This window comes from Canis aureus, chromosome 37 (genome assembly GCF_053574225.1).
Source record: "Canis aureus isolate CA01 chromosome 37, VMU_Caureus_v.1.0, whole genome shotgun sequence".
NCBI classification, from domain to species: Eukaryota; Metazoa; Chordata; class Mammalia; order Carnivora; family Canidae; genus Canis; species Canis aureus.
The window spans coordinates 1,867,333-1,939,421 of record NC_135647.1 but is presented as its reverse complement, the minus strand read 5'-3'; the positions used below and the strand labels follow the sequence as shown (position 1 = coordinate 1,939,421).

Here is a 72,089-nt window from a genome sequence, read left to right as displayed (position 1 = left end):
ACTCAATGAACAATTGGTTCAGAACAATCATGTCAGAATCATGACAAAGCATGTTTCATTTCTAACTCAAAACCCAATGAAAAATTGTCTCAATGACACAATTTTCTATAATAAGCACCGCTTAGCAGGTAAAACAAGTCAACCAATCCTCAGTTTATCAATTTGGTAGACCCCAAAGCCATGTAAAATGCTTGCATCTATATGCAAAGAGAATTCAGATTTAGGCTCAGGTAAGGAAAGCATTTTCACTTTTCACATTTTCACTTTTCACTCCAGAAGGACGGTTGGAGTCTGGTGGAGCTCAGGACAATCTGTGGACTATCCAGCATATTTTAGGATGCTCAGCATGCCTAGCCTCAGTTACTAAATGCCAGAAGAACCAGCCAGTGTGATGACGACCAGAAATGTCCACACATTTCAGCAATTACCTTAGTGGTCTCAGAAATTCCAGAAATAATTTATAAGGAAAATGGGGGAAGTAAAATGCTTTCTAGCAGGTAAATATGAATAAAATGACTATCTTAGGAATTTTAGAAGCTGGAAAGGCTCCTTTCAGGCTGAAACTGTGAGTAAATGCTGAAGACAGATAAGTTAAAGGAAAGATTTTTGGTGAAACAATTGATTGTAAAATAATAGAATGGATATATCCTGGACAAAAGAAGCTCTCTGGTCAAGGTGGGTGGGGCTTGAACTCCCAAACCCATGATCAGAATCACCTGCGCTACCGACTGGGCCAGTAGGCCACTCTTAGGACAGTAGTCATTAAGAAGCCACTTCAAGTGCCAGCCTTATTTAGAAAAGTATAAGGAAATGTCTGTAGGTAGTATTGAAATCAAAGCGTTAAGAGAGAAAGTGACAACATGCTCATAGGGGGCTCAAACACCACACTCTAATCAGCTGAGCTAACCAGCCAATCTGATTTCTCTCTGTTTTTGCTTCCAATTTTAAATCCCTGTTTCTGTAGTAGGTCTTCCTGAGAAGGTAGACTTTTTCCTATTTTTCTCTTTCCATCCAACTTAGCAAGAATAGAAAAACTAAAAGAAAAAAAAATCCATTTTCCACCACAAATGAACCTCACTCCCTGGGAAATTTCGTCTTTCCTAGATCCTGCCATCTGATCAAAATCTCAGCGAAACCTTTTCCCCCCAGAAACAGAAAAGTTCATCTTAAAATCCATATGGAAATGTAAAAGAACCAGGAAAGGAAATATAATTTTGAAAGAAGAAGACCAAAGTTGGAGGATTTACACTTGTTGATTTGAAAACTTTCTACAATGATACAGTAACCAAGACTGAGGTACTGGCACAGGACAGACACACAAATCAACAGAACACACCTGAGGGTCCAGAAGTAACCCCGTCCACATACTGCCAACTGGTTTTCAACAAAAGTGCCAAGGCCATTCAATGATACAAAGGATGGTCCTTTCCACAAAGACTGTGGGCACAGTTGGCTATTCACATGAAAAACTCATGGCTAGTCATTAGGGAAATGGAAGTTAAAATCACAGGGGCAAAAACCAAACTTGCATAAGGCATGAGGGCAATAATCTCTTTAGACAGATGAGAGAACCATGGTCTTATGCTTCTCCCCTTCCCTCAAGAGTCAAGTGGAAATTGCTGTACTCCCCTCTGCTGCTTGCACCTGGGTCACAAAGGCCTGGAGACAGGGTTCTGTGTCTGCAGCCCTGCCAGACTTTAATATATGGTCCAGACACAATTTTCTACATCCCAAGGAGGTAAAATACCAGCCTTAGGCCTTCCCAGACTCTCACAAAAGAAACAAGGCTGGGATCTAGAGATCAAAGTTTCTATCTGTAGAGGGACCCGCAGCAAGCTGTCAGGGCCAGAGAGGTACAGCAGGAAGTTCTAGGAGATGGGCATATGCATGAGGATGTAGGGGTCAGCCTTGGGAGGACAGGCAGCAGGTGACAGGTCTAGGGGCAGAGGGTGAAGTGCGTTAGTATGAAACTTCTTAATGAGAGAGAAAACATGGAATCACCAGAATGTTCAACAAATAAGGTATGGTTAAATAAATTACACTACAGCACAGACTCAAACAAATAAGATAAGGCAAAATTTTATGTATTAGTGTTTGAAATGTATCCAGCACACATATGTTTAAAAATTATGTAACATTACATCTATTGGGCTTTATTGGTGTATAAATATAGCTACCAATGTGTAGATAAATATTTTTTTCCATAGGCCAAAAGCAAAGTTGAAAGATTATAATCCAATCTTTTCATAAAACAGTTACCTATGGGAACCACTGGAGTGGGTTTGGAAGGAGGTCAATTTTCCTTGTTTTGCATTTTCAACAGAAATTATATACTACAAGAAACCACCCAGATATTTACTATTTTAAAGAGAATGAATTTTAAAAAATGAAAGATTTGGTGTAGAGTAGGAGGCTGAGATGTGGGAGGAGGCCATTGGAAGAGCTGAGTGTCCAGCTGTGAGTCCTGAATAGGGGTGTGGACCACAAACTCAGGCCACAACCCAGATGTGGAGCAGAAAGAGAGAGAGAGGGCACAGAGTGAGAACACATGGAGGTGACTCCAAACATTGTTTTGTGCATAAACCATAACTACATGGTGCTTTGATATAGAAGCCACCTCGGGGGTTAGTCAGGGAGCATCAAACATTCAGCTTGAGAGGCTACTGGGAAGGTGACCTCTTACTTCCTGTGAACAAGTCTTTAGATACTACAGTCATAGAGCATCTGGGTAGCTCAGTGGGTTAGGCATCTGCCTTGGCTCTGGTCCTATTCTCTGGGTCCTAGATCCAGCGGTCCAGCCTGGGCTCCCTGCTGGGCTGGGAGCCTGCTTCTCCCTCTGCCTCTGCCTGCCACTCCTCCTGTTTCTGCTCTTTCTCTCTCTGTGTCAAATAAATGAATAAAATCTTTTTTAAAGGGCAGCCTGGGTGGCTCAGAGGTCTAGCGTCACCTTCAGTCCTGGGTGTGATCCTGGAGACCCAGGACCCATGATCGAGTCCCGCACCAGGCTCCCTGCATGGAGCCTGCTTCTCCCTCTGCCTGTGTTTCTGCCTCTCTCTGTGTCTTTCATGATTAAATAAATAAAATATTTTTTAAAAATCTTTTTTAAAAAAAACTATGTCACAATTTTATTATTTCTTAAATGCACCTATGATATGTATAGCATAGGTATCTGGTGTATAATTATTTTATTACTTAAGCAAACAAATCACTCAAGGAATTCTGGCAGTTATGAACACTTTTATTCCATGAGATAGACAGGAGTGTCTGAGGCAGACACTCTCCCTCTCCACCCTTCTACAAAAGCTGGCCTCCAAAATCCTGGTCCGTGTGTTCAGACCCTAGGATTGGGCTCAGACTGATTTTGAGGAAGTGGCCTGGCTTCCGAGCTAGGCCACCCTGACCTGAGTGTCCTAGGCTCTGTCTCTGGGGGAGGAGGATTGGTTGCCCAGAGCTGAGGGAAAACAAGTTCGAAGGCAATTGTCTAAGGAACTGACACCGAAGTCAGAAGCCTGTTCTTCTGGATACATTGTTAGTAGAGTCAGTGGTTTTGCAGTGTGCTCATTGGTGGTTAAATGTAAAAAAAGAGTGTTCTTAAATCTTCAAGCTTTTTCCCTCTCTGTTAAAAAAAATAATATTGATGACACTTTTAACAAGAATTAAGACATCAGTAAGTCTCCCAGCCTAGACATAGAACTACTTATTCCCAACAATACCTCTTAAAGCTGAATGAGGGAGACCATGTCACAAAGTGACGGGCAGCCCTTCCTTTTGTCCCTTCGACCTGGTGCCAGACTACTTGGCTTGGATCTCCAAGCTCTGTCCTTCCCTAGGTTGAGGCAATGTGTCTCCATCTGTAAAAGGTGAAAACGTTCACGACGATGCTGACAGTGATGCAGAGGATACACCTAAAACTCTTAGGACATAGCGGGCGGGGTTTGCGCTTTACCTTGTGTGCCCAGGAAAGGGCGGGGAGGAGAGGCGGGGCGGGGGGAGGGCGGGGGGCTGCGGCCCAATCGGGTCGCCTCCCTGCCTCCCTGCCTCCCGGCCTCCAGGGTTTACAGGCTGACTCGGAATCCCCCTGGGTCTGCTCTCCGCGAGCGACAAAGGAACCCGGTAAACCTCTGGGAGGACAGCCCTGTCCTGTTACTGTACCACCACCGAAACGGCGGCTCGGATGCTGACACGCTGCGCCCGCAGAGACGCACCACGCGGACAGGTCTGGTTCTGCGGGTGTTCCCGGCGAGGGCTCCGGAGCAGGCCCGAGGAAGGGGCGCTCTCCGCCGGGGCCGGGCGGGGTCGTGCTCTGGGCTGTTGGGAGGTCTGGTCTGTCCTGTCCACGCTGCGGGTTGATGAGCGCTCAGGAGCGGGAGGACGCGGGCGGGGGGAGGCACTTGATCTGTCCCTCCTGGCGTCCGCTTCCCGACCCGCAGATGCTCGGGCCACGCAGGGACCCTCCCCCAGCCTGGAGGCGCAGGCACCTGCACTTCTAATCGGGGAGCGCCAGCGCCGCCCCTGCGGGCCCGCTGAAACCTGCCGGGAGCGCAGGGATCGCCCACGGAAGGAGACCTTCGGGAAGAGATGAGACCTGATAACGAAGCGGAGCGAAGGACCTTGGGACTCAGCCTCCGGTGTCCCCCTGCAAAGTAGCGACGGGGGCCCCCATCTCGCAGGGCGGCCCTGGGCCTGAGGTCAGGGAACCACAGAAGCACCTGCCCCAAGGCCTGCACCTCGCTCAGGGCTCCTCTCCGTCGCGGCCTCACCTGTTTTACCGGGCACCCAGTTCGGGAACCGCTTGGGATTCGGGGGTGGGTGGAGGGAGGATTCCTGACGTTTGGGGGTCAGGGCGCTGCAGTAAGACTCTGGGGCAGAGGGTGTGCGACAGGTAACCGCCCATGACTTAATCCTAGAGGAGGAAAAGCAAAATGTTCCCACTTTTCAAGCAACTGGATTTAAGGAAGTAGGTCAACCAAGCCTTTAGGGAAGAACCCAGAGGTGGGTCTCATGGTGTAATGGTTAGCACTCTGGACTCTGAATCCCGTGATCTGAGTTTAAATCTCGGTGGAACCTTTGGTGGCCTTCCTTTAACTTTTACACCCTCATCTTCTTTCTGTTACTCATACTTTTTTTTTTTTCCATGCAGATCGCTGTGCTCAAACTTATTCTTGATATTCCTGTCACAAGTATTGACTGAGTCAGGGTCTGCAGTCATCAGCACTGGGGACCAGAAAAATGTCCATTGCCTTTCAATATTCTTTAGCTGAACTAAGAACTTAAATTCACATGAGACAAATTAAAAGGAAAAAAAAACAAATTTAATTTCAAAGGTTCAGGGAACCCAAACAGAATGAGATTCCAAAGACAGGCAAAATGAGGTATGTTCACTCTGCTCCCTGTGGATGTGAGCCATGGCTACTTCCACATCCCCTTGCCAATCAAGCCTTTTTATTACTTTCTACTAACAACTTACTGCAGCATGTGACCTCGAGGTGGAGGGGGATATTTCCTGTTGACAAGAAAGAACAATTGATAATATTGGCATCTCCCCTAGTCAGTAATTATTGTCTGTAAACAAGACACAGATCAGTGTTTCCGTTGTATACTTTCCACGGTTTCTTCCTGGAGGAGATGATAAATTTCCCCTCCACTTCTGAGTACCCATACATTTTAAAGGAAAGGAATGCACACATGTCATGGGAAGTTAGGGCTTCACTTTTTTTTTTTTTTTAACACTTATTCAGACTCATAAGACAATGTTCCTTCTTGACTTTTGTCAAAGGAAATAGATCATCATGTTTTGTAAAACTATGTTTACGGGGTTGCAAGTCCCCTCTTCACTATCACTGTGATTCACGACTATACTTTATTAAATTTGGATAGAAAAAATGTATTGAAGATCATGCACCTTAAATAATCATAAAAACATCTTTTGTAAAAGCCCCACACTTACTCAGAAGCACAAAACAGTGGTCTTTTTGCTGTTAATTCCCACCAAATTCTTCTCATTCCAGTCAAAAGAGGTTTTCCTCTGAGGACACATAACTTAATAGGGGAAAATATTCCCAGCACTTTCACTAAAGAATGCATTTCTAGTGCAATTCTACTTCATATATATAGTACTTATCAAAATTATCGATGTGTATCTTTTATTGTGTGTTACTACTAAATGCGAAAGCAATTCAAGTCAGAAGAATAGTCTTGAACAGATGTATCATCCTTGGAAATAACTAAAACTTAGATTTCAATTTATGCTCTCAGTTGCATAGTGGCACAATAGGATGTTTGAGCACAAAAATACATAATATTACAATACAATTCTGTAGCAGATGTGGAATGAAAATACATTTGCAAGTAGTTTTTTTTTTTTTTTAAGAGATCTTGCTTATTTATTCATGATAGACATAAAGAGGCAGAGGGAGAAGCAGGCTCCTGACTTGGGACTCGATCCCAGGACTCCAGGGTCACATCCTGAGCCAAAGGCAGGCACTAAACCACTGAGCCACCCAGGGATCCTCAGCTCACCTGTAAAGCTTCAAAGTACGAATGCAAGGGAAAAAAGGGCTAGGGGGCTGTCAGGGCTTAGTTGACATCTGAAGAATGAGCAGAGAAGGAAAGCTGGCCAATCGAGGGCAGAGGGGACACTAGAATGCAGCGGGTAGAAAATCAAATTTTGGAGTTTAGGGAGAACAGAATTTCCTGGGCCTGGAAGGCCAGTATGATCACCAAGGAAGGATGACCCTGGAGGCAGGAGACGCTGGCAGGCTAAGGTGAGAGAGGCTCCCCAGGGGAAGGTGAGAGAACTGGTCTAACGAGAGAATTCTAGGGGACTGGACGACTGTAGTTTGAAAACAAGGCTGCGTCCCAGGACCCATGTTTGCTAAATGTACGAGTTAAGAGAGTATTCAAGACACACAGCTCAGATGACGAGGTGGCCGAGTGGTTAAGGCGATGGACTGCTAATCCATTGTGCTCTGCACGCATGGGTTCGAATCCCATCCTCGTCGGCTTTCTCCTCCTCTCAGGAGCACAGGCCCCTGTTTTGTGCTTCTTTGAGGGACTTGCCCCAAGGACCACCGCTCCCCCTGCGTGCAACTTTCCTGCTTCCCTTTCTGCACCTTCCCTCTCCCTTCCAACAGGTAGTTTCGCTGGGACGTGTGGGCTCCCACCTGTCTGGGTGAGAGCCACAGCTCTCTGCTTTTAGAACACTATTTATTGCTTCTTCCTGCTCCTTACACATCCGGCAGGTGGACGGTGCCCTAGGGGGACTCAGGTAGGGCATCCTGGTGGGACACTCCCCCACCCTATCACAACGCAGCTCAGAGCCAAAGAAGCCAAGGTTTTGGTCAGGACCCCTCTATGAACAGTGCACAACGCTGTCCACCTCCTTCCTATCCTCAGGCCCCAGTCATTCTTACCTTTCCTCGTTTCTTGTCACAGTGCAGCGCTTGGGACATACCCTCTTGGATTTGCTTCAAAATGCTGATGGGCGGCTGGCAAATAATAGAAGAAAGACATGACAAAATGCTGCTAGCCCTTTATGCTGGTTGGTGGGAACTTGAGTGTTTATCATACTATTCTTTCTTTACTTTTTCAAATTGCCATTATGAGGATCTTAAACACTTTCCTTGGAAATATTCACACTTAAAGAAAACTGGTAAGAATAAGAACAGTAAAAAAATCTACCTAAAAAAAAAAAATCTACCTATATACCTTTTTTTGGGATTCACCTATTAACATTAGTAACCACTCCCTCTCCTTTCCTCTTCTCCCTCCCTCTCTCCCTCTCTCTACCCTCACCTCACTCCAACTTAGATGTAGTCTCCATCTTCATCTCTATATTTCTGTTTTCAGAACCGTTTAAGAGTAAATTGTATATTTCATAGCCTTTTGCTATTATATATTTAAATAGTTATTACCTGGGACACCTGGATGGCTTAAAGGGTTGAGCATCTGCCTTCCTCTCAGGTCCTAATCCCCAAGACTGAATCCAGCCCCACGTAGGGCTCGCTCAGTGGAGAGTCTGCTTCTCCCTCTCCCCCTGCTCCTGTCCTCTCTCTCTGTCTCTCAAATAAACATCTTAAAATAAATAGATAGTTCCTAAAAAGGATATTCTCTCTATATAATGACAGTAGATGTATCAGTTCAGTGTATCTAATGATATTGTTTTAAAAATCTCATCACCCGTATTTCAATATATCTTTTGACCAATAATGTCCTTTATAGCACCTCCCGCCACGGATTAGCTATTGTATCAGTTGCCCATACTCTTCTTTAAAATGTTTTTATTTAAATTCCAGTTAGTTAACATCAGTTATCCATATCCTTTTAGTTTCCTTTCATCTAAGACATGTCCATAGCCTTTTTCTTTTTTATGACATTGACATTTTTTGAGTGTATGGCAATGGCTCACTTTGTTGTTTATTTTGTTGTTGCTGTTGTTGTTTTAAATAACACTTTTAATTTGTGCTTTGTGAGATTTTTTTTTTCCCCATAATTAGGTTCAGGTTATGCACGTTTTGTGAATGCCAAAGTGGCCATGATGGAGCAGCCTCCCTGTGGCCCATTAGTTACCCCTCAGAGTTAGTGTGTATCAATAACCAGTCTTTACTAGGCTGGTTGCAGGATGATGGTATTTCATTTCCAACATTTTCTGCACATTCTATTGCAAGTCAAAGTGCATACCCATAAATGTAAAGGACCAAAGCAGTATCTTTGCCCCTTCTCCCTGCCCCTGGTCCTCCAACCCATCACTTTATTTATATTTTTCCATGTGATTTTTAAATTTTTTCATTATTTAAGGTGCTTGTTGTTATAGGAATTTGTATTTTCTTGTTACAATGTAGAAATTCACTGAAGAGTACTTTACTTACAAAATTTTCCTCAAAGGTGGTGACCTTGGGCAGCGGGCCTCGTAGGCCCAGCATGGCGGGCCTCCTCTTGTTCACTGTGCCCAGCGGCTGTTTGTCTCACAGACTGAGGGGGAGCTCAAAGTGACCCGGATTCTCAAGGAAAACTTTCCTGGAGCTACAGCTATCCAAGTCACTGACATTTCAGGAGGCTGTGGAGCGATGTATGAAATCCATATCGACTCAGAAGAATTTAAGGAGAAGAGAACCATCCAGCAGCATCAGATGATCAATCAGGCACTAAAAGAAGAAATCAAAAGGATGCACAGATTGCGTATATTTACCTCTAACCCCAAACACTGACCATGGCCTGGCTGCATAGATGCTGCTACTTAATGCCTTGGATGAACTTGGCTGACACCAACCTTTACTAGGCATTTGTCAAAAAAGTTATCTATTTTGTCCATAGGCATTTCCTTATTATAATCATAAAAGGATATATTCTCTTTTTATAGATTAACTAAAGGCAACAGACAACTGAATCCTTTGAAGAGCCACTGGTGATGCATCCGGTTCCTTTGTTTCAGAGGCAGTGTCCTTTTGCCCAAAGTGCTCTCATCCTCAGATACTGCTGTTGTGCTGCTACACACGTGGATTGGAGTGCCAGCTAGTTCTGTTATGTCAAGAGAATTTCTTGTTTCTTCTCCTCTAGGGAACTGCTATTAAGGCCCTTAATCTTACCAAAAAGAAAAGAAAAAAAGAAAAGAGAAAAAAATATCCTTTGGTTTTGCTGTTCCCTCAGTTTAATGCCTGTCTTTCCCTTCCCCTCCAAACTTCTTACAAGAATGTTAGACCTTCAATTTCTTACTACCTGGCATGGACTCTAGTCTGGGATCCCAGGGTCAAGATCTTCCTGTTTGAAGATCTGCTACCCTTTGCATCTCAGAGGGAGGTACAGCCCACCTCCCACAGCAGAAGGGGAAAAGGTTTGCTTTCCCAGCTCCCTCGCCAATGGGCACAGGTCAGTGGTCTGAACTCAGCCCATCAGATGGATCTGGACTTTGAATTAGGGCCAAGTGAGCTGAGAAGGAGGGGTGGTGGCACATCCATCCCAGCAGCCGTGGCAGCAGGGTCCAGCACTCCGGCTTTGCGCAGTGACAGTTTGTGTAACAAGCTGCTGTCTCTGGAGTCCACCGTGGCCATCTCGGTGTCTGGGTCTGCAGCATGATTTTTGGGCTCTGTAACCAGAGAGCCTATTCCTGCCCGAAGCAGAAGCTGGTTCGCCACTGTTCCCACAAATCTGTGACCGTTCCATGTCCTTTCACTAAATTCTTTATTGTTCAAAAATAAAATTTCCTCAAAGACACATTTTTGCAAGTATTGTGGTAAGACTTACATGTTTTGTTTTGTGTTGTGTGCTTTCTGAGTTTGTCCATGGGATCCTGATGCACAAACTTTTTTACTGTAATGCCTCCCTTCCATTTTTCTCTTAACATCTCACATTTAACTTCTTTGCTTCTGTTTTGCCATAAAATCCATACATATGGTGTCTTCATGATTATTCCAACATGTATTGCTTTAGAGAAGGATTCACAAAACATTCCCACTAACTTGATCTAAATGTGATAAATCAGACATAGGACTGAATAAAGAAGTGTCAAGGAACAGATGATGACTAGCGCCCAAGTAAAATGCAATATACTCTTCAGGCAGATATCGATGAAAATGTTTTTCCTTCAAGTGTAAATAAAATATAAAACCATAATTGGCAACAAGTGTGTATTCTGAAAGGTATAATGCTGATCCATTGGAAATTCCAGATAAATTTATCACCTCTGGCAGAGTAAGAAGGGAGAGATTTACTTCTCTTTTGAAATGAGAGAAAAGAGTGGCTTTTGAAAAAAATAAAAAACTTTGGGGGAAATACTAACCATTTGCAGAGACTAACTAAGGTGTGGCAAAAAAAATCACAGGAGTTGCCAAAGGAAAAGCAGATTCTGCAACCTGACCAAAATCTGCCTGAGATCTGGGAGAGAGAAAAATCAGATGCCCTAGCAGAGGATGGTTTCAATCCATTAGCCTCTGGGTTATGGGCCGGCATGCTTCTCCACTGCACCACTCTGCTGGCTATGCTGTGAAGCATGCCATTCTTCTAACTATGAATATGATCAGGTATCTAGTTTGCTTATACCACATAGGTAAACTACAGTTCACTAATAAAATAGAATCCTACTTAGCAATAAAAACAATACATTTCTGTGAATTTTATTGTATATGTAACAGTGCAATTAAATCTCAAAAACATCATGCTGGGCAAAAAAAAAATACATCCTGTACACAACAGGATGTACTACTATATGATTCCACTTATATGAAGTTTAAGAGCAAGCAAAACTGGCGATAGAAATCAGAATAACGATTAGCTCGCAGGATGCAGTATTGACTGGTAAGGCAGCATAAGACAGCCTTCTGGAGTAATGGGAATATTCTTGATCTTGATGCAAATGGTGGTCACAAGGGATATACATATCTCAAGTTAATTGCTTTATCTACACTTAAGATCTATGCATTTTACTGTATGTAAAGTATACTTCAATAATGTACTGAGATAAAAGGGACCACAGAGATATAATAATCAAAAGAGAAGGAGGGCGGGAGAGAGAGAGGAGAAAGGAAAATAAATACCCTCTATATATATATCAGGGAGCTAAGGCAAAAGTGGCCACCAGAAGACAACTTCCCAAAATAAGTCATAGAAACATGAAGTGGTCCTTAGGAACAGGAGATAATTCACAACAGTCTTTGGGAAAAGTGCCTAAGCTGTGCCTCCAGCAGACAATACCCTCTCTCTGTAAAAGGCTGCTTGGGCAAACGTTAGCAGGATTAATCACCATCTTGAATGCATGAAAGAATGACAAACTCAGGGATGCCTGGGTTGCTCAGTGGTTGAGTGTCTGCCTTTGGCTCAGGTAGAGATCCCTGGGATTGAGTCCTACCTCAGACTCCCCATAGGGAGCCTGCTTCTCCCTCTGCCTATGTCTCTGCCTCTCTCTGTGTGTCTCTCATGAATAAATAAATAAGATATTTAATAAAAAGGAAAGAATGACAACTTAAAGGTGCTGAGAGCATTCTCTGCAACAAGTGAAAGAAAATTTATCTTCACAGTATTACTTCCAGGAATTCATTTCCTTCATATCAGTTCGAGGAGTATAATAAGAGAGATCAAAACTAAAATACAGATATTTGTTTTCTGGAAAGTGGATTCTTAGGTAGAAATTATGCCTTCTCACCGAGTTAAGTATTTTTCACAACTTACATATACAAACAACAGTCTTAGTTTTCTCCATGTTGTCCACGAGGTCACAGTTCCATAGACACTGGGAAATCTAGAAGTTCAAGCACTGGTTGTTTAACTGGAGAGGTGGTCTTGCATGCTTTTGAGAGAGAACAGTATCTACAGATACACCGTCAGAAACTCTGTGATGCTACCTCTGAAGGCTAGGGATTCTCTAAAACCCAGCTTCATGGTCTCTCTGTGAGGAAGTCACAAAGAATAGAGCTAAACCAAACAAATGAACAAAAATATGTGTGGTTTTATAGTGGAGGCCTTTGGGGTGAGGAGGAAATACTGAAGTGGGAACTTGCCAGTCCTGATGTGGCCACTCCACATAGCCACACTGCCTCTTTGTGCCTTCCTCTCAAACGTACCCAGTGTGATGGAAATAGAAACCATACACCTGCCACAGGAAAATGCTATAATTTTATAAGGTAGAAAAGCTGAGCTGTCTGCTTCATCGCTGGCTACACGGGTAAAGACGATATCACCTTGGTTAGAATTCCCTTCTTTCTCAATATGAAGCTTATTTGTATTTTTTATGGTACGGTCTAGTCTGCTTTAAAATGAGACCCCAAAGATACAAAAAAAAAATCTTGTTTTTCCGTTCAACAGATACAGGTCTCAACTCTACTAGGGTAGTTTGCTTGAGCAGAAATCTCATTTAGATTGCAAAAAAATAATAAAAAATAATAATAAATTAGAAATTACAATCAAAATGGAAATTTAGATTTCTCAAGAATAAGAAAGCACTCAGGTGTCTGGGTGATTCAGTTGGTCAACCACCTGACTCTTAATCTCAGCTCAGGTCTTGATTTCAGAATCATGAGAGTCTGCTGGGTGTGGAGCCTACTTAAAAAAAAAAAAGAATAAGTATATTTCATATACCATAGGCTTGCATAGTTAAAAAAATTTTGAGCCTCTAAAGATGTATGGTCTCCCAAAGGCTACCCTCCTATATTTGCTGTAGTAGGAAAATACACATAAATTTAATATTAAGTAAAAAGTGATATATTAAAATATGTATATACAATAAATACTATGCAAAATAAAACTATTTCTTCAGTAAATCCTTTGAGCCTTCTATGGGATGGTCATGCCCACCCACCCCCAGCCTAACAGAGTTGTTGGTTTTTGGGTTTGTTTTTTTTTTTCATTTTCCATGACATTGATACTGTAGGATGTGACACACAAGAGTCATGGGTGGAAATGGATGAACTGGCCAGCCAACCAGCCTGACAAACTCTCAACACGATCCCCACAATCCCTCCTGATATCCATGCTTCTGTGTGATCTCTTCCCTTGAGTGTCTGGCAAGACCTGTGTTTTCTCTTCTAACAGAATATGGCAAAGGTGACAGGAGGTACGTGATTAAGTACACATGATGATGTGAATAAGTTACATGACATAGTATCACCCATCTATTTGCTGGGGCCTGCCCTAATCCTACCCCTCACCCCATCTCTATCTCTCTCTCTACCTCCTTTCTTCCTGGCTTTGAGGAAGCAAGGGGCCAGTGGTGACCTATTCATGTTGGGAGGCCCACATGGCCAGCAACAATGGCTTAGCCTTCCCTGACACACAGCAAGAAACTGACAATCCTCCATCCTGTAGCAGCAAAGAACAGAATTCTATCAATGACCTGAGTATTCTTGAAAGTGCTTCCTTTTTCAGCCAACCTTAGATGAGATCACAGCCTTAACTAACACCTTCATTGCCACTTGTTGAGATCCTAAGCAGAAGACCCAGCTGAGCCATGTTGAAACTCTTCACTCACAGTAACTATATGCTAATATGTGTTGGTTTTTTTTTTTTTTTTTTATTCATGAGACACACACAGAGAAAGGTAGAGACATAGGCAGAGGGAGAAGCAGGCTCCTCACAGGGAGCCCAATGCAGGACTGGATCCCAGATCGGGATCACACCCTGAGCTGAAGGCAGATGCTCAACCGCTGAGGCACCCAGGTAGCCCTAATGTGTGTTGTTTTAAGCTGCTAAGTTTGGGGTCATGTGTTATGCAGCAGTAGAAAGCTAGTACAACCTGGCTTCATAGGCTATAGCACTCAGCACTGCCAGTCTAGAAACTAGGAATTATGTCAGGGAAGAGAAGTTTCATCAGAGAAGCTGATAAGGCTGTCAAGAAAAAATCATAACAAAATAACCCACAAAACAATCTTTGCAGATGTAGTTTTAAGTGCCAGTAGGGGCTATACCTTTATAGTGAAATAACTAATGGGATCCATTGTGGTCTTCAGGTTGAGGTGTCAAAATAATCTAATTAGGAAAGTGGAGGGACGCCAGGGTGGCTCAGTGGTTGAGCGTCTGCCTTTGGCTCAAGACATGATCCTAGTTTGGGGATGGAGTCCCACATCAGACTCCCTGTAAGGAGCCTGCTTCTCCTCTGCCTGTGTCTGCCTCTCTCTGTGTGTGTCTCTCATGAATAAATAAATAAATAAAATCTTTTAAAAAAAAAAAAGGAAACTGGAGGTTGCTTGTTGAGCCTAGCATTGGAGCCATGGGAGAAGAATTTCCAGGGGGAACTCATCCAGGCTGTCGTGGGCATGGCAATATGTCCCTGACCACCTACAGAACCTATGTCACTGTGGGCTAATGCTGCTCCTCCCAGACTGAAAAGTGCATCCTCCTCATCATAGTGCTACACAAACCCTGAAAGATCCTGCTCGGTAGGTTCCGTTTCTGTGTTGTTTCTTTCTGGGTTTGGGTTGGGTTGGGTTATTTTGGCTCCATAGGGACCATCTCCTTCAGGGTAATTCATTTCTTCTTCTGGCACAAGTCAAGTAAGTTGTCTTCATTTCAATCAATAGATTAACTTACATTTTTACCTATAGTATATTTGAATGACTGTTCTCTCTCACACTTGCTCACTTTCTCTATCTTGAATGTTTTGATTATTTTTTAAAGCTTTTATTTATTTGACACAAAGAAAAAGAACATAAGCAGGCAGAGCAACAGGCAGAGGGAGAGGGAAAAGCAGACACCCTGCTGAGCAGGGAGCCTGACAGGAGGCTGAATCCCAGGACCCCAAGATCATGACCTAAGGTGAAGGCAGACACTTCACCGATTGAGCCATCCAGGCACCCATGAACTTTTTAAAGCAATATTACATTTCAAATTTTCATTCACTAATTGCTAGTCAGTTTAGAATCCTTTATAAAAAAAAGAACAGTACCTCTTTTCTGAATTTTATATTTACATTCCTTCCTAGTTTTCTTTTGAGTTCCTTGTTTTTTGCTTTTTTTCTTCTTGATATGGTGAATATATATATATATATATATATCCATTATATATATTTCCATTATATATTTCCAATATATATATGTTTCCATTATATATATATATATATATATATATATATATATATATATATATATCCTATTTGCTGAAAGCTCTTCTCCCAGTTTCACAAGTCTTTATGTTTTGGAGTTTTTTTATTACAAAGTTTCTTAATTTTAACATAGATATATAAGTAATTTTTCTTATTTTTGGTTGTAAGAAGGACTTCCTTGTCCCCAGGATACAAACGTAATCTACATTTTCTTCTGAATTTTAAAATAATTTTATTACATACTCTTAGAATCATTAATACATCTGGAATTCATTTTTGTTAATTGTATGAAATTAAGCAGTAGTATGTTTTTGTAGAATTGAGCTTCTTATACCAATTACAGTTGAGAAATTCATTAACTTCCTGCCAATCAAAAAACCCTAATTCTGTCCTCTATCACCTCTATCACCACTAATTCACCTTCTATCCCCTCCTCCTAAAGAATAGTCCCAGATGGCCATATTCTAATACACATTGACAAGGCTCAAATCTTTCTCCAGCCCCCCTACCCAGTCAGTCTATCCATTCAGTTGCCCAAACCAAAAACCTTTGCTTTCTCCTGGGCTTATCTCTTCATCTCACACCTCAAAACCAATTTAAGAGTAAATCTCTGAAAATATATACAATATCTGACCACTTCTCACCACTTCCATTATGACCTTTCTGGTCTGGTCCACCATTATCTCTCACCTGGACTCCTCTAGAACTTTCCTCCCACTCTCCCCATCTGCCTGCTTACTCTGCAGTCTCATCTCAGCCAGCAGTCAGAATAATACCTAAAAGTGGTCAAACAATGTCACTTCTCTGCCCCAAAGCCTCCCTGTGCTCCACATCCCACTCTGAAGTCTGGGACCAGTTTTCTTCTTGTCTGGGGTCCTCTTCCCTCATTCGCTGGCATGACTAGGTCTGTGGTTGAATTGCCATCTTTGCTCAGATGTCAATTTCTCAAAAGACCTCAGATGAAATTCTTAATCAACCCGCCCTGTTTGCTCTATATTTAGGCCACGCCATTTACCATCTCTTTCACCTAGTAGTTACTTTCTATTACATTTATTATTTATTTTTATCACCACCCAGAAAAAAAGCTCCGTGAGAATAGGAATTTTGTCTGCCACTGAAACATCTCAAATATTAGAAGAGTGCCTAGGAACCAATATCAGATGGCCAGTGTTTTTTGAGTGAATGATTGAATAGTCTGAACATTTCCTTCACATTCTATAGTCATTTCACAATCTATGTGAAATTCCATGCATTCTTCCCAAACTGTGTTACCCAGTCTTCCAGGCCAGGTGGCTAAGAATCTGTCTTCTTCAGCTCCCTCTTTCCATCATTTGATACTCTCGTCTGTCCACAACCATGCAGTCTGTTACCAGTTCCTGCTCCTTAACCTCTGTCCTCTTACTACCTGGCTAGCAGTCATTGTTAGCGACTAGTTGGAACTCACATCTTTAAGTGTCTTCACACTATCCCATGCGTCTCCAAGCTTCCAGTCTGTCCCTGTGTGATTCCTCCCTTGTGTGACAGCCAGAACAGTCAAACCCAAACTTGTGTCTTCCCTGCTTAAAATCTTTCTTTAGCTCTCCATTAGAACACTGTCCATACTGCCCCATGTTTGTCAGCATGCCCACAATCTGCCCCAAGATCGACTGGCTTCTTCCCAGCCGCACTTAGAAGGATCCCTGTATCTCCTTGGAAGTCAACTCAATAGATCTGCTCTGTCTTTCAGAACTGTCTGTGCACATGCTCTGTCTTTGGCCTCCAATGCCTTTTCCACTTGGTGCTCAGAACACACTAAGACAGGTTTGAAGTTCTGAGTCTGAAATAAGATGACCTTGTGCTCTGCTTCCATACCCGTGGCATTGGTCATTTACATTGGATTTGTTGGCTTACTTACCAATGTCACCACTCACTTAATTTTCCCAAACAGGATTTGTCCTTCGCCTCTGAATGTCTGGTAAAAGCACAATACAGAGCATGTAGTCCTCACTAGATAAATGTTAAATTATCATATAAAGACAAAATCTTGTATTTTCCTCTTGCCCCACTCTGTAATGTGGCAATCTTGAGTCATGGGATGCCTTAAAAAATTGAAACAGCAGAGATATTTAGAGTGAGACATACTTGTACAGTAGAGCTCTAACTTTGGTGATCTGCTGTAGTAGGGAAGAAGTGACCAAGGACTTTGGAGCCATTAGGCTTTAAATCCCAAATCTAGCCTTTACTAACTGGGTAGTCTTGGGCAAGTTTCTTAACATCTTTCTGCCTCTCTACTGATAAAAGTTGAATAGTAATTCCTGTATCATATACTTATTTTAACAATTTATTTTTATTTTATCAACCAATTTAAGATTGCTTATTTTTCCAATTGGACTTCTTCCAAGGTATCCATGAAACAGGAGATAGATGTATTCAGGGAGTCATTCTTGCCTCTTTCCCCCCTCCCACTAGGAAGTGCTAAGGAATAGCACTCACTCACAGGCATTCCAGGAGAAGTCTGCTGAAGTATCTACTGTTTCCCCTTTCTCCCTTTGTCCTCAGATCCAATAGGCTCCTGCACTGCCTGTCCTTTCCAGGAGACCTATGAATGTGGAAGGGTGATTTTATGAGGTACGAATTCAAAGAAAATTTGAAATATAAACTTTGGCTCCCTAATTGGGCATTTCTGGCTCATACTGGAAGGGATCATGACCTATAGAGAGAAGAACCCTGTCCTCCCCCTCTCTAGGCCCTATAACTTCATGACAAGTCATCCCTTAAAGTCAAAACACTGTTGTGAATTCAGGGATCAACACTTGTAGCCATTAAGTGGTTCTTGCCCTATACAATCAGCCAGGTCCCAGAAACCTTTCCGCAGGTACTCTGGTTCTATCCACGTAGCATCACTCTTACAAGCCATCCTCCTCCAAACTCAGCTGACACTACAAAAGGCACAGTAGTGTCAGACAAAATGGTGAGAGTGAGTTTCTGCATAGACACAATGGAGAGTGGCAAGCAGAAGGCCCAGGCGGCTTGCTCCAAGCCTGGAGGGAAACTGCCTGAGAGCTTCCCTTTTCTGGAATGATGAGTGACCACTGGGATCTGACAGACTGAGTCTTGACCCTACCAATGTGTTAGGGGCTAAATCGGCAAGAGGAGGAGGATCGGGCTGGAGCATCACTTCTCCTGGGGAAAGATTAAAACAACTTGGTGGGAGGAGGTGACACAGCAAGAGCAGTACATATAAGTGCCCTCAAGGGTTGATCAATCATGGAAAATGATGTCAGATTTCATCTGATTCAAGGTCAAATTACATCAAAAGCTCTTCCAAGAACTCATTGAAGAATAAAGCAGTGAGGAGTGAGGATGGGCATTCCTGGGGGATAAGAGAAAGAGAATTACTTCTTAGGGCTAAATGAAAGTAGGCTGAGATTTACAGAGAATCTGTTCCTCCCCCCAAGGATGCAAGAGAATGTGAGCTCTACTTGCTGCCTTCCTAGCATGTCTGTTCCCTGAGCTCACACCTGACCCAGAGAGGAGCAGCCAAGAAGAAGAACTTCCTCCATCAAAAGGTTTGGTCCCATCCAGTTTCATTCTGCTGTTACCACTAGATATCTTGGTCATTCACCTTTTTCTAGATTATAAATTTGGACCCACAGGGTGAATATGTAAAGCTCTAGCCTTAGATCTGGGGTATGTTTGCTTTAGAGAATTGGAAGACACCAAGGCTCTTCACAATACTTAGGTCCAGATCTAGGGACAGGGGACACAGACTATTTCTTGTGTGCATGATGCCTTCGGGAATGCCTTTGCTCCCGATTCTTTGGGGGTTTTGATATTGCACCAATGGAAAATGAAGAGGCTGATGATCTGAAAGGTCCTCTCCCAGGAGAACCCTGAGCAAGTGGAGAGGGCATCCCAAAGCCAAGGCTACTGTTAGTCTGTATTGGCCCAGGGACAGGCATGCCCTGAGCAAAGGGGGCCATGCAGGGGCCCCCAGACATAGTCTTTCTTGCAGAAATGCTGGCCCTCCCCACAACAAAAGGTGTGTTCTGGCTGGTCAGGCCTTGGGTGTTCTGGCTACAGCCTTTTCCAAAGGGTGTGATGGTACTAGTTGTCCCACTTGGCACTGCTCCAATGCTGAATGCTCCAGATTTGGAGCTCATGTCTGGGGCACTGATCCCAATCTCCCCACAGTCCATAGGGGTCACCAATCCCCCAAAGGCAAAAGGTCGTGGGGCTGTGCTGCTGAACACTGAACCACAAGCCCCATTCTGGTGGGTCTGGTAGACAACTCCAATATCAGTTGTACTAGGTTGACCAAAGGGAAAACCTGCTAGAGTACTGCCCAAATTTGGCAAGATGCTGGAAGGGATGTGAAAGGTGGAGGCTGAGGGTGTCAAACCCCCACAGGGTGACTGCGTGGTACTGCTGAAGGCTGGCTGAGATGGAGTTAGGGTTGAGGTTGGGGACACCACTGCAGAGTTTCCAAAAATGAAAGAGCTACTGAAGCTTGGGCCCAGGGCTGGTTGGAGGGCTCCTGGCTTCTGTCCACCTGTAGCCCTGAATGCTGGCTGGGAGGTGGCTCCTGGGGAGAGTGGGAAAGATGGCCTCGAGCCTGACCCCAAGGAAACGGCAAATGCTAAGGTTGGACTGGAGATGCTGGATGATAATGAGGGCTGGTTTGTGGTGACCAGGGCTGAGGCTGAAAGAGGATCACCCACACCCCGAAAATTTGCAGTGCTTTTATTTGGGGATATCTGGACAGCACTGGTAAGAACCTGGCTAAAGATGGTGACTGTGTGTACGGTGGGAATGGTAGCACGCTGCTGTGGTGGGAAGATGAAGCTTGTGTCTGGAGAGAAGCTGGCTCTGAAGGCACAGGCAGCCCCAAGAAGTAAAGTGTGGCAAGTAGAAGGGATGGAGTAAGTGCTGTCCATGGTACTGGTACTGACACCAAAATCCAAAGGCTGTGTGAAAGAAGAGTCTTTGGATGTGCTGCCTGGGGTGGTGGCCATGACTACAGAAGTCGTCTTGACCAGGCTATGGAGCAGATGGGTAGAAGTGGGAGGAGCTGGAGGAGAGGTTTGCTTGAAAGAGAAGTGAGCTATCCTGGGCAGAGTTTTCAGAGGTCCTAGGCCACCAAAGATAGGCTTGAAGGTGGGAGCGAAGACAGCTGGAGTTGAAGATGCTGCAGCCACCACAGAAGTGCTGGAATATAAGGAGCCTCTGATCTCACTGTAGGGTGGGGGCCCCCAAACAGGGCTCGATGTGTCCAGCAGAAGTTGCAGCAGGACATGAAGATGCAGGAAAATGGGGAGCTGGGCTACTCACTCCAAACAAAGTACTTTGCACAGGAAGTGTTGTTGTTGGTGGTGGTGGGGGGCATGGGAGTCCTAGGAGAGGGAGATGAGGGCCATGTGGCATCAGTGACTGGACAGGTGGGAGAAACTGGGGTCAGCAAGATGGATGTGGCTGTGGGATGTGAGTCTGAAGAAGTGCCCAGCAGGGGCCCTGACTGGTGCAGGGGAAGCCATGTGAAGACAGCAGCCTCCAGACCTCCAGAGGTGAATGGGCTACACTGACATCCTCCCCAGGAGGCTCCTGCCTGTCTGCTAAGCTTTCCATCTGTGGATTTGTGCCCTGGGTTGGAGCTGTGCCTGCAAGAGCACGGGAAGAGACAGCGAAGGCTGAGCAGCAGACCAAGTGTCAGAGCCAGAGTGGGTGGTGCCCTCAGGCGTCTCCTCTCTGGCTGGATTGCTCCACTGGAGTCTACCTTTTTTCCCTAAGGCCACATCCCCTTCAGGGTCTGCATCCCCTAGCTGGGCAGGTGGGGTCTGTGACAGCAGGTCCCCAGGGCTAGAGAAAAGCTGAGGCTCTGCAGACTTGGTTCCCCAGAAGCTGCTGGGAACTGGTCTGAGTACATCGGGACCAGAGAGTGAGAATGATGACCCTTGCCTTTCTTTTTTACAGGCCTTTCTGGTGGCTGCAGAGAGGCACTGGGAACACTTCTCTTCCAAGACTCAGAGAAAGCTTTAGAAGAGCTGTAGGAACTTGAGATTGCATTTCTCCTGGAGCCAAGGGGGCCACCTGTGCGTGTGCTGGCCAAGGAGTTCATGGAGGAGCAACTGGACCTCTTGTTCAAGCTGTGATCTGAGCTCCAGGAGTCGAGGCTTCTCTTCAGAGCCCCAGGCGTGGGCACAAAAGAAGTGAGGACTCCATTTTTCATCAGGGGCTTAAATGTGGATGGTCTGGCCTCGGGGACTCCTTCCCTTACCTGGCAAGCCCTGGGGACGCGGTGATTCTTCCAACCTGGCCCTCCCTTTCTTGCACTCTCTGAGGGCCCTCAGCACTGTCTCCTTGGCACATGGGTCTGGGGGCTTCTCCGAGGGTGAGGACCCTGCGGAGTCCCTCACCTCTGCTGGGGGGCTGGAGAGCAGCACTTTCGGCTTGGGAGGTGCTATCTTGATGGTCACCGGGCTGCACACGGCCCCGACGTGCCGCAGAGACCAGACAGTCCGCTGGAGGTAGCTCTCCCACCAGTCCGAGGGAAGGGGCCCCACAATGGAATCGGGGGCCCTCTCCATGGGAAAGCGCCTGCAAGACTCATTGGCCACCCACGCGGTGGGACTGGCAGGGTCGCAGTTTGGCCGCTTCCTCCCAGGTCTGTGCCGCAGGGCAGGGCAGGGCAGGCGCGATGGACTTGCCGAACCCGGTGGACCTGTTGAAGCGGCTGAGCCCGTCGGCGGTTCGGCGGCCTCCCGGTCTCGCCCGTGCGCACCTCTGGTGGCGACGACCGCGGGGACCCCAGCTTGCCCAGTAACTGGTCGGTTCCCGAGGTTTCTGGCTGACTCAGCCGGAGTCGGAGTGCGCCTTGTTCCGCGGACGGTTGAACCGGATCCCGGCGCAAGGAAAGTGCGCGGGTCTCGGGCGCTCGGCAGCCCCTTGGGGACCGGGGAGAGTGGCCGCCGCAGCTCCAGCAGCTCGCTGTGCGGTCCTGAGGCTTCAGCGCGGCGCCAGGCCTGTGCGCTCTCGGCGGCGGCGGCGGCGCGCGGGGGACCCGCCAGGAGGGAGCGCGCGGTCTCGCTGGTGCCCACAGCGCGGTCAGGGACTGTGCGGCCCGAGTCCCCGCGCCGTCCCCGAGCTGCAGTCGAGTTGCCGACGGGTCTCCAGCTCTGACTGCGGCCGCTCAGGGGTCCAGGCGTGCGGCCCCGGCACGGACGGGTCAGCCCGCAGGTTCCCCAGAGTCGGGGTGAGCCGTGAGGTCCCAGCCCCGCAGGGTGGGTGCTGGTGGCGCTCGGGGTGCGCAGGGCTGGAGACAGACCCGGGGCTCCGAGCGGCCTGCAACCCTGGACACCGAATTCGGGGATCGAGCTGACGTTTCCCTCGCTTCTCCTTTCCTGCCGCCTCTACGTTTTCGTCTCCAGGGCGGATCATCCGCCGGGAGGACGAGCTCCGAATGCTACGACCTCCCGGCCCGGTCCAGGGTCTTCCCGGGGTCCGAATCCTGGTCACCCTCCAATTGCAGGCGGGACGACAGGAGGACCCTGGAGAGGGCCCCAGAGCCGGGTGGCTCCGGGCGCAGCGAGTCTAGGGCTCTGTCGGGCCCGGCTAGGAGCAGGTCAGGACCGGGAGACACGCGTGAAAGACTGGAGGGACGCCCTCCTCCCAGGGCCGGATAGGTTCCCTCTCGAGTCCTTCGTGACTGTCTGTGGATGAATCTACTCCTGGAGTCTGCCCTCGGGAAAGAAAGATTCTCCGTGTTCCATTAAGTTAAAAGTACAAAAAGTACAAAGTCTCCGAATAAAAGACCCGAGGTACAGCCATTTCTGGACAAAGGAAAGGGCAGAAGTCTTGTGCTTTCCCAGAGCCCAGGCCCGAGGCTGCTCTCACTCTGCTGGGCGCCCAGAGGCCTGGGTCCTTCCAAATAGCGACTTTCGCAAGTGCTTTCCCGACGGTGTATGTGCCGCCAGCCTCTCTAGACTCCAACCCATCCTGAACCAGATGCCAGAGTCTCTTCTTCACAGACAAAGTGATCACAGGGTCAGCCCCAGGGCTCCCCAACCCCAGCGGATACTCGAGCCTCCATTACAGTTAACCCCGAAAGTTCCCTGGTGGCTTCCCCAGGAGGTAGAGAGAAGGGCGGTAGGACCCAGCACCAGGAGGTCAGCTGGGGGAGGGGAGCCCAGGGCAGGGACCGGGTAAAGACCCTGAGCCGGGGCTCTAATTAGTGTTCACTAGGCAGGCGAGGCAGGCAATGGGCCCTGGGAGAGCAGACAACCTGGGGGAAGATTCTGGCCACAGGACGAGAGTGGGTCCATGGGATGATTCTTTAAGAGAAAGTAAACATGGGCAGCCGGGGTGGCTCAGGTGTGGTCCTGGAGTCCTTCGCCACATCCGTTGGGCTCCCTGCATGGAGCCTGCTTGTGTCTCTGCCACTCTCTCACACACTCTCTCTCTCTCTGTCTCTCATGAATAAATAAAAAAAATCTTAAAAAAAAAAAGATTAACAGGAGAGAAGACATTCTCTTCTGTTTAAAAAAAAGAGGAAGTAAACATGAGAATAGCCAACATGTTCAAAAAATGGGACCTAGTTAAATAAATTATAGAATAGCCATAAGATAGAATAACAAAGACAAGGCAGACCTTTATATATCAACGTTTGTCTATGTCCATGATACATAAGATTTCTTTTTAACCCCATATAATTTTTAAGGTTTTAAAATGTATTTATTCATAAGAGACACACAGAGAGAGGCAGAGGGAGAAGCAGGCTCCCTGCGGGGGGGCCCAGGGTGGGACTTGATCCCCAGACCTGGGATCACCAACTGAGCCAAGAGCAGACACTCAACTACTGAGCTACCCAAGTGCCCCTCATATAATTTTAAATTTGTGTGAAAATATAGCTACAGATTTTTAGATAGAGATGTGGTCACAGAAGAAAGGAGGATATTGACCAAGTCATTAACATCATGGTTATGCCCCGTTTGGTACTGGAGTAGGTTTGGAAGGAATTATTTTTGGTTTTCCTGTATTATTTCATATTTTCTACAAGATTATATCTCCTAAAAAAATCAAACTATTTCCATTTTTAAAAAGAAAGATTAAAAAGGGGAAAAGGTTGGTTGCAAAGAAGGTGTATTTGAACTCAATGTTTGGAGCCAGGAAACGAGAAGGAGGCATTGCAAGAGTTCAGGAATCCAGTCAATGAGACCTAAGTAGGGATGTGGACTTTGATCCTGGACAAAGCCTTGCTAAGGTGCAGGGAGAATGAGAAGCGATAACAGAAGATGACTTTGAGCATTCTTGTATGCATGATGCTTGACAATAGTAACACTGAGTTGGGGGTTCCTGCCAATAAGGAAACAGAGAGCATCAAAAATCTTGGTGTTCAAAGAAAAAAAATGATCAATTGGACTTCATTAAAATTAAAAACTACTCTGCCCAAGACACTGTTAAGAGAATAAACCACAGACTGAGAGAAAATACTTGCAAAACCTATCTGATATAGACCTGGTATCGAAAATATACATAAAACTACCAAAACTCAGCTCCCCCATGCTGGTGTGTTCTCTCTCTTTAATAAATAAATAAAATCTTTTTAAAAAATGGGCAAAGGATCTGAATAGGTAAGTCGCCATAGAAGATATGCATATGGAAAGATGCTCTACATCAAACATCATGAGGGAATTGCAAATCCAAGCATCAATGAGATACCACTATACACAGATTAGAATGGCTACAATCCAGATACCGGCGACACCAAAAGTTGGTGAACATGCAGAGCAAAAGGAACTTTCATTCATTGCTGAGGGAAATGCGAAATGGTACAGCCGCTTTGGAAGATGGTTTGGCATTTTCTTATAAAATTAAACATAAAAAATAATAATAATAAATAAAATTAAACATAGCATTACCATGCCATCTGGCAATCACACTTCTAGGTATTTACTAAATGAGCTGAAAAGTTCTGTCCACACAAAAACCTGCACATGAATGTTTATGGAAGCTTTACTTAAAATTGCCAGGAATTGGAAGCAACCAAGAAATACTTCAAAATATGATAAACTCTGGCACACTCAGTACAGTGCCATATTATTCAGCACTAAACAGAAATGAGCTATCAAGTCATGTAAAGACCTGGAGGAACCTTAAATCTGTATTGCTACATGAACAAAACCAGTTTCAAGAGGCTACATACTCTGTGATTCCAACTACACGACAGTCTGGAAAACACAAAACTGTAGAGAGCAAATAGATAAGAGGTTTTGGGAAATGGGAAAATAGGTGGAGCACAGAGGATTTTATTCTATATGAAATGAGAATGGTGGATACATGACATTATGAATTTGGTAAAAAAGTATAGAATGTACAACAAAAAAGTGAACCCTAATGTAAACTATGGACTTTAATTAAATAGTAATGTATCAATATTGACTCATCAGTTGTGACAAATATCCCACACCAGTGCAAGATGTTGCTACGAGCAGAAACTAGGATTGGAAGTGGGGGGACTGGAGAGTATATGCAAACTTTCTGTACTTTCGGTTCAATTTTTCTGTAAATCTAAAATCGTTCATAAAAAAATAAAGTCTGCGGGCAGCCCCAGTGGCCCAGCGGTTTGGCGCAGCCTTCAGCCTGGGGTGTGATCCTGGAGACTGAGGATCGAGTCCTGTGTCAGGCTCCCTGCATGGAGCCTGCTTCTCTCCCTTTCCCTTTACCTGTGTCTCAGCCTCTCTGTCTTGAATAAATAAATGAAATCTTAAAAAAATAAAGTATGCTAATTTTAAAAATTGAAATAATTTTTCAATGCCTTGGAGCTTGGACTCCATGCCTCACTTCTCTTAAAATTGCACTTCTCTTAAAATTGCTCTGTGATGGGGTGCCTGAGTGGCACAGTAGTTGAGCATCTGCTTTTGGCTCAGGTTGTGATCCCAGGGTCCCCACAGGGGGAGCTTGCTTCTTCCTCTGCCTATGTCTCTGCCTCTCTTTCTGTGTCTCTCATGAATAAACGAATAAAATCTTTTTAAAAAGTTGCTCTGTGACTTGTACAATAGTGTCATAGTGTAAATCGCAAGTATGTCATTATTTTGTTATTTAAGTAAGTTAAGCACACATCCAGCACACTATCAGGTATGCAAGAAATTATGGCAATTTTTAACGGTCTTAGTCCACAACATTGACAAGCAGTTTAGTGTAGTTTAATTTACCCATCTGCCCTTCTGCATAACCTAGCCTCCCCCAGAATCTAGTGCTGGGGCCTTGGGGTGAACTCAGATTGCTTCTGAGAAGGCTGCCAGCAAATATGTTTTAAAGAACCAATTAAGGGTTGCTGTTACTGTGCCCACTACAATTGAGTGGCATGGCAGTGGAGGTAAGGAACGTGGAGGTAATGCACATGGTGGCTGGAAAATTATCTAAAGGCACAGGTTGCGGTGATGCTGGGTGGGCCCCGTAGAGAGAGACGGGGCGGGGGATCCCTGGGTGGCGCAGCGGTTTGGCACCTGCCTTTGGCCCAGGGCGGGATCCTGGAGACCCAGGATCGAATCCCACGTCGGGCTCCCGGTGCATGGAGCCTGCTTCTCCCTCTGCCTAAGTCTCTGCCTCTCTCTCTCTCTCTCTCTCTCTCTCTCTGTGACTATCATAAATAAATAAAAATAAAAAAATAAAAATAAAAAAAAAGAGAGACGGGGCGGGGTGCTGCCTAGGAAGATGACAGATGGTCTGTCAGGGCAGCTTCCAGAGGTGAGGATGGTAGAGACCCCAATGGCAGCCCTAGGGGAGAGGGAGGCTGAAAGTGGCCTGGGTGGGGGTGGGGAAGGAGTGAGGGATGGCTGGAGCATAAGGCAGATTCGGAGCAGGATAAAGCGGAAGGAGGCCAGACATAAAAGCAACGTGGAGGCAGGGAACGGGGTACAGCCATGCCCTCAGGCTCTGTCCTCTGACCCAAAGAGTCCTCTAAAAGAAGTGCCAGTTTCTGTATATAGAATGATGCTATTTACATTTTTAAAAAATTATATGTATTTTCAAAAAAAGTAAAATAAGCCAGTTTCTGCACTCAGGCCAGAAGAAACTGGTGGCTTCCTCTTCTTACCTCTTGGGACAGTACTGCTAGGAAGCCATGGTATTAGAAGACCAAAAAGGATCCCTAACAGCTGCAGGATAGTGGCTGCCACCCTGAGAGCTAAGACAACACAGGTGCCAGAGGCAGATCAGAAGCATCCAGCATCTGTAGAACATAAAATTTTGGAGGAAGGGAGCCAGATTCCTCAGGGTGGGTTGCTGGCCTGCTGTGCTGTGATTTCTCAGGTCTCTGATGAGGTTGGTTGGGGAAACAACCCCAGAAACTGGAAGAAGCAGTTGCTACTGGAACGTACTGTTGCTGCCAGAGTGAGAGCGTGCAGTCAGGATGATGGGATGGTGTGTGCAACAGGAACGGGGAACCAGCAGGATGGAGGACGTCCCAGTCCTCTAGCCTCCTCTAGAGCTCCCACTGGCACAGCCCAACTATAGGAGTACAGGATGGTTTGCAGTCCCATCTCCGGCTTTACAGAGCAGACTAAAGAAGTGTTAAAACACCATTAATATCAAGTTCAGAAACACCCGAATGACATATCTCTTGACACATAAATATGTGGCACATCTCTAAAGAACTGCAAAAGAACGATAAACCTAAAATAGCAATGACTCTGGATAGAAAGAAAAGATGAAAATGAGGAGAAAGATATCTGAGGCTCTAAGGCTGTTGGCAGTGTTTGATTTTGTAAGCCATACTGGGCAAATCTGTATGTTCGTTTTACTTTTTTTTATTTTTTTTTTAAGATTTAATTTATTTACTCATGAGACACACAGGAAGGCAGAGACATAGGCAGAGGGAGAAGCAGGCTCCATGCAGGGAGCCTGATGTGGGAACTCGATCCTGGGACTCCAGGATCACAACCTGGACCAAGGTAGATGTTCATCCGCTAAGCCACCAAGGCGTCCCTGTTTTACTTCTTGATATTGCATTTTTGAATAGTGTATGGTTTTATGCATTCAGATTTTCACAGTGAAATATACTGTATCATATTAAATCTTATGTTGTTGAAAACAATTAAAATGTTGCAAAAAATTTTAAATCTTAAGTCATCTTTTGCATACCAACTAATATAGGTACTGGAGATTCTAACAAAATTTGGAGGTTAGCTCATTGAAAGAAAAAACTTACAGCATTTCAGATTGCTTTTTAAAAAAAAAAACTCAGAAATATAAACCCACTCTAAATGTTTTGCTTTCATGGCAGTGTATGGAGGGGAAAAAATTCCCTGGGAAGCAGCAGTAAGGCCCATGTAAGCTCAAAGTTGTGTGTGGAAATCTGTCAGCTGAGTGAAGTTCTTAACTGCCTAATCTCCCCTAACCTCGTCTTGTAGCCCTGCCTGCAGCCCAGGGGGATCCAGTACTCCATGCACCTGCACCACTGCTGGTGAAAAAAGGGCATGTGTGCCCAGGTGTTAAGTTTGCGATTTTAATTAATGCTTATATTAAATTTGCTAGGAGGACGCAGCATCTGGAAAGCAATTCATGGCTATTCTGGAAACAGCTGAGCAATCTGCTCTCTGCAGAAGCACGTTTGCTGAGGATGACAAGTCACAACAGAGCCCAGCCTTCTCTATAAGTGGGGCGTGTGGTCTGGGGCTCCCCACACCTCGAAGGGGAGCACCCGCCTGCATTTATGTGTAGCGGGAACCTCCTTTGGTGAGTATTCTTCAGAGCCTTCTGCTCTCAAAATTTGATGGTGGTTAAAAGATTCTTGAAAGCTTTTCTTATTCTTACTTACAGCCAGCTTCCAGCTTCCGGAGTTTAGAAGGGACTCGTGTTTGGCTTACTGCTTTTGCTGCAGTTATCTTGAAATTCTTAATACTTTTTCATGAGAGGCCTTGTGCTTTCATCCTGCACTGGCGCTGCCGATGGGTTAGGCAACACAACCCTCATTGATTCACTCCTTTCCCAAATTAACGTACTTTATCCTCACATTTTTCTCTTCTAGTCTTTATTCTGTACCCATTTATTTCTTATTTAAGGCATTTTGCATACTTTCCAGATATTTTACATATTTTCTTTATGCTTTTTACAACAATTTGTGTGCAGAGTTCTTTCCCTTTTCCCTGTAACTAGATCTCTAACATCCCTTAAGTGCTTTAGCTTTTCCCTAATTTCACAAGTAGCTGTGTGCAACTTCTATTCTTCTTCCTCCTAATAGCCTTAAAAATTTTTTTTACACATAATTCTTCAAATTCTAGCATTCTCCTTTTTGATCAAGCTGTATCATCTTTGAACATCTCTCCCATTACTACAGAGTCTTTCTTTCTTTCTTTCTTTCTTTCTTTCTTTCTTTCTTTCTTTCTTTCTTTCTTTCTTTCTTCTTTCTTTCTTCCTTTTTAAAGATTTTATTTATTTATTTATGAAAGACACAGAGAGAGGCAGAGGGAGAAGCAGACTCCCTGCAGGGAGCCCATTGTGGGACTCCATCCCAGGACCCGGGGATCACTGCTGGAGCTGAAGGCTGATGCTCAACCACTGAGCCACTCAGGCGTCCCTACAGTGTCTATTTCTTATTTTACACTTTTCCTTCACTGATTTACACATTTCATTTTCTCTTTCTTCATCCTCACTCCTCCTCCTCAATTCCTTCCTTTCCCTCTTTGTGTTCATCCTCATATTAAATGTTTTATATTACTTTTTAATCCTTGTGTGTTAAGCAAGATTTCCAGTTTTATTTTAATAATGCTTTTAAGGGATCCCTGGGTGGCGCAGCGGTTTGGCGCCTGCCTTTGGCCCAGGGCGCGATCCTGGAGACCCCAGATCGAATCCCACATCGGGCTCCCGGTGCATGGAGCCTGCTTCTCCCTCTGCCTGTGTCTCTGCCTCTCTCTCTCTCTGTCTCTGTGACTATCATAAATAAATAAAAATTAAAAAATAATAATAATGCTTTTAATTATTCTTTAATTTTTTATATATTTATATTATTTAAAAATATATTTTTACTATATATATGTATATGTAATTTATATTATTTTAAAATATTTTACTATATATACAAGTATATGTATATATGTATACAGATGTATATTTATGTATACATATATAAATGTATATATATATGTGTGTGTCTAGAAATTCAGGTATTCTTTTTAAATCCTATATCTTTACTCTTTGCCTCTTTGCTTAATTTGTTTTTGTTTTTGATACTTCTCCTAAGTGTTTCAGACCATCATAATGCAAACATTGTGCTGTCGTACACACCCTATTTTCATATTGTTTTGTTACTTTACCTGCTTCATCATAAGCTTGTCTTTGGAGGATAAGTCAGAACAAATGGGGTGTGGAGAGAGAAAGAGAGACAGAGACAGAGAGATTTTAAGAAATTGACTCACCCAGTTGTGGGGATCGGCAAGTCCCAATCCTGCAGGGCAGGCCACTGAGCTAAAGACCCAGGGAAGAGCTGATATTACAATCCTGGTCCAAAGCCAGTCTGGGGCAGAATTTATTTACTGTTTTGATGACACCTACCACATTGTATAGGGCATTCTGATTTGCTCAAAATTACTGATTTCAATATTAACCTCATCTTAAAGATATCTTCATATAATATCCAGACTGGTTTGAGTTTTGTTTTGTTTTCAAGATTTTATTTACTTATTCATGACAGACACAGAGAAAGAGAGGCAGAGACACAGGCAAAGGGAGAAGTAGGCTCCCACGTCAACTGAAAGAATATTTCCAATTGCTCTTTTATCAGACACTCTTTTTATTGGATGGAAGACATTTTACAATTCTGGGAACTTCAGTCTGAGTTTGAGAATTGCCCACTAGGAGACAGCATGATTTCAAAGATGGCTGGGCCCAAATTAGAGGGCGATATGAAAGATCTACACAGTGGCTTTGGGGCTTATAACCTAATGAGTAAAATTCAGCAATGAGAAGCAAGTATAAGCTCTGTAGCAGAGGATGGTTTTTGATCCACGGACCTCTGGGTTATGGGCCCAGCACGCTTCCACTGCGCCACTCTGCTTGCTGTCCCAGTTTTCCTATCTATTCTGTTAATGATGAAGATCAATCACCTTTTCTGTGTTGAGAAAAAAATTTTTTTTTTCTGAATGTTTTCCTTTCTGATAGCTTTTGCCACCCTCCTTTCTTCCATGTGTCAGAGATCCGCTCTTTCACCACCAGGTGGCCGAGGGCCGTCTCTTCCGGGGCTGCGCTTTTCCAACCTGCCAAACAATGTCCAAGCTCGGGAAACTATTCTTTTTGTCCTTAATTTTGTTTATTCTTCTGGAGCTGCTCTTTGCTCAGAGAGCCGAGGAACAGCGCGCCGAGCAAAACTCCGGCGGAATCTGGAAGTCGTGGAGCCGACCCTGCTACTACCATCAATCAGAGAAGAAGCGTGTTGACCACCTCCCATGTTTCCTCCTTAAAAGTCTCATGGACCACCATTTGGATAAAATATATATATATATACGGTTATTTTTATTTGCTTGCAAGGGCACAGATTTTCACAAGGACGATGCTCCCGATTAGAAGGAATAAACCCAATTTATTGCTCAAATGATGATATGGAGGCCACAATTTCAGTTGGATCTCGTTTGGAACCGTTGTGACAGGCACACACACAGAAATTAAAAAATGTTAAGCTAATAAAGATATAAGCTTCCGTTTCCTGTGGCTTTTATCAGAGAGCAGAACTTGTTAGGACTTCTCGGAACACTAGACCTCGTGTGTCGCTGCCTCTGTGTTAGGTCCCAGGGCCCGTCTGGACAGCTGTACACCTCTCATCTTTACAAATGTCAAATTTTGCATGATGTGCAATAATGAATTCACTCATTCACAAGGCTGGGCCATGTTACTCCATTTCAGCGTCCGCAATTAAACTGAAGGAGCAGCCTCTGCAACGTTTTCCCTCCGGGGAGTGGTGAGCGCAGCGGCCAGCACAGCGACAGCCTTTCTCGGATTCCCAGCAGCGCGCAAAGCCCTCCCGGGGCAGAGCCGGGGCGGGCACACGCACTGCACAGCTCAGGCGGCCGGGGTGGGGCGGGGCGGGGGGGTGGGGCGCCCCTTCCCGGGGCGGAGCCCGGGCACAGGCAGCCTTCCCCGGGCAGAGCTGGGGCGCGCACCCCTTGCCCACCCAGCTGCTGCAGCTCAGGCCGCAGCCTGGGGAACCGGGCAGCTCCCCAAGACCAGCGTCCCTTGGCGGAAACAGACGAAGAAACACTGCTAGTCACCTCTGGGCCGATTTCGGATTTCCCTTGCTTCCAAGGAGGCTCTCATTTCAAATGGCCTTTAAATTTGGGCCTTCTTAAGGCAGTCCAGGTGGGATGGAGCTTCTGTTTAGCGAAGATTTCCTCGGGCCAAGACCAGGACAAGGATGGCCTTGAATTCAGATTTGTTTTCCCAGACTTGAGGTGAAAAAGGAGGGAGCCCAGAGACCGGAACCAGACCACGGACAGCTTGTTCCTCTTGAAGTAGAAACAGATGGACCTAGGCAGGGAAAGATACGGGAAAGGCTCGGAGCCAGGCTCCCATCAATCTCTGGGCTCCCATAAATCCCAAGGACACTGAGAGGCCCCAGAGTCAGGCTCCTACTCATCCCAAGGAAACAGAGATAAAGCAGCAAAGACAGAAAAACAAAAACAAAAACAACCACCAGGCTCCCTAGCTCCGAAATGCTAGGGAGTATCTCCCTTTGATGATTAGCAGTAATCACAAAAACTCACCAGACCCCAAAGCAGCCGTATGTCAATCACTCAGGACAGCACAAAGAAATCTCAAGGCCATGGGCTCCTTGGTTAGGTTCTCAATAAAAGGCTAACCCAAAAAAGCCTTCAGTGGCAGCCCTGTTGGGACCCCTTTTACTCCTGAGAGCTTTCTCTGTACCTGCTTAATAAACTTCTATGGCTTTATTCACTGTCCAAGATCCATTCTTCCACTCCATGAGAAGAACCAACCGGTCCTGCATCACTCTTAAGCCTCCAGGGAAACTCTGGATCCAAGTAAAGTGAACTTTAATTACTCCTTTCAGGCTTTTACCCTCCTAGGTCTTTTTTGTTCCAAGGAGATGCTGCCATCTTCAAAAGCATTCTCCCAAAAAGCAGTTTTCTTTCATACTTTTCTGACTGCAACTTGGAGTCAGAAATACATTTAAAATCACAATTCCATGCAGTATGCAAACAAATCTGTATCTATATAGAGAATATATCTAACTGGATCTGTCTCTATCTAGAGAGAGAGAAAAAAACCGAATACCACCAAACAATACTTTACCACTTGGGGTTTCTTCTGATATTTTCTATTCCCATTAGATTCTATTTCATTTATTAAAATACCAGTCTTGATCTTTTTTTTAAAAAAAATATATTGATTTTATGCTCAGGTCATGATTCCTGGATTCTGGGATGGAGTCCTGCATCAGGGTCACGGGTGGAGCCTGCTTCTCCCTCAGTCAATGCCTATATCTCTGCATCTCTCTGTGTGTCTCTCATGAATATTTAAAAAAAAAGAAAAGAAAAGAAAAGAAATCCTCTCTGATTCAGCTTTTTCCACATCTATCCTACACATGTGAGGTGGTTTCTTTTCGCCTTCACCTGCTGAAGAATTCTTGCACCCAACATACTGGATTCTCTACTTGGAGAATTCTTACCTCCTGTCTCTATAGAATTACTCCTGCCCTGGCCTTTGGTCATATGGCAGGACCAATGAATCCAAAGGCTTTAGATAGATGCCCTCCTTTCTCTGTGAATACCTCGAAGATATTTGTATATTAAGTTTCCCTTCCATTTTTCCTAGGATGAGTAATTGTTACCTTCCATTGCTATGTATGTGTATAGTTCAATTGTTCCCTGTCATTTTGTTGTATGTGTAATTTTTTTGTGTGTAACTACTACTGCAACCAAGTTACAAAGCTATTGCTTTACCCACAAAGATCTCTCTCCTGCTTTCTCTCCACCCACCACTCCCCATCATCCTTAACTCCTGTAACCACAAATCTGTTTCTCATCCCTCTAATGTCATTTTGAGGATGATATATACGAGAGATAAAAAAAAGTATGCGACCTTTGAAGATTGGCTTTTTTCATTTAGCACAATGCCCTTGAGATCCATCTAAATTGTTGCATACATTGGTAGTTCGTTCTTTTTTTTTTTTTTTTTAACTGTTGAGTTGTATTCCATGGAATAGATGTGTACCACCATTGGTTTAACCAATCACCTGCTGAGAAACCCATTTGTTATTTCTAGGTTTAGGCTATTACAAATAAAGCTTCTCTGAAAAATAATGTATGGTATTTGTGTAGACCTAAGTTTTCATTATTCCTAGGATAAATGCCTGAGAGTGGAATTGCTGGATTGTATAGTAAGTGTCATGTGTCACTTCTTTAAGAAACTGCCAAACTGCTTTCCCAAGTGGCTTCACCATTTCCCAAATGCCATCAGCCATGCGTGACAGATGCAGTTTCTCTGCATCCTTGCCAGCCATAGGCAATGTCAATCAAATAAAATTTGTTATTTTAACTCTTCTAACAGACGTGCAGTGATACTTCACCATGATCTTAATTCATACTTCCTAAATGACTAGTGATATTGAACATCTTTTCATGTGCCATTTGTATATCCTCTTTGGTGAAATGTCTTTTCATGTCTTCTGCCGATTTTTTAATTCATTGTTGTTTCAGTGTTGTGTTTGAGAGTTCTTTATATATTCTAGATATGAGTCTTTGCCAGATATGTGGTTTGCAAACATTTTCTCCCATCTGTAACTGACCTTTTAATCCTCTTAAGAGAGTACTTTGCAGAGCAACAGCTTTTAGTTTTGATGAAATTCAATTAGTCAAATTTGTCTTTTATGTTTGTGTTTTTGGTGTCACGTCTAAGACTCTCCAAGCCTGAAGTCCTCCAATATTATTTTTTTCTAAAACTTTTATAGTGGGATCCCTGGGTGGCGCAGCGGTTTAGCGCCTGACTTTGGTCCAGGGCGCCTGCCTTTGGCCCAGGGCGCGATTGAGTCCTACGTCGGGCCCTCGGTGCATGGGGCCTGCTTCTCCCTCTGCCTGTGTCTCTGCCTCTGTGTGTGTGTGACTATCATAAATAAATAAAAATTAAAAAATAAAACTTTTATAGTTTAATGTTTTACAGTAAATCTATCATTTCCAGTTAATTTTTAATGAAGTGTAGGTTTAGGTTGAGGTCATGCTTTTTTTGCCTATGGATATCAAATTTCTCCACCACCATTTTTTTTAAAAGACTAAGACTTTCATCTCTTCACTAAATTCCTTTTGTACTTCTGTTAAATATAACTTGGCTGTATTTGTATGTGATGATTTATGGTTTCTTTATACTGTTTCTTTGACTTATATGCCTATCCCTCTGCCAGTAATGCACAATCTTTACTACTGTGGCTGTAAAATAAGTCTTGAAATAATAGGAGTGATTTCTTCCACTTTGTATCTCTTTTTCTCAAAATTGTTTTAGTTATTCTAAATCATTTGACTTTCCATAGAAATTTTAAAGTAGTCATGTTTGTATCTAAAAAAAAAAAAAAAAACTCACCTGGATTTTTATAAGAATTATGTTAAACTGGGGATCCCTGGGTGGCGCAGCGGTTTGGCGCCTGCCTTTGGCCCAGGGCGCGATCCTGGAAACCTGGAATCGAATCCCACATCGGGCTCCCGGTGCATGGAGCCTGCTTCTCCCTCTGCCTGTGTCTCTGCCTCTCTCTCTCTCTCTGTGTGTGACTATCATAAATTAAAAAAAAAAAAAAAAAAAGAATTGTGTTAAACCTGTATCTAATTTTGAGAAGACTTGACATCTCTTAGGCTTCCAATCAGTGAACACAGAATATCGCTCTATTTATTTAGGTCTTGGATTTCTTTCATCAGCATTTTGTAGTTTTGTATTTTCCAGCATGTACATGTTCTGGTAGATTGGCATCTACGTTATTTTTTAAGCTATGTAAATGATACTGTATTTTTTTTTCTGAGGCCTACATGTTTATTGCTAGTGTATAGAAATAAAATTGCTTTTTGTATTTTGATCTTGTATTCTGAGACTTTGCTGAACATATGTATTAGTTCTAGGAGGTTTTTGTTTTAGGTTCCTTGGGATTTTTCTAGGTGAGCCATCTTCAAATGGAATGGAAAGTACAATCCCTAGGCAGAGAGGGAGGGGAAATGTGTATTTCTAGAGAAAGATACAATCCACTGAGCAATCAACTGCACACATCAGCTCACAATTGGCCAAAATAGTGGAAATGAATGACAAAGTGTCCCTGTGTTTCTGGGTAGGATGAATATTTCACCTAAGACCAAACTGCAGTATATGTCATGTAACTCCATACTAATGACATAGCTAGGGCTTGGCAGAGAGCTCTCCCCATCTGCCAGGTAGCTCAGTTGCAAAGGATTGCAAATCTAAAGGGCCTGGGTTTTGATACAGTGAACACTTCACTCAATAAATCTGGTTTCTAGTTCCTTTTCTAAAACTCCCTAGTCTAGAAGGATAGCTTTCCTATACACCATGGACTGTAAGTCTTTTGTACTGTATTCCTGGGGAAATCTCTATTAAAAAGTGCTAAAAAAAAAAAAAAGTGCTAAAGTTGGGGCGCCTGGGTGGCTCAGTGGTTGAGCATCTGCCTTTGGCTCAAATCATGATCCCTGGGTCCTGGGATGGAGTCCTGCATCAGGCTCCCCTCAGGAAGCCTGCTGCTTCTCCCTCTGCTTATGCCTCTTTCTGTGTCTCTCGTGAATAAATGAATAAAAATCTTTTAAAAAAATAAGTGCTAAAGTCATCTTCTGCTTGGAATAGAGTAGTAAATCCTAGCTACTGGTTAAGGTTGATGGTAACTGACTTTTTGGTATTCTCTCACTCTAAACAGGTAAAAGTCAAACTCAAACTTCCTTCTTTGAAAGAAGCTGAGGACTCCCAGATCTAGGGAAGGTAAAGACCATGCTGCCTGGACAGGGACTTGAACCCTGGGCCCTCAGATTAAAAGTCTGATGCTCTGCCAACTGAGCTACCCAGGCTCAAGCTAAAAAGCCTTCTCCATATCTACAAAAAGGATCAAGCTTACTAGTGTGATCACTACATTCTTGCATTCATTCAGGAAAGGCAACCCAGCAGGTGTAACCTCTATAATCAATTCACCCAGCACTTGTTTATGTTTTCTGTAGGTAGGTAGAGTTTAAGTGGCATCAAGAAAACAATCCTTATTTGAGTACAGTTGTAAAAAGGGAAAATAAACAAAAGAAACCAACTGATTGCTCCCAATAAATATTTATGGAATGCTTAGCAAAATCTGCCAGCTTTTATTTACTGGGCACCAAGAAATAACCAAAAAGGACAGAAAGAGAAACAAAGAAACAATAAAATATAAATAAATAAATAAATAAATAAATAAATAAATAAATAAATAAAAAACCAAGAAAAGTGAAAGGGAACCAATGAAGAACAATGGTAAGAATCTGCCAATTTGGTAACATCTACCCATTTTTTTCTCCGTTCAAGAAAAAAGGTGAGTCATTAAAAAGGAAGGGAAATGTCTGGTGACTATGGATGGCCCTACATTGTCCAGTTCACTGGTGTTCTTGGCTCCTATAAAGAATTTTGACAACTTGGTATCCCTTTTGACATTGTTTGAGTGGACATGCAGCATTTTTCATCATATCTTTAAATTCTTTTTTTTTTTTTTTAAGATTTTGTTTATTTATCCATGAGAGACACAGAGAGAGAGGCAGAGACATAGATACGGGAGAGCAGGCTCCCACAGGGAGCCAGTTGCAGAACTCAATCCCAGGACCCAGGGATCAAGGCCTGAGCTGAAGGCAGATGCTCAACCACTGAGCCAACCAGGTGTCCCTTGTCATATCTTCAAATTCTTCTGAAGGTATTGTGACTTATATCACAGGAATCTAAAAAGTTTAGTAATTTAATACTTAGCAATATCCCTTGAGAACTAGAGGGAGGGAGAGAGACACAGAGAGACCCCTTCTTTAACCTTCTGTGGAAGATTTTACAATGATCCTTTATCTCCTTGAATTTGTTATTTCCATTCCATGTCTCCCATAGAATTTTATCCCAATACCATCATTTTTTATTTAGTCTTTCTTGATTCTCCTATGGACTTCTAGGCACCAAATACAGGTATAAACATTGAAATCTGCAGTTATTTCCTGTGATCCCAAATCTGTGTTAAAAATACTTCCCTGCTGGGGCACCTAGGTGACTAAATAGGTTAAGTGTCTGCCTTCAGCTCAGGCTCAGGTCATGATCCAGGGGTCCTGGGGTCAAGTCTCAGGGTGGGGCTCCTGCTCAGCGAGGTGCTTGCTTTCCCCTCTCCCTCGGCTCCTCCCCCACCCTCAGCTCCTGTGCTTTCTCTCTAAAATAAATAAAATGGTGGGTTTTTTTGTTGTTGTTTTGTTTTGCTTTGTTTTTGTTTTTTTGTTTTTTGTTTTAGTATATGTGCTGCCGAAATGAGCACTAAAATGGTTATTTTTTTTAAATGGTTATTTTTTTAAAAAATAAATACCTCTGTGGATTGGGTTAGATTTGCATCTACTTGTAGTGCAAAATAATAGATAATTTGAAGACACCCCCCAAAAAAGTAAATTAAAAAATTTGAAGACCCCCTTTGCTGGAAGATGTAATGGATGTGGATGTACAATTTGTTATGCTCCCCCTCCTTCCCCAACGAAATCCTGTAAGAGAGCACCTCAACTGAAGGAGGCATCTCTGACTCAGTATCTCCAGTTGTTCCCATTTTTTAGTAGATGTGCTGCCAAAGCGAGCACGCTCTCCAATTGTTCCCACACTGGGAATCCGCAAGGAGGGTAGTTCCGCACCCAGGACAGGGAGCCTCAGGCAAACGGGTGTTTGCAGAAATGCCTTCATTTACTACGCATAAGGATGAGATTTTTCCGAGGGGGGCGGGGGGGACATGGGATTTGGAGCTGTCCTTCCCTGGCAGACTGATTCCCAGAAGAATTTTAGAAAGGCTTTTCCTTAGGAAAGGTTAACCATGAAAGATCTAGAAATAGACTCAGTTAAGCTGTTTGCATACAGTTGAGCTGGAGTTTCGGTAAAACTCGCAGGAGAGGATGGCTCGGACTCGGTGACAGCTGGACCCCGCTGCTCCCCGCTGCGGGCAGATGCGTCCTCGCCAACCTTCAATCCCAGGATCGCAGTGAGTTTTTCCAATATGAAAATGGTTTCATTTCTTTCCCCCTAATCCATCTTTTTCCTTCGTCCTTCCTCGCTCATTCCTCGCTTTTCTTGGCTTTAAACCCGGTCCCCTGAAGAGCCAGGTGGTTCCGGCAGCCTCTCCGCGCTCCCGCCTGCCGGATCCGCCCCAGTGCAGCCCTGGAACCCGCTTTCCCGACCCTCGGGGCGCGCCCCAAGGACCCGCGCGCCCTCACCCCCGCCGGCCCTGCGGCCCCAGGCCACGGATGTCGCCTCGGATCCCACCGAAAACCGCCAAGACGCTTTTCTTTGCCTTCCAGAATCCGATTCCGATTGGGTAAGTGTGGATCGGGTCTGACAGGGACCAGGGCTTGCTGTGCTTGCACACAGGTTGTTTCCCGGCGGGTCTGCGGGCCAGGCTCCGGGCGGTCTGTCTGTCCCGCGGGCTGTGCGGCCGGAGCGCTCGGGACCGTGACATCCCCGCCGTGTCACGTCCTCCTGCTTTTCCACTTCGCAGGGGTGGCTGCCTTGGAATTCCTCCGCCTTTTTCCAGTGACCAGTTCTCCTTGTTCTTTAGATCTCAGTTCGGACGTTACCCCGACCTCCTCCTGAAAGCTTCTGCTGACTCAAAACTGGTTTTTGAAGCTCCTGGAATACACCCAGGATTTCTGAGATTATTTCAAGTTTATTAATAGCACTTATTACGTGCTATATTATAATTTTCTTGTAAATTCCTTCCCTAAACGTTAGCATGCTCAGGGGTCAATCCTTAAACACCACGCATATGGAAATGTCTCTTTTCATCTTGACCTGCTCCTTCAAACTCCACAGTCACTGATGCAACTGCTTTTGCCACAGGTATTTTATTTTATTTATTTTATTTAATTTAATTTAATTTTATTTTATTTTATTTTATTTTATTTTAGATTGTATTTATTTATTTGACACAGAGAGAGCACAAGCAGGGGGAGCAGCAGGGGCAGAGGGAGAAGCAGGCTCCCCACTGAGCAGGTAGCACTATGTGGGGCTTGATCCCAAGACACTGGGATCATGACCTGAGCTGAAGGCACACACTTAACCTACTGAGCGCCCCTCCACAGGTATTTTATACATAACATTGTCAAAAACGGAACTCCTGCTCTTTCCCCCACCCCAAAGGAGCTCCTCACCCATCCTCCCCATCTCAACAAGCAGCTGCTCCAGCCGTGCAGTTGTCTGTGGATTCTCCCTCCCCCTGGGATCCTAGATCCCATCCATCAGCCTCGCCCTTGAAGTGTATCCATTATCCATTATCCAACCTTTTCTTAACTATTTTCGTTGCCCTCACACTAGACATCTACCATCACCTCTTGCAGTTTTTGCAATAGACTCTTCACTGTGTTTCTATTTCTCTTTTCTGTCTATTTTCTAAATACGGAATTAGTGCAAAACTCTCCAAGGGCTCCCCTCTGATGCCAATATAAAAGCCAAAGTGTTTCTAGTGACTTGCACAGCCATCGCCTGCCCTATCCTCTCCCTGCATCCCTCTTCTCCAGCCACACAGCCTCCTGCTCATCCTTAGACAGTCAGCACAAGTCAGGCCTGCCCCAGCCTCAGGGCCTTTGCAGTCCCTGTGTGCTCTGCCTGGAAACACTTTTGTTTCTCCAAATAGGTTCCTCATTTCTTCCTGTCCTTTAGGATTATGTCAAATACCACCTTCTTGGGACACCTGGGTGGCTCCAGAGGTTGACCATCTGCCTTTGGCTCAGGGTGTGATCCTGTCCCGGGATCAAGTCCCACATGGGGCTCCTTGCAGGGAGCCTGCTTCTCCCTCTGCCTATGTCTGCTTTTCTCTCTCTGTATCTCTCATGAATAAATAAATAAAATCTTAAAAAAAAAAAAAAACAAGTATCACCTTCTCAGAGAAATCTTACCTGTTCAGCAAATTTAATTTTTTTTAAAAAAGTATTTATTTATTTATTCATGAGAGACACACAGAGAGAGGCAGAGACATAGGCAGAGGGAGAAGCAGGCTCCCAACAGGGAGCCTGATGCAGGACTTGATCCCAGGACCCCAGGATCATGACCTGAGCCAAAGGCAGATACTCAACTACTGAGCCGCCCAGGTGCCCCAGCAACTTTAAAATTTCAAAACACTTTTTAAGAAGTCATCCCTATTATCTTCCTCCTTTATTTTTTATTAGTACTTATACCATATATTTTAAAATTCATTTGTCTGAATTTCCCATTAGAAAGCAAAAATCCATGAAGACAGAGATGTTTGAACAAAACTATTGTCCCTGTATCTAAGGGAATATGTGTCATACAGCAGCTACTCGTTAACAGTTTGTTAAGTAAATGTTGAATGAATGGCCTACCAGCTACATAGGAAGCGCTCAGTAAACAAGTCTTCTGCAGGAGGATGGGTAAAAATTTCAGGAGCTTAACCCCGAAAGGGGACAGGAATGGTCTTTTCGTAGGTCAAGTGTTCTAGATTCTGTGTATACAGCTCCTGGTCACGTGTATAAATCTGAGTTACTAACTGTGAATCTTATGCCTAATTCTGTGGTCTGCCAAGCTAGTCAGTGTTTGAGGAGGTATCAAAGCTTGTGGTGGGACTTAGCACTTGATGTTCCTAGTCCCACCTGCTGGGCCACACGTGTTAACCTCTGTCATCATTAGTCCTTCCCCTTTCCAGACCTGTAGCTGCCCAGGAATAAAGCCTGACTCGTGAGCCACTGGTGCCAAAGGATGAGGATATAATGCACAGGGTTCCAAGGAATGGGATTCTGTTCTTAAGAGGATGCACATTCCTGGAAGGCTTCTGAATATTGCTCTAATAAGAGATTTTACTTATTTAGTTGTTTAGTATTTTTGAAATAGTAAAGCAATCACAAGTTCAAAATAATTATACAGTGACATTTCCCTTATCACCTACCTACCTACCTGGTTCCTACTTTGTTCTGCTGTTCTTAAATTTGTACCTTTTTTTTTAAAGGTTTTTTTTAAATTTTTATTTATTTATGATAGGCACACAGTGAGAGAGAGAGAGGCAGAGACACAGGCAGAGGGAGAAGCAGGCTCCATGCACCGGGAGCCTGATGTGGGATTTGATCCTGGGTCTCCAGGATCGCACCCTGGGCCAAAGGCAGGCGCCAAACCGCTGCACCACCCAGGGATCCCCCTTCTGGAATTTCTTTATCCACTTTCACCTATATATATTCCTTGGTTCTGGGCCTTGCTTTTGATACTTCACTATATGTTGGAAATCTTTACATGATACAGAGGAAGCTTCTTTGTTCTGTTTTATTTTCTTATTGTGAAATAGAATACACAGAGAGGTAAATAAAATCTACATTGTCAGGTTAACAAGTAATTATAAAGCGAACATCTAACCGTCACTCAAGACTGATCAGGGAGTTGCTGGCAATCAGGAAATTGTGTGTCTCTTTCCTGTATGATTTCTGCCCCCTCCTCCCCCCGCCATGTTCTCCTTATGCTCCCAGGAAAATTCAGTTTTCCTGACTTTTACAGTAACTGTGTATTTACATTCTTGATATATTTCACCATGTACATATATATATATCCCTAAACAATATAACCTAATTTTGTTTGGTTTTGAAACTTATATAAGCATAATCCTACTAAATGCTTCCTTTGTGTCTTCCTTTCACAAAATTATGTTTGTAAGGTTCATCAGTGTTGTTTTCTGTAGTTCTGACCTGTTGTCAATTGCTGAATAGTATTCCACACCGTTTATCCAAGTTAGTGCAAATGTGCATTCCACTTGTTTTCAACTGTTAACTCTACAAATAACACTACTGTGAAAATCCTCTTAAAAATCTCCTGCTGTACATTTGCATATATTTCTCTTGGATAGAGATCTAGGATAACACGGTATGTGTATCTTCAACTTACTAAAGTCCAACTGTTTTCTTTTTTTTTAAAGGATTTTTTAAAATTTTTATTTATTTATGATAGTCAGAGAGAGAGAGAGAGAGAGAGAGGCAGAGGGAGAAGCAGGCTCCATGCACCGGGAGCCCGACGTGGGATTCGATCCTGAATCTCCAGGATCGCGCCCTGGGCCAAAGGCAGGTGATAAACCGCTGCTCCACCCAGGGATCCCCAACTGTTTTCCATAGTATTTGTATCAGTTTACATTCTCAATAGTAGTGATGAAAGTTATTACTTAACAGCCTTGCCAATAATTAGTACCTCTTATGTTTTTAATTTTAGCAATTCTGGTGGAAGATCAGTAGCATCTAATAACAGGATTAATTTTCATTTCCCTAATTCATTTTTTTAAGATTTTATTTATTTATTCATGAGAGACACACAGAGAGAGAGAGAGGCAGAGGGAGAAGCAGGCTCCATGCAGGGAGCCTGATGCGGGGACTCAATCCCGGGACTCCAGGATCATGCCCTGGGCTGAAGGCAGGAGCTAAAACCACTGAGCCACCCAGGAATCCCCTTTTTCCTAATTTCTAATAAGTTTGATTGCTGTAGTTGTTTTAAAGTATGTCCACAGGGGCAGTTGGGTGGCTCAGTCAGTTGAGCATATACTCTTGGTTTTGGCTCAGGTTGTGATTTCATGGGTCATGAGATTGAGCCCCTCGACAGGCTCCCAATTTGCTCATGCTCTCTCCCTCTCTCAAATAAATAAATAAATAAATAAATAAATAAATAAATAAATAAATAAATCTTTTTTAAAAATAGGGGGCACCTGGGTGGCTCAGTGGTTGAGCATCTGCCTTTGGCTCAGGTCATGATCCCAGAGTCCCGCAGCGGGGTCCCCACAGGGAGCCTGCTTCTCCTTCTGCCTCTGTCTCTGCCTCTCTGTCTCTTATGAATAAATAAATAAAATCTTAAAAAAAATATAAAAATAAAAAATAATAATAAAGTAGGTCCACAAACTCTTTGGCATTCCTGTCATCAGAATTTTGGTCCAAATCCTCTCTTCTTGTCTGGGAGGGCCATAGTAACTGACTTCTAACAGAGTAAAGCAGAAGACACACTGATGACATCTCAGGCTCAATGTTTTCTGTCCAGCTTCCTTTCTCTCATAGACCTCATAGTCATAGAAGTTCTTTCTATATTCTATATTTTCATGCTAGTCCTGTGCGAGTTATTTATGTTGCAAATATCTTCTTCCATTTTGTGACAGATTCATTTTTCTTAGTGCTTTTTGGTGAATGAGTTCTTCATTTCACTTATTCTTAAAATCATCTGTGAATTTGATCTCATTATATTTACCCATTTTCCCTGTTTAGTGCTGTTGTGTCTTATGCCTTATTCCTTTTTTTTTTAATTTTTATTTATTTACTTATGATAGTCACAGAGAGAGAGAGAGGCAGAGACACAGGCAGAGGGAGAAGCAGGCTCCATGCACTGGGAGCCCGATATGGGACCCGATCCCGGGTCTCCAGGATCGCGCCCCGGCCAAAGGCAGGCGCCAAACCGCTGCGCCACCCAGGGATCCCTTATGCCTTATTCCTATCCAAAAGTTCTCAGTGTATTTTGTTATATTCTCTTCTACATCTTTTATGCTTTTGCCTTTTATGTTTCAGCATTAATGTATCTGGAATTTGTTTTTATGTGTGGTGTATTTGTTTCCATTTAGATATGTAATTACACCAGCACAATTTATTGGAAAGTCCTTGCTTTCAATACTCTTCTATATCCTGTTTATTCGATACAAAATGTGCACCCTTTCTATTCCATTGGCCCTTTTGTCTGTCCTTGCACAAATACTACACTGAGTTGATAAGGTTTTAAACGAAGTTTGGCTTTGAGGTAAATTTTGTATATAACATTAGTTTCAGGTGCACTACATAATACTTTGATATTTGTATACAATACAAAGTTATCACCATACTAAGTCTAGTTACCCTGCATCATTATCTGATCCATGCCTTCCACCCACCCTCCAACCTCTCTTCTCTGACAACAACCAGTCTGTTCCCTGTGAGTTTTGTTTTGTTTGTTCCTTTGCTCTGTTTTTTCAGAATCCACGTAAAAGTGAAATCATGCAGTATTTCTCTGTCTGATTCAGCTCACTTTACCTATGTGGCACATGCTGGCCCACCAGCATGAGAGGATGCCAGGAGGTGCTGAGCCAGGGGCTGGCAGGGCCTCAGAGATGTGGGAGGAGAGTGCTGGGGACCCAGCCTCAGGGCACTTGTGTCCTGCCCACCTATGCCTCTGCACCTGTCAGGCAGAGGGAACAGGCAAAAACCAGGCTTATCAGCACCCCCTCTATGAAGAAGTTTCCACTGGTCCCTGCCCCTCCAGCAGACACTTTAAGCTTAGTAAATGAATCTCCTTGACATATAATCAGTCAACTGTGGGAAGAGTGAATCAACCTAGGAGCCTTTCAAAAGGAGTATCTCAGACTCCACAGCCCCCCAGGGACCCAGGACATAGGCCCCTTTAGCTTCCAAAGCCAGGCATTTTGGGGGCATCGGGACTCTACTGTGGGTCCTGGAATGGGACATAAGTCCCTCGCTCCTCCAAGAAACTCCAGGCCTATAAGATTCCTCCTGCTGTGTGTCTGGTCCCAGAAGTAGAGTTTCTATCTCTCCCACCCATCTGCAATGGCCTTTTCATCCCCTGCTATGGATGGATTTGGTCAGCTATGTGTCACGTCTTTTCCATGGGAATCATTACTTTGGTTTCCAGGTAAGTTGGACTGAAACAAAGATTCCAACTTTTCTAACAGGTTTGAGTGGAGAGCAACAGACCTTCAATAGGCTTGACACCTATTTATATTTTATATTTATATTTATATTTATATTATATTTATATTTATATTTCCTTTGTAACATGTTTGCTTTGAGGAGGTCTGTCCTTGGCCTGGGCACATCACTTGGAAAGAAAGACCTACTCAAAGTTAATTAAGAAGTGAGCTCAATCCCCCCCTTTGAGAGATTGGTAAGGGCTAATCTCTCACATTGCTGAACATGGCTCGTAATTTCTGGTCTACAGAAAGCATAACTGGTCTACAGAGAATCAGTTTTCTCCTTCCCCTGTTACTGAGCTACCCTATTGGGACATCTAGCCTGCCAGCCCACCCTTCAGACTGAATTCATGTTTTATGAAACTAGGTCATTTTTTAATGCAATGTAACTGACAAGGGACACAATCACCCTAAGATCTCTGCTGGTTGTTTATTACCACTCTCCACTTTATTTTTGGGGGTTTTTTTATAATAAATTTATTTTTTATTGGTGTTCAATTTACCAACAAACAGAATAACACCCAGTGCTCATCCCATCAAGTGCCCCCCTCAGTGCCCGTCACCCATTCACCCCCACCCCCCGCCCTCCACCCCTTCCACCACCCCTAGTTCGTTTCCCAGAGTTAGGGGTCTTTATGTTCTGTCTCCCTTTCTGATATTTCCCACACATTTCTTCTCCCTTCCCTTCTATTCCCTTTCACTATTATTTATATTCCCCAAATGAATGCGAACATACAATGTTTGTCCTTCTCTGATTGACTTACTTCACTCAGCATAATACTCTCCAGTTCCATCCACGTCGAAGCAAATGGTGGGTATTTGTCATTTCTTTTTTTCTTTTTTTTTTTTAAATTTTTATTTATTTATGATAGTTACACACACAGAGAGAGAGAGAGAGGCAGAGACATAGGCAGAGGGAGAAGCAGGCTCCATGCACCGGGAGCCCGACGTGGGATTCGATCCCGGGTCTCCAGGATCGCGCCCTGGGCCAAAGGCAGGCGCCAAACCGCTGCGCCACCCAGGGATCCCGGGTATTTGTCATTTCTAATGGCTGAGTAATATTCCAGTGTATACATAAACCACATCTTCTTTATCCATTCATCTTTTGATGGACACCGGGGCTCCTTCCACAGTTTGGCTACTGTGGACATTGCTGCTAGAAACATGGGGGTGCAGGTGTCCCGGTGTTTCATTGCATCTGAATCTTTGGGGTAAATCCCCAACAGTGCAATTGCTGGGTCGTAGGGCAGGTCTATTTTTAACTCTTTGAGGAACCTCCACACAGTTTTCCAGAGTGGCTGCACCAGTTCACAATCCCACCAAGAGTGTAAGAGGGTTCCCTTTTCTCCGCATCCTCTCCAATATTTGTGGTTTCCTGCCTTGTTAATTTTCCCCATTCTCACTGGTGTGAGGTGGTATCTCATTGTGGTTTTGATTTATATTTCCCTGATGGCAAGTGATGCAGAGCATTTTCTCATGTGCATGTTGGCCATGTCTATGTCTTCCTCTGTGAGATTTCTGTTCATGTCTTTTGCCCATTTCATGATTGGATTGTTTGTTTCTTTGGTGTTGAGTTTAATAAGTTCTTTATAGATCTTGGAAACTAGCCCTTTATCTGATACGTCATTTGCAAATATCTTCTCCCATTCTGTAGGTTGTCTTTGAGTTTTGTTGACTGTATCCTTTGCTGTGCAAAAGCTTCTTATCTTAATGAAGTCCCAATAGTTCATTTTTGCTTTTGTTTCTTTTGCCTTCGTGGATGTATCTTGCAAGAAGTTGCTGTGGCCAAGTTCAAAAAGGGTGTTGCCTGTGTTCTCCTCTAGGATTTTGATGGAATCTTGTCTCACATTTAGATCTTTCACCCATTTTGAGTTTATCTTTGTGTATGGTGAAAGAGAGTGGTCTAGTTTCATTCTTCTGCATGTGGATGTCCAATTTTCCCAGCACCGTTTATTGAAGAGACTGTCTTTCTTCCAATGGATAGTCTTTCCTCCTTTATCGAATATTAGTTGACCATAAAGTTCAGGGTCCACTTCTGGGTTCTCAATTCTATTCCATTGATCTATGTGTCTGTTTTTGTGCCAGTACCACACTGTCTTGATGACCACAGCTTTGTAGTACAAAGGGAAGCCATCTGGCCCTGGACTCTTGTGTCTTGGGAGGTTTTTGATGACTACTTCAATTTCCTCCCTGGTTATTGGCCTGTTCAGGTTTTCATTTCTTCCTGTTCCAGTTTTGGTAGTTTGTGGCTTTCCAGGAATGCGTCCATTTCTTCTAGATTGCCTAATTTATTGGCGTATAGCTGTTCATAATATGTTTTTAAAATCGTTTGTATTTCCTTGGTGTTGGTAGTGATCTCTCCTTTCTCATTCATGATTTTATTAATTTGAGTCTTCTCTCTCTTCTTTTTAATAAGGCCGGCTAATGGTTTATGTATCTTATTAATTCTTTCAAAGAACCAACTCCTGGTTTTGTTGATCTGTTCCACAGTTCTTCTGGTCTCGATTTCGTTGAGTTCTGCTCGAATCTTTATTAACTCTCTTCTTCTGCTGTTGGATCTTCTTCTGGTGTAGGATCTATTTGCTGTTTTTTTCTCTAGCTCCTTTATGTGTAAGATTAGCTTTTGTATTTGAGTTCTTTCCAGTTTTTGAATGGATGCTTGTATTGCAATGTATTTCCCCCTTAGGACTGCTTTTGCTTCATCCCAAAGATTTTGAACGGTTGTATCTTCATTCTCATTAGTTTCCATGAATCTTTTTCATTCTTCCTTTATTTCCTGGTTGACTCTTTCATCTTTTAGCAGGATGGCCCTTAACCTCCACGTGTTTGAGGTCCTTCCAAACTTCTTGTTGTGATTTAGTTCTAATTCCAAGGCATTATGGTCTGAGAATATGTAGGGGACGATCCCAATCTTTTGGTATCGGTTCAGACCCAATTTGTGACCCAGTATGCGGTCTATTCTGGAGAAAGTTCCATGTGCACTTGAGAAGAATGTGTATTCAGTTGAGTTTGGATGTAAAGTTCTGTAGATATCTGTGAAATCCATCTGGTCCAGTGTATCATTTAAAGCTCTCATTTCTTTGGAGATGTTGTGCTTAGAAGACTTATCGAGTATAGAAAGAGCTAGATTGAAGTCACCAAGTATAAGTGTATTATTATCTAAGTATTTCTTCACTTTGGTTATTAGTTGATTTAAAAATTTGGCGGCTCCCACATTCAGGGCATATATATTGAGGATTGTTAAGTCCTTTTGTTGCATAGATCCTTTAAGTATGATATAGTGTCCCTCTTCATCTCTCACTGCAGTCTTCAGGGTAAACTTTAGTTCATCTCATATAAGGATGGCTACCCCTGCTTTCTTTTGAGAACCATTTGAATGGTAAATGGTTCTCCAACCTTTTATTTTCAGGCTGTAGGTGTCCTTCTGTCTAAAATGAGTCTCTTGTAGACAGCAAATAGATGGGTCCTGCTTTTTTATCCAGTCTGAAACTCTGCGCCTTTTGATGAGGTCATTAAGCCCGTTCATGTTCAGAGTTACTATTGAAAGATATGAGTTTAGTGTCATCATGATATCTATTCAGTCCTTGTTTTTGTAGATTGTTCCACTGAACTTCTTAAAGGGGAATTTTAAGAGTCCCCCTTAAAATTTCTTGCAGAGCTGGTTTGGAGGTCACATATTCTTTCAGTTCCTGCCTGTCTTGGAAGCTCTTTATCTCTCCTTCCATTTTGAATGAGAGCCTTGCTGGATAAAGTATTCTTGGTTGCATGTTCTTCTCATTTAGGACCCTGAATATACCCTGCCAGCCCTTTCTGGCCTGCCAGGTCTCTGTGGAGAGGTCTGCTGTTACCCAAATACTCCTCCCCATAAAAGTCAGGGATTTCTTGTCTCTTGCTGCTTTAAGGATCTTCTCTTTATCTTTGGAATTTGCAAGCTTAACTATTAGATGTCGAGGTGTTGAACGGTTTTTATTGATTTTAGGGGGGGGAATCTCTCTATTTCCTGGATCTGAATGCCTGTTTCCCTTCCCAGATTAGGAAAGTTTTCAGCTAGGATTTGTTCAAATACATATTCTGGACCTCTGGCCCTTTCGGCGCCCTCGGGAACCCCAATTAAACGTAGGTTTTTCTTCCTCAGGCCATCGTTTATTTCCCTTAATCTGACCTCATGGTCTTTTAATTGTCTGTCTGTTTTTTCCTCAGTTTCCCTCTTTGCCATCAACTTGTCTTCTATGTCACTCACTCGTTCTTCCACCTCATTAACCCTCGTCGTTAGGACTTCTAGTTTGGATTGCATCTCATTCGATTGATTTTTAATTTCTGCCTGATTCGATCTAAATTCTGCAGTCATGAAGACTCTTGAGTCCTTTAGGCTTTTTCTAGAGCCACCAGTAACTGTATAATAGTGCTTCTGAATTGGCTTTCTGACATTGAATTGTAATCCAGATTTTGTAACTCTGTGGGAGAGAGGACTGTTTCTGATTCTTTCTTTTGAGGTGAGGTTTTCCTTCTAGTCATTTTGCTCAGTGCAGAGTGGCCAAAAACAAGTTGTATTGGGAAAAGGAGAAAAAGAGAGGAGAGAAAGAAGGAAAGAAAAGAGAAAAAGAAAAAGGAAAAAAGGAAGAAAAAAAGAAAAAAGAGAGAAGAAAAAGAGAAAGAAAAAGAAAAAAAGGGAAAAAAGGGTGGGGGAAGCAAACAGAAATCAAAAAGCAAAAACAACAACAACAACAACAACAACACGGGGGAGTATCTTCTGTTTCTGTATATTTTAAGTCTCTTGACTTCCCCTGGAACTTGTCCGTCTAGCTGGTCTTTCGGGGGAGGGACCTGTTGTGCTGATTTTCAGGTGTTAGCACTTGGGGGAGCTGCTCTGCCCCAGCCTGCTGCAGGGCTCAGTGGGGGTTGTTTACCCCGTGAGGCCTCAGGAGGATCAACCGCAGTGGCGGCGGCAGCTCTGGAGCCCTGGAGTCAGCCCCCGCAGTAACTCCGGAGCTCTCCGTCTGCAGGGCCTGGAGGCTCCGGGGTGGGGCCGCTGATCTGCTCAGCTCGGGGCAGGAGCGTCCTCGCTGTCCTGGGCCCTCCCGGCCTCTGCCTTCCCAGGGGGAGGCCGGATCCTGGGCTGTATCCTGGTGCCCAGTGCTCCGGAGCCTGCGCTGTTGGATTCGTGCTCCTGGTGGCGCAGCGCCTCTCCGCGGAGCCGCCGCCGCCCGAGCCCCTCCGGGCTGCTCCCAGAGCCCCGCAGCCCCCTCCGCACGGAGCCTCTTCCTCTGCGGGAGCCGCCTCCGAGCTGCTCCCGGGGCCACGCAGCCCCCTCCACACAGAGCCTCCACTCGAGCCCTCCCCTGAGCTGCTCCCGCCCCGCAGCGCCCTCCGCGGAGCCGCCCCCGAGCCCCCCGAGCTGCTCCGGGTCCCGCCGTGCGCGCTGCAGCCCTTAGGGAGCTCGGTGCACTCTCCCGGGGCGCAGGTGTCTGTTAGTGTCCCTGGGAGCCCGAGGGCATCCCCACCCTCCTGGGATCCTGCTTTAACTCCCTGCGAGCGCCTTTCCCCCGGGGAGGTTGGTGCAGCTCCTGCTTCTCCCGGACGGGGCTCTCCTGTCCTGGGGACACTCGCCCTGGCCTTAGCCCAGCTCTTCGGGGCCCCTCCCCCTTGGAGGCCTTTTGTTTCTTTATTTCTTTTTTCCCCGTCTTCCTACCTTGATAGAATCGCGAACTCTTCTCACTGTAGCATTCCAGCTGTTCTCTCTTTAAATCTCAGGCCGAATTCGTAGATTTTCAGGATGATTTGAAAGTTATCTAGGTAATTTGGTGGGGACAGGTGATTTGGGGACCCTACTCTTCCGCCATCTTGCCCCTCCCCCCACCACTCTCCACTTTAAAACTCTGTAGGACTTTGCTCCTTCTCCTTCTCCAGTACAAGAGGTTATAAGACCCATATATGGTCAATGGGAGATGAGTGAAATAATGCACAAAACTTCCAGATCACACCCCTAATGGGAAAGAGATGTCTTTTCATTTCTGCTGGGTTGAAAAGGGATAAGATGCCTGGATGCCAGGCAGAAACACGCATCGAGGATAGCGGAGAAACATGACTGAGAGCCTGTGGTCCTGACATCTTGGAGTCCCCATGGCCAGGTAACCCTGGCTTGCTTATGTCCATAGACTTTGGATAACCACTGATCTGGGCCTGTTATAAGAGATACCCATAAGCCTAATGAAAGCAACCTCTTTGAATACAGAGTCAAACCTGGTTGCTAGGGGGTTGATAAAGAAAATCAACCATGTATGACAACTAACCTCAGTATGTTAAAACTCTCAAGTAAAGGGAAAATGGAAGCAGTGATCTTATATTTATATAAACCAGTCTGTTCTCTGTATCTCTGAGTTTTGTTTTATTTGTTCCTTTGCTCTGTTTTTTCAGAATCCACGTAAAATATTCTGAAATCTTCTATTTCAGAATAGACTATTTATGTTGCAAATATCTTCTTCCATTTTGTGACTTAGATTCATTCTTTCTTATGAATGAAACTATTCTATAGTTTCTATAGATACTAACTGGCTTCTATTGTAAATGGAGACAGGAAATTGACATTTAGCAGAGACCAAAGTGAATGGGTGATTCAATAAGTTAGCAGTTATCTCCAAAGCAAGCTATGGAAGAAAATGCCAGAATAACTGTGTGAAAGTCTAGTATCCATAACTGAAATCCAGTGGCAAGTTGCTGGAGAATATTGAGGATGTCAGCTTAAAAAAATCCCAGGAGAGTTGTGTTAAGTATAGACATTAGAAATTATTGTGTAGAACCATATCCTATTTGAAAATAGCTGTTTGAAGAAGAAAAAAAAAGATTGCTGTATGGTATCATCTTTGATTTTAATATAATCACTATACATTTTTGTTTTGATTAGTTATATATATGGTTTTTAAAAAGATTTTATTTATTAATTAGAGACACACACACACAGAGAGAGAGAGAGAGAAGCATAAACACAGGCAGAGGGAGAAGCAGGATCCATGCAGGGAGCCTGACATGGGACTCAATCCTGAGTCTCCAGGATCACACCCTGGGCTGAAGGCAGACACTAAACTGCTGAGCCACCAGGGCTGCCCATATATATATGTTTTAAAAAGTAAGTGTGAGGGGCACTTGAGTGGCTCAGTGGTTGAGTGTCTGCCTTTGGCTCAGGTCATCATCCCTAGGTCCTGGGATAGAGTCTTGCACTGGGCTCCCCACAGGGAGTCTGCTTCTTCTTCTGCCTATGTCTCTGCCTGTCTCTCTGTGTCTCTCATGAATAAATAAATAAAATCTTTTTTTTAAAAAAAGTAAGTCTGGTTGTATATTCATGGGTGGAACAAAACAGAGTTCAAAGCGCCATTTTGCAAATGAGATAAAGCATGGGTGTTCATCATGGTCTTGTTACTACCACATGCTTCCTCAGTGAAGATTTACTGAGCCTCTACTCTATTTCTACCTCTACTTAGCTTCTGTGAAGTTATAAAACTCTAAGGTATGGAACCTACCCTTAAGGTGATTATTGAACATCAAGGAACCACTGAAGTCCATGTGAATACATGCTACAGACATTCAAAGAAAAAACAGATAAGTGCTGAGAGCCACTGATGGGGAATCATCATTATCATCATCATCATCATCATCATCACCACCACCATCATCATCATCCAAAATTATGTATGTGCAAGACCATAAAATGAAATTTGAGAGGCAGAAATCAGGAAAGTAAGTCAGGAGGGTATTCCAACTATAGTTAGCAAATGGTCAAAGTGTTGGGAAGTAGGGGAGAAAAGCAGGAAATGCCTGGCTGAAGTGCGTCTCAAAGAGAGAGTGGTGTTTGCTGTATGGGGAAACAGGCTGAGAAAGCAACAACAACAAAGAAGTCATAAAGTTTCAGCTTTCTCACAATCTTACACTTGTGCTGGAATAATCCAGAAGCACTATTATACAGCTACTGGTGGCTCTAGAAAAAGCCTAAAGGACTCAAGAGTCTTCATGACTGCAGAATTTAGATCGAATCAGGCAGAAATTAAAAATCAATCGAATTTGATTTGATGTTGAATAAGGCCTGAGCAGTAACCGAAGGCTTTTCCACATTCATTGCATTTATAGGATTTTTCACTAGAATGTGTTTTTCTGGTGATTTATAACGTTTTTACTCTGATTGAAGGCTTTTCCACATACGTTTATAGGGCTTCTCTCCAGTGTGAGTTCTCTGATGTTGAATAAGTGCTGACCTATCACTAAAGGCTTTTCTGCAGTCATTGCATTTATAGGGCTTCTCTCCAGTATGAATTCTCTTATGCTGAATAAGAGCTGAACAGAAACCAAAAGCCTTCCCACAATCATTGCATTCATAGGCCTCTCCAGTGTGAGTCCTCTGATGCTGAATATGCCCTGAGCAATCGCTGAAAGCTTTCTCACATTCATTACATTTGTAGGATTTTTCTCCAGTATGAACCCTTACACAAACCATTCCTTACAGTGTTGTGTAAGGAATGAACTCTGGATGAAAGTTTTCTCACATTCATTACATTTGTATAGTTTATTGCCTGTATGACTTTTCTGATGTTGAGTAAGGTGTGTACTTCTGCTAAAGGTTTTTCCACCTACCTTACACTCATAGGGCTTCTCTCTAGTATGAGTTCTCTGATGTTGAATAGGGGCTGAACAATCACTAAAAGCATTCCCACATTCACTGCATTTGTATGATTTCTCTCCAGTATGCATTCTTTGATGTTGGATGAGGTCTGAAGAGAAACTGAAAGCTTTTTCCATAGTCATTACATTCATAAGGCTTCTCCCCAGTATGGGCAATATGATACCAAATAAGAACTGAGAGATCACTGAAAGCTTTTCCAGAGTCATTACATTCATAGAGCTTTTCTCCTGTATGAATTTTTTGATGTTGAGTATGATGGGCACTCTAAGTGAAGGTTTCACCACATTCATTATATTCATAGGGCTTCTCTGATGTAGAGTTAGGATGGGTGCTCTGGGTAAAGATCTTTCCAAATTCAAGACACTTATAGAGCCTCTCACCAGTGTAAATTCTTTGATGATGAGAAAGGTACCTGCTACACCTGAATGTCTTGCCACATTCAGTGCATTCATAGAGTCTGTCTCCACTATGAATTTTCTGATGTTGAATGAGGATTGAGCAATAACTGAAGGCCTTCCCACATTGGTTGCATTTGTAGGGCTTTTCCCAAGAATGAGTCCTATGATGGTTTGTTACGTGGGAATTCTGGTTAAATCCCCTTCCACAAACATTACATTTATAGGGTCACTCTCCAGTATGAGTTCTTTCATGCTAAACAAGAGCAGTGTGGTCTCTGAAGATTTTCCCACATCTACCACATTTGCAAGGTTTCTTTTCATCACACTTTCCTTGTATAATTAAGTGTGAGTTTTGTTTGAAGATTTTTCCACATTTACCATGTTCATGAAAGCACTCTTCTATGAGATCAGTCTGCTCTAAAACTATTGATTGTATAGTGAAAACTTTTCCAAATTCATTAGATCTATATCTCTTTCTTCAGCAGAAATTTCCATACAGGTGACTTTATATTGTCCCAGATACTTCTTTTGCTTTAGGTGCTAATTCTTACACTATTCTCCAGATTTCCAGATATTTCTCCAAACAAATTTCTTTTTAAGTTCTTCTGTGTTTATGACTTGGGATAGACCTTCTTTGAAAATGTCTTGTTGCTGTAGTGCTGATTTTTTGGCTTTAGGTCCAGACTCGCCATCTAAAAGACATAAAAATACAAATCTACCATGTGTCCAATGCTAGAAGAAAAGAAGCTGCTCTGTGAGGAATGGGGTAATGAAGTTGTAAATACTGAGAACATACAACACTGAGTATATGAATATAATCTAGTAATCTAGGAAAGGGTTAGCTGAAAACGTTAATGGTGTGAAGGATCTGATTTGAAACAAAGTAATCAAAGAGAATGGAATAAATACTGTCAGGCAAGAAAGTGATTTGGGAAAAGGTTAAATTGTAAAGATTAAAAACAGATAAAACCATGAGGATGAGTAGGTATTAAGAAAGGAAAACCATTATCAAAAAGACAGCTTTTATAGAGTCTTCTGTGAGAAAACTACTTAATCAACATTTGAACTATTATCCTAGTGACACCTTGGTGGCTCAGTGGCTGAGCATCTACCTTTGGCTTAGGTCATGATCCCAGGGTCCTGGGATCAAGTCCCACATCGGGCTCCTCACAGGGAGCCTGCTTCTCCTTCTGCCTATGTTTCTGCCTCTCTCTCTGTGTGTCTCATGAATAAAAAGTAAATATTTTAAAAAATATACTAGTATCCTAAAACTTCTTAAATGTTTCTTAAAAAAAAAATTTTCTTTCTGGGGTACCTAGCTGGCTCAGTCAGGGAAGTGTGTGACTCTTGAGCTTGAGGTTGTGAGCTCGAGTCCCATGTTGGTTGTAGAGATTACATAAAAATAAAAAATCTTAAGGGATGCCTGGGCAGTTCAGTGGTTGAGCATCTGCATTTGGCTCAGGGCATGATCCTGGGGTCCTGGGGTCGAGTCCTGCATCAGGCTCCCTACAGGGAGCCTGCTTCTCCCTCTGCCTGTGTCTCTGCCTCTCTCTCTGTCTCTCATGAATAAATAAATAAAATCTTTTAAAATAAATAAATAAAAATCTTTTAAAAGCTAGTTTTTCTTTTAAAATTAGTTTTTTAACTTATACAAAGCAATACTTTTACCTAATCCCTCTTTGTTGAATAACCGCTGTTGACATTATTGCTTTACATTTAATATAAGAAGAGCAGAAACTAGGTCTTAAAAAAAAAAGAAAAGAAAAAAGTTTAAAAAAGAAGAAATTTATATTTTTTAAATGAAAAATAATTCTCATGGCTTTCCAATGACATGTATTTCTTTTTTTACTCTCAGTCACAGACAGAAAAGACAAGAAGACATAGAGGACAAAAGAGAGATGACCCTTCTTCTTACATATCAGCATATTTAGAAGTAGTCTTTATACTTAAGACTGATCACTAATATGTTCATTGAAAATTAAGTGTTTGTGTGTAAGGACATGATAAATAACGTACAGTCCCATGTAGTAACCTCTAGCCACATGTGGTTGCTGACAACTAGAAATATACCTACATCAAACTCAGCTGTGCTGCAAATATAAAACACATACCAGATTTTGAAGATTCAAAAAAAAACCAGGTAAAATATCTCATTAATAATTTTTTATACTGATTATATATTAAAATGTTTTAGGGCGATGCCTGGCTCAGTGGTTGAGCATCTGCTTTGGCTCAGGATGTGATCTGGAGTCCTGGGATCGAGTTCCACATCAGGGATAGAGCCTGCTTCTCCCTTGGCCTGTGTCTCTGCCTCTTTTTTTTATGTGTCTCTCATCAATAAATAAATAAAATCTTTTAGAAAAGAAAATAAAATGTTTTAGGCATATGGGATTCAATGAAAGATACTCTTAAAATTAATTTTGCCTCTTTTTAATTACTTTTCTTAAGCATGATCCCTAGAAAATTTAAAATTAAACATGTGGGTTCCATTCTATTTCTACTGGTCAGTGCTGGCTTACAGAGACTAAGACATTTGTGCAAGGCTGCAGAGTTGGTATGTGGCACAGCCAGGATTAGACCATATCAGAGCCTTCTTCACCACTGCTCTCATGCTGTGCCTGCATTATTCCATCACAGCACTCACCAGTGTCTCTACTAGCCTTTGAGCTTCCAGAGACTAAAGTCTTTAACCTATGAGCCCCCAAATCCTGGCCCAGTATCTGACACAGAATCTGCCTGATGAATGTTTGGTGAGTGGATAAATGCTGGTGGTTTTCTTATGAGAATGCCACTGTGACAGCAGGGTTTTAAAAAAAAAATTCTTAAAGATTTATTTATTTGAGGGAAAGAGAGAGTAGGGGGAGGGGCAGAGGGAGAGAATCTTCAAGCAGACTCCCCCACAGTGCAGAGCCCCATGCAGGGCTCCATCCCAAAATCCATGGGATCACACAATATGAGCAGAAACCAAGATTCAGAGGCTCAACGGACTGAGCCACCCAGGTGCCCCTAAGGCTTCTCTTTTTGATGTGAAGGGAAACATTAATGCTAAGAAACCTGTGAAGAATAAATAATGCATACTGTAATCCCTAGAGGAACTAGTAAAAATAATATTGAAAAGGAACACAGCTAAAAAGCTAATTGGAAAAAATTTTAAATATATATTTAAAAATATTTAAGTAGTCTATGAAACAGAAGGAAAGGAGAATCAGGGGAAAACAAGGAGAGAAACAAAAAGCAAATAATAAAATGGTGAGACAAATCCAAACGTACTAATAATTACATTAAATTCAAATAGTCTAATTTAATAGTCTATTAAATTCAAACCAGGAGCGTTGGCTGCCAAACCAAGAGCAAATCTGGCCCAATGCCTGTTTCTGAACATGAAGTTTTACTGGATCATAGCTGCACCCATTCATTTACATATTATTGCTGCTTTCTCTCTTTACTGGCAGAGTTGAGTGGATGGCCCACAAACTAAATGGCCCATAAAGTCTGAAATACTTGCCATTTGGATCTTAAAGAAAAAGTCTGCCCAATTCTCATCTAAGTCCCCTGATTAAAAGGGAGAGATCAGGAGCACCTGGGTGGCTCAGTGGTTGAGCATCTGCCTTTGGTTCAGGTCATGATCCCAGGGTCCTGGGATCCAATCCCACATCTGGCTCTCTGCAGGGAGCCTGCTTCTCCCTCTGCCTGTGTCTCTGCCTCTCTGTGTGTGTCTCTCATGAATAAATGAAGTCTTTAAAAAAAGGGGGGGGAGAGATCATCAGAACTGATAAAACAAACCATATGCTTTTATAAGACAAGACACATGTCATATATGAAGATAGAGGTTAAGATTAAGTGGATAGAGAAGTATTTACTATGCAAGCTGTAAGTGTGAGAAGGTTGGGTGGCTATATGGTCAGATAATAATAGATTTCAAGGTAGAATATTATCAGAGCTCAAGAAGGACATTTCTTAACTTTCAACAGCCATCTCTCTGCAATTGACCAAATGTAATTTAAAAAACAGTAAAGACACAGGAGATCTGAAGAACACCATCAAACATCTTGACCTATTTGATACCTAGTATACTACATCCAATAACTGCTAAACTCACAGTTCTTTAAGTACACTTGGTATACTCACTAGCATAAACCAGATGTTAGGCCAAAACAGTTTTTAGCAAATTTAACAAGATAGGAACTAGTACCTGAGCAGGAACTTCCACATTTAGCCCCAGTGAAATAGTAAGAATCAGATTTATCTTCCTGCCTGAAATGACAAAAAATATATATATATGAATGATGACAAAATCTGAAGCGACAATATATATTTTTGACAGAGGACAAAATATATGAAACAATGGTTTTTAAGATACCAGATATCCAGTAATAAAGGTGACTTTGAGACATGGGAAGCAGATGGGGAGAGCCCTGCAAGTGCCCTTGTGTGGTAGGCAGCCTCCACGATAATCCTCAACGATCCCTGTATCCTGGCCTTCCCAGCCTCATATAATTCCCTTCTCTTGAGTAACATGTTCCAAACAATAAAATATGGCAACTTTGAGGAAATGATTAGGTTACAAAAAGAATGTTATTCCTGTCTTGGTAGCAGATTCTTACTCTTGCAGACTTTGAAGGAGCAAGCTATGATACTGGAGGTCTGTATGTCAAGGGACCAAGGGTGGCCTCCATCCAACAGCCACCAAGGAACTAAGTCCCATGGTTCAGTAACTCAACAAACTGAATCCTGCCAACAACCACATAGGTAAGTTAGGAAGTGAATCCTTCCTTGCTTGAGCCTCCAGATAAGATCCCAGACCTGGCTGCAAAAGGCACAGATCACCATATGCATGTGAAGCAACTACTCAAGGCTAGGAAAAGAACTATTTAAAAATATTAGGGATAACAGTGCTCAGAGCTCAGACAGGGCCTGTTCCAACAGCCATACTAGAAAACTGCATGATACATGAAATACTGGGTTGAATCAAAGAATAGTCATGCTAATATGAGACAATAATTAGCCCTTGGCTGAGAAGTGCCTTGGTCCCACTTAACAAATCTTAAAAGCTAGACCTGAAAGGATCAAACTATTTCCAAGTAACTTAACTGCATCGCAGATATAAACTCATAAATATTTTTAGGAATACAAAAATACCTAGAACCCCAAAAGATAAAATTAACACTGGCATCCAAACAAAGATTATTAGGGAAAAAAGGAAGAAAAATCACAATCCACAATGAAAAAGAATCAGTCACTAAAACCAATCTGAACAAATAGAATTATAATATAGTTACATTCCACATGTTCAAAATAAGCAGAGAATAGCAGATGAAATTTTTAGAAAGGCTCAAGATGAATTCAGAGGTAAAAGCTAAAATGATCATGATGAAAACTGAACTGATGGGTTAATGGCAAATTAGACATTGCAGTGTAAATATTAGTGAACTTGAAGACAGCAATGAAACTATCCAAAAAGAAACTGTGAGAAAAGATAGTCTTTTCCAAAGAATGAACAAAGTATCAGTGTTCATGCAGTTGAAATCTAGAGATTGAGGGAGCAGGGCAGAAAAAAGACTTGAAGAAATAGTGACTAAAAACTGTACAAATCTGATGAAAACTACAGACCCACAGACCCAAGAAACCCAACAAATTCTAAGCACAGAAACATGGAAAAAACTAAACCAATGCTTATAATAATCAAATCAATCAAAACTAGAGATAAAGAGAAAATCTTAAAATCAGCCAGAGAGAAAGAAGACACATTAGAAATAGAAGAACAGGGATCCCTGGGTGGCTTAGTGGTTTAGCACCTGCCTTCTGCCCAGGGTGTGATCCTGGAGTCTCAGGATCGAGTCCCACTCAGGCTCCCTGCATGGAGCCTGCTTCTCCCTCTGCTTGTGTGTGTGCCTCTCATGAATAAATAAATAAATAAATAAATAAATAAATAAATAAATAAAATCTTTATTTATTTAAAAAAAAAGAAAGAAAAATAGAACACAGACAGCAGGCCAGAAACCAAGCAATCTAGAAGACCATGGAGCAACATTAGAATTTTATATAGAGAGGAAATACCTTTCAAAAATGAGAATAAAATGGGGGACCTGAGTAGCTCAGTCAGTGAAGCATCTGACTTCAACTCAGGTCATGATCTCAGGGTCCTGGGATCAAGCTCCACGTGGAGCTTTCTGCTCAGGGGGCTCCCTGCTCAGGGGGGAATCTGCTTCTCTCTCTCTCCCCTTCCCCTTCCTCTGCTTGTGCCCTTTCACTTTCAAATAAATAAAATCATTTTTTTAATCCTTTTTTTAAATTAAAATCAAGTAAAGGCATTTTTCAGACATAAAAAGACTGAGATCATTCAAAATATATTCTCTGAGGAAAATAAAATTTTAAAAAATATTTTATTTATTTATTCATGAGAGACACAGAGAGAGAGGCAGAGACATAGGCAGAGGGAGAAGCAGGCTCCCTGTGGGAAGTCCAGTGTGGGACTTGATCCCAGAACTCCAGGATCACAACCTGAGCTGAAGGCAAACACTCAACCACTGAGCCACCCAGGTGTCCCAGGAAAATGAAATTAAATTAGCAAGCATTCACAATAAGATATCTAGAAAAATCCCAATATAATTAGAAATTTTACATAATGCTAAATCAATTGTTCAAAAAACTATAAGAAATATAAAATATTTTAAACATAATTGTAACATATGTAAAACCAAAATTTATGAGATATAGCTACAGAAGCACTGAGTAGCTATGTCCAAAAGAACTTCCAGAAATGAGGAAAACATTCTATTTCTGTGCTGTTAAATGCAGCAGCCATAGCCACATGAGGCTATAAGGATTTGAAATATGGCTAGTACAAGTAAGGAGGTGAGCTTTTAATTTCATTGAATTTTAAATAGCTACATATGGCTAGGGAGTACTTATAGTGGACAATGCAGTTCTATATCTTTTTAAGGATTTTATTTATTTATTCATGAGAGACACACAGAGAGAGAGGCAGAGACACAGGCAGAGGGAGCAACAGGCTCCCTGCAGGAACCCGGATGTGGGACTCGATATCTGGACCTAGGATCACACCCTGAGCCAAAGGCAGACGCTCAACTGCTGAGCCACCAAGGCATCCCAATAGGGTTCTAAATCTTGACGTGGTAGAAGTTACACAACTGTAAACAATTGTTAAAACTTAAACCATTCAAGCAAAATTGGTAAATTTAATTGTGTGTAAAATATACCTTAAAGCTGGGCAAAAAAATAGTAGGAAGGGTACAGTTGCAAAGGTATATAAAGTATAAAGGAGAAGGGAAAATTGAAGGTCTTGAAAATGTAGAAAGGATGAGATCCAAAACACAGGAAGAATTGTCCCAGAAAGACAGACAGAGCTCCTCTACTGACATGGGAGGGATCAAGTATGGGATGAAACAGGTTTAGGCAGGTTTATGTTGATTTCAGGAGAGTGAAAGGGTCCCCATCTGAGAAACTATTTTCTTTGTCATCTGTGAAGAAAATAGAGTGATTCAAGGTTTGGGGAGACTGTAACCTAAATTTTTTTTACACACAACCACGAAGTTTTGTTTTCTTTTCAGTGCTAATATACAAGGATTTTTTCTATAAAGGCAGCTATGTAAATCAAGGTACTTTGTTCTGAGTTTTACTAAGATTTGGTCATTTTATCAGCCTGAGTTGCAATGTTGCAGTGCATTCTTTTTTATATCTCCTTTATTATTATTATTATTTTTAGATTTTACTTATTTATTCATGAGAGACAGAGAGAGAAAGAGAGAGAGAGAGAGAGAGAGAGGCAGAGACACAGGCAGAGGGAGAAGCAGGCTCCATGGAGGGAGTCCAATGTGGGACTGGATCCCAGGTCTCTAGGATCATACCCTGGGCCAAAGGTGGCACGAAACCGCTGAGCCATCCGGGCTGCCCTTATTTCTCCTTTAAAGTTAGGGCATTATATAGCTTTAAAAATTATGTAGGTTAGTTTTCCCCATTTAATGAACTTCATTTCAGGATAAAAATGAGGGCATTACAAAATATTTATTATAAAAAACGCTCATTAGGTCTGAAATAATGGAGAACCACTGATACACTGGGTCATTTAACCTCACAGCAACTCCTTAATAAAGTTACTAAAAGAAAGATTAAGTAACAGGGGCACCTAGGTGGCTCAGTGGGTTGAGCATCTGCCTTCTGCCCAGGTTGTAATCTGGGATCAAGAACCACATCTCAAGGTCCTGGGATCCAGCCCAATGACAGGCTTCCTACTTCTTTCTCTCTCTCTCTCTGCCCCTCCCCTTGTTTGTATGTGCTCATTTGCTCTCTCTCTCTCAAATAAATAAATAGAATCTTCTTTTTTTTTTTTTTTTTTTTTGAGTTAAGTAACTAACTGGTCTAAGCTTATCACGCAATCAATAGATCTCAAACAAGCATTCAAATTCAGACCGGTCTGCTTTTCAAAACCAGGCTGAATAAAAAGTTATGTTCACAGAAAAACCTGTTTATGAACATTTAGAACAGTACAATTCAGAATTACCAAAAACTGGAAACAATCCACATGTTCTTTAACAGGTGAACAGGTTGAAACAACAGCAACAATTGTGGTGTATCTACTTAGTGGAATGTTGCTGAACAAGAAGGAACTCCCAGGAGACAAATGAATCTTCTTTGGTAAAATCAGAGACTATTAGAAACTATTTGACATGATTGTGAGGATAAATAAATGTTCCACTCTCGTCTGGAGGATCAGAGCCATGTTTGGCAGAAACAATCTCTTTCCAAATCAGTGGTAGAGCTTTAGATACAGCATTTTCACACACAATATATCACATTTTTATATTAACTTTGAGATTTCAAAAAAAAAAAAAAAAAAAAAGCAAGACTGTAGTCTACCTTTTAATCCAGACCAGCTGGGGCGCCTTGGTGGCTCAGTTGATTAAACATCTTACTTAATTTCGGCTCAGGTCATGATCTCAGGGTCATTGCATCAAGCCCCATGTGAAGCCCTAGGTCAGCTCTGTGCTGGGTGGGGAGCCTGATTAAGATTTTCTCTCTCTCTCTCTCAAAAAAAAAAAATAATAATAATAATCCAGACTGGCCTTCCATTGAGCCTATCAAAACACTTTTCATTTAATTTTACCTAAAATTTCACTTTTCTTCAAAATCCTGCAATAACTCCGTTTCATACTTTGTGAGATGCTCCACAATTCTGCTGGTAATGGTCTACCTTGTTGCAGTAAATGAGTAAACCTAATTTTGTTGTAATATACATTTATTCCTGGTAGTCCCTATCAGATGTGTCTTAGCACATTTTACCTCAAAACATAAGCTCCAACAGAGACTGGCATGTTACAGATAATCAAATAAATTTTGAATAAATTATTGAAGTCATTATTTTTAACCTCTTTTTACAGGTAAGGAAATGGTCTCAGAGAGGTTGAATAACTCACCCAAGGTCATCCATGACATGGCTACAGGAGTTTTTTTTTTTTTTTTTTTTTTTTAGGGTTTTATTTGGTTTTGACTGATTTGATTATTATAAGCATTGGTTTCATTTTCTTTATGTTTCTATGCTTAGAATTTGTGAGTGAGAGAGAGTGAGCACATGAGCAGGGGCAGGAGAGGGAAAAGCAAAGCAGACTCCCCTGATCAGCAGGGAGCCTGACATGGGGCTTGGTCCTAGGACCCTGGGACCATGACCTGAACTGAAGGCAGATGCTTAACTGACTGAGCCATCCAGGTGCCCCAGGAGCTCACATTCTTAATTGCTGTGTTATGTGCCCTACTACTTGCCCAAGATAGGACTTCCTAAAGTTTCACAACTAGCAAATGGCAAAACTAAAATTGGAGTCTATGTCTAATCCCAGTCCAATTATTTTCCTGCTGTGGTATTTGTGTGTGTGTGTGTGTGTGTGTGTGTGTGTGTGAGAGAGAGAGAGAGAGAGAGAGAGAGATGTATACCTCAGCTCATCTACCAGACCTTGTATAGATCTCAATATATTTGACAATATCACAGAGATCCAAATACTGTCATATTTCAAATGAAAACTGTTAGATTCCGTCCCTCAGCAAGGTATGGCCTGATGCTAATTATTCATTCTGACAGTGATGAATGTGAGTGAAGGAGTGTAGCACTGAGAAGCACATTGGTAGTTGGAAAAAGTGAGTAACGAACAGAAAAGTGCAGTGCCTGGTGCTAAATACGTGCTTTTGGGTCTGCATCTCAGAAAACGTCATAGGCTCGTGTTCCTTCCTAAATGGACAAGCCTGAGAAGCAACATCAATGGATTTGTCTGATTGTCCCTCTACATTTCTTAAGTCTTATTTCCTTATATCTAAACAAGCCTCTCACAATCTGTTGGTTAAGGATGGGTGGAATTTGAAACCTCTCACAGTGTGTAGCATTCTCCCTTGGTGCATCTCAGAGATTGTTCCTTGGTGGTTCTGGAAGGAACCTATGAAGATTATGAAGATTAAATGAGTTATTAATGTGATACTGCTGAGAACTGAACCTTGCATATAACACAAGGAGCATCTCAAAGAAATTGGGAACAGTTAAGAGAGAGTCAAACAGAACTCAGAATTAAATATGTAGGTCGTCAGTGCTCCTGAATGAAAGATTCCCATGAAGACTTTAAAAAACAAAAATTGGAAAAATATAAGCAATTATATCTGGAAAAACTAAAAAATAGAAAATCATTGTCAGAATTACCTGAGAATGATTAAAGTTCATGATCTTCAATGACGCAGCAAGATATGGAAATATATATATGTTTGTGTGTGTATGTGTGTGTGTGTGTATGACATGTGTGTGGAGAGAAATAGATGCTGCTGAGTTTAAATCTGGATCCTACAGATTTGCAAACGTAAATAGCTAGTTTTACAAACTTCTCAAGAATGTGTACATTTTGTAAGGAAAAAATTAAGTGACTCTAAAGAGAAATAGAAATTAAAGGGCTGTTTATATAACATTTTTATCAAATATTTATTGAAAGTATTTTTAGGTATACAGGTGAATGATCTGACAAATGTATACACTTGAGTAACCACCATTCCTAGCCATGATACAGAGCATGTCTGTCCCCCAGAAATTTCCTTTGTGCTTCCTTGCAGACAGTATCTCTGTATAGAACATTTAAGGATTTCCCATTAAATATACGAAGTCAAAAATTTTAAATTAAACACATATTTGAATAATTGATTTTTAAAAAAATATTTTAATTATTTATTCATGAGAGACACACAGAGAGAGGCAGAGACATAGGCAGAGGAAGAAGCAGATTCCCTATGGGGAGCTGATGCAGGACTCCACTCCATCCCAGGACCCCAGGATCACAAACTGAGCCAAAAGCAGACGCTCAACCACTGAGCCACCCAGGCGCCCCTGGATCACTAATTCTATAATAAAAATTTATATACTGCTTTGGAGTTACGTCTCTTGGCCTTAGAGTCAAACTTTAACTGATTTTGCAAATAAAAAAATAGCATTATTTGACTTTTACATACTCAAACTGCCCCAAATGCCAGCTGTTAGAGTTGTACCGAAATAATCACCATGTTATTAATCCATCAATGGATGGATTAAATAGAAGCTAATGGAAGTTTATACCTGTATTTTCTATTTAATATTATTGAATACTAGCCAAAGATTTAGACAAATAACTTCTGTACACTGCCGCTATTTCTGTTCTCAGTGTTTGGTTGTATTATAACTGTTGCCATACAATTTAGAGTATATTTTAAGTTGTATTTGAACTTACACTGATTAACAGCCAACTAAGACTAAATAGAAGTGAATTTTGGGGGGAGAGGAATCAAGTTTCACAGTTTCAATCAGGTTTAGGTCATTTCTGGTTTCTTCCTTCTATGCTGTGGTTATCTCAAGGGAACTTGGATTTACTGTTATCTTACCTTCTGATCTAAGTCTCAACCTATTAAAATGACATGACCTCACATAATATGGACAATTAGGTTCACTCATGAAGCATAATGCCATAGTGCTTAAAAAAAAGATCTTATTTATTTTGATAGAGTGTGTGCATGAATTGGGGGGGGAAGGGGCAGAGGAAGAGGGAGAAGCAGACTCCCCACTGAGCAGGGAGCCCAATGTGGGGCTCAATCCCAGATCATGACTTGAGCTGAAGGCAGATGCCCAACAGACTGAGCCACCCAGGCACTCAAGTGCCAAGTAATAAGAAATAGGCTCAGAAATAGAGTATCTGTGTATCTTTCCTAATCTTCTATTTTTTCATTCATCTTTTCAAAGATAGGCTTCAAAAGTATATGCCTATATCCTGTAGAAGTTTGTTCTTGTGATATATATCTTGAAAATCGTTCTCTTTCCACGTGTCTCTCCCCCTTAGATAAAATCTTGTGGTGTTGGACATGAGGGAGATGACCTTTCCCCTTGCTAAAGGTCTTAGTTATTTAAAAGGTGTCCCTTTGCTTCTACAGGTCCTCTGGAATTGTCTCTGTCATGGTTGAGAAGACTTATGAGAGATATACTTGGATTCCTGGTTTCTCTGTATTAGAACTTGTAGATGTAGAATTTGGGGTGATGCAATTAAAACATTTTCTCAATTTTTATTTGAGTGGTTCTATTTCCATTTGGGGCATTTCTTTTTAAAAGTTTTTAGAAATAAAGTATACCTGACATTCAATGTTATTTTAGTTGACACAACATAGTGATTCAATAATTCTATCCATTGCACAATGCTCTCTTTGATAAGTTTCCAGCTGTCACCATACAACATTTTTAGGATATTTTTTACTAACATTCCTTGTGTTGTACTTTTCATCTCCATGACTGATTTGTTTTATTAGGGGAATTCCTATTTTTTAAAGTTTCAGAAATCTTCTGAAGATGAGGGCATAAAAAGTCTGATGGTAAATGTATTAATGATTGATAGAAGCATTTGCATGGAGTGTCTATATGAAACTCTGATAAAAAGCTGAAATGTCAGAACTACACAATATCCACCATCAAGTATCTTATAAAAATGTATTTGGTAGTGTCTTGCTCACATTAACTTGCTAGCCTTTCATGAAATGTCAAATCTTGCTTAAACTTTATTTGTATTACCAGTGAAATTTTTGATCTCTGGTGATGACTGATGTTACCTGAAGTCATTAATACATTCATCACATTCATAGATTTTCTAGGTAGTATAAGTTATCAATACTAAAAAAGATTGTACTCTGGGGGTACATAGATGGTGCAGTCAGTTGAGTGCCTGATTCTTGATTTTGACTCAGGTCATGACGTCTGGGTCGTGGAATTGAGCCCCACATCAGCTCCACACTCAACACAGAGATTCTCTCTGTCCTGCCCCCCCTCCATTCTCTCCTAAAATAAATAAATAAATATTTATTTTTTAAAAAAGGATTGTATGCTGGCTGAAGTCTTTCTCAGACTGACTACAACCATAAGGTCTTTCTGCAGCATTCAGTCTTCTGATTTTCATGATACTTATGCTCTGGGTAAAGATTTTGCCTTGTTTACCACAATCACAGGGTTTCTCTTCAGTGTGGGTTATCTGATGTGTGTTAAGATGTGAACTCTGGCTGAAGGATTTTCCACATTCATTGTTTATAAGGCTTTTTCCAGTGTGAATTACCTGATATAAGGTAAGGCGTGAACTCTAGCTGAAGGCTCTCCCACACTGATTATACCTGTAGGGTTTTTCTACAATATGAGTTCTGTCCTGACTTCTGACAGCAAAGTGGTCACTCCAGGCCTTCCTACAATCAACACATTCATAAGGTTTTTCTCTGATGATGAGTCAGGGATGAGTTTTGGCCAAAAGCCAAAAAGACTCATTACCTTGATAGGGTTTCTTTCCATTGTGTATTTCCTGGTGTGAATAAGAGCTGAATGGATTTAGAAGGCTTTCTCAAATTCATTGTACTTATGGGGTTTCTCTCCAGTGTATACTCTTCTGTTTAATAAGTGATAAGCTAGGGCTGAAACTTTTCACACTCATAGGGTTCCTCGCCAGTGTGGGTTCTCTGATGTTTAATAAGAGAAGAGTTCTGACTGAAAGTTTTTGCACAATCATTGCATTTATTTTTTTAATATTTTATTTATTTATGATAGTCACAGAGAGAGAGAGAGAGAGGCAGAGACACAAGCAGAGGGAGAAGCAGGCTCCATGCACCGGGAGCCCGATGTGGGATTCGATCCTGGGTCTCCAGGATCGTGCCCTGGGCCAAAGGTAGGCGCCAAACCGCTGCGCCACCCAGGGATCCCCAATCATTGCATTTAAAGGATTTCTCTCCACCATGGCTTTTCTGATGCTGAGTAAAGGTTAGATCGTCACTGAAGACTTTCCAATTATTACATTCAGAAAATTTCTAAGATAAGACGATGGATGATGAATCTTTGGATGATTATTAAGAAAAGAACAGTGACTGAAAAATTTCCCATATTCCTTAGATTTGTATGGTTTCTCTACACTGCATATTTGATGATGTCTTGTATTCTGTTTGAACATATCTTCAGTCATATCACATTTATACAGTCTCTCTCCTATAGGAAGTTTTTGTTGTGTAGTAAGGAATTTTTTTGCAAATTTTGTATTTGCCTGTTCCCTCTCTTGCTGAGTATCTTCTTGCTAGAAAATGACATTTGATCCCATCTCTTTGCTTTTCTCCCTCCTGGCTCTCCAACCTATTCTCACATACCACATCCCCTACCAAGTTTGGGTCCTAAGGATCATCTTTGATGGGTCTTCCCATGATTACCCCCAAGGCTAAGTATTCTTCAAAAACATCGTGGTTTTCAATAGACTCCTTGGCCTTGAAACTATTTTCTTAACCTGAAGAAAATTTTAAAGATGCATGTTTTGTGTTGAGTGAAAGGAAACTGGTAAAGATGATGGGATATCATAAAATTAAATATGTGCATAGTTATATGGCTCTTACATTCTGAAACATGTCTTTGCATTTAATGGAGCTTGGGGGATGAGCAAGGAGAAAGAAAGGGTATGCATGGGACAAGAATGGTAGAAAAGGAAATGGTAGGAAAGCCAATCTATATAAAGAATTCAAAATGTGAGGGAAGGAAAGTGAAGCATCATCAGAAATTAGACAGGGGCCAATACATATATTTCAAGTTAGTGTTTTCGTTTTCTTCAGATAAATACTCAGCAGTGGAACTGCTGGATCATATAGTAGTTCTATTTTTAATTTTTTGAGGAAGGTCCATATTGTTTTCCATGGTGGATACACCAGTTTACAAGCACACCAATTAGTGTATGGGGGCTCATTTTTCTCCACATTCCTACCAACATTTGTTAATTCTTTTAGTTTTTTTATAATTGCCATTCTAATAGGTGTGAAGTGATAATCTCATTGTGATTTTAGATTTGTATCTCCTTGATAATGAGTGATGTTGAGCATCTTTTCATGTAGCTGTTGGCCATCTGTATGTCTTTTTTTGAAAAATGTCTATTCAGATCTTCTGCTCATGTTTTAGTTGGGGTGTTCAGTTTGTTTGCCTGGGTATTTTGTTTGCCTTTTTTTTTTTTTTTTTTTTTTTTTTTTTTTGCTATTGAGTTGCGTCAGTTCTTTATGTATTCTGGATATTAGCCTCTTATTACATATATGATTTGCAATTATTTCCTTCCATTTAGTAGGTTTCCTTTTCATTTTGTTGATGATTTCCTTTGCTGTGTAGAAGTGTTTTAGTTGGATGTAGTCCCACCTGTTTATTTTTGCTTTTATTGCTTTTGCTTTTGGTGTCAGATTAAAAAAAAATCATTGCCAAGACCTATGTCAAGTAGTTTACCACTTATGTTTTCTTTTAGGAGTTGTATAGCTTCAGGTTCTGCATTCAAGTCTTTAATCCATTTGAGTTACAATTTATGCATGGTGTAAAACAGTTGTCCAATTTCATTCTTTTGCATGTGGCTGTTCAATTTCCCCAGCACCATTTATCGAAGAGACTGTCATTTCCCCCTTCTATATTCGTGGCTCCTTTATTGCAAATTAATTGAACACATATGCATAGACTTATTTCTGGGCTCTCTATTACGTGATCTGATCTATGTGTCTGTTTTTAGGCCAATTCCATACTGTTTTAATTACTATAGCTTTATAATATAGTTTGAAGTCAGGGAGTGTGATGTCTCTAGCTTTGTTCTTCTTTCTTAAATTGTTTTGGTTATTTAGGGTCGTTAGTGTTTCCATACAAATTTTAGGATCGTTTGTTCTATTTCTCTAAAATAGTCTAATAAATAGTCTAATAAAATGGGGCAGCCCAAGTGGCTCAGTGGTTTAGTGCCGCCTTCAGCCCAGGGCATGATCCTGGAGACCCAGGATCGAATCTCACGTCAGGCTTCCTGCATGAAGCCTGCTTCTCCCTCTGTCTGTGTCTCTGGCTCTCTCTCTCTCTCTCTCTGTGTGTGTTCTCATGAATAAATAAATAAAATCTTAAAAAATGAAATTAAAAATAAATAAATAAAATAAAAATGCCATTGGGATTTTGATAGGGACTGGATTAAATCTGTAGATTGTTTTGGGTATTATGAATCTCTTAACAATATTGATTCTTCCAGTGCATGAACGTAGGATATATTTCTATTTATTTGTGTATTCTTCAATTTCTTTCATTAATATCTTGTA

General features: G+C 42.4%; 1 protein-coding gene, 2 non-coding genes and 1 pseudogene across 3 annotated transcripts; 1 reads left to right on the top strand and 3 right to left on the bottom strand.

The window, feature by feature from the left end:
* The first annotated feature begins 6,919 nt into the window (after positions 1 to 6,919).
* On the top strand, positions 6,920 to 7,001 carry TRNAS-GCU (transfer RNA serine (anticodon GCU)). The gene has a single exon. It is a non-coding gene; the product is annotated as a tRNA-Ser (tRNA).
* A 12,271-nt stretch (positions 7,002 to 19,272) lies between these two features.
* On the bottom strand, positions 19,273 to 40,178 carry POM121L2 (POM121 transmembrane nucleoporin like 2). Its single transcript, XM_077885870.1, is given in 10 exon segments — positions 19,273 to 20,770; positions 20,772 to 20,917; positions 20,919 to 21,022; positions 21,025 to 21,168; positions 21,171 to 21,377; positions 21,380 to 21,797; positions 21,799 to 22,188; positions 22,191 to 22,643; positions 22,718 to 23,015; positions 39,937 to 40,178. Coding segments are annotated over 10 exon segments (3,900 nt in total).
* On the bottom strand, positions 37,476 to 37,548 carry TRNAK-UUU (transfer RNA lysine (anticodon UUU)). The gene has a single exon. It is a non-coding gene; the product is annotated as a tRNA-Lys (tRNA).
* Positions 40,179 to 52,905: 12,727 nt separating the features above from the next.
* On the bottom strand, positions 52,906 to 55,692 carry LOC144306381 (uncharacterized; annotated as a pseudogene).
* Positions 55,693 to 72,089: the final 16,397 nt, after the last annotated feature.